The following is a 72,089-nucleotide window of genomic DNA, read 5'->3' as shown; positions in this document are numbered from 1 at the left end:
GATACGTATATTCGTTCCACTTTGATATATACTATTTGTTGGATATTCGGGATATTATTTGAAGCATGTTAGAATTTATTGGAAATATTTTAGATACACTGTTAAGAGTCGATTTAGAAATGGTTAAGAAATTTCCGATGATTTGATATGGCCTTGATGCGGTGATTTATAATAACCGTTCCTTTGGCCTCGCCCCTAAGAGTAGTAACATATAGGGGACTGATCAGTAGACCACAAAAAATGAGATAATTAACAGTGCAATGTTTGCTTCGTATTTGTATCAGATTCAACATGCTTAAATTTGTTTCGAGATTATTATATATATACATGTGTATATTTTGATGTTTATCATGTCCGATCGGCCCCCATTTGCTGAGTGTTTCCCAAAACACTCACCCCCTTACATTCCTCCCCAGATAAAAATGAAAGATGAGTTAGATGACGAAGAACAGAATATGTTATGGGGTTGGTGAAGACGGATCACTTCAAGTTGAAGAAATTTTTTTTTTTTACTTTAAATTTCAGTTCGCTTCCGCATTGTCGCACTTGTTTTTTTCTCTGTAAAAACAGTTATGATTTATCAAATAGACTAGTTTTTGGCAAGATTTATACTACGAGGCTTGTTGTTTCAATGTTAAATTGTTAAACAACGACAATGTCAACTAGGCCCGTTTTTGGGGCGTGGCAATGTTAAACTAGTGAAAAATGTGGTCAGAAATTTAATATTTTTTGGTTTTATTTTTATTTAGAGCCAGAAATTTTAAGTTTTAGCTAATGGAGAAGATAATATAATCTCAATTTTTTTTCATTTTTGTCTAATTTTTTTCTATTTCAGAAAATTCCTTAGGTTAGACCGATCCATGCGCAAATCAAAATAGATTCATAAAAAGAAAATTATCCTCGTCTATATTAATGCAAATAAATACTAAAATATGTGTCGTGTTTCATGCTTGAACATTATTTTTTAAATAATTTGATTATTTCAAAATATGGGTACTACCATCATAATTATAAAAACTAAAGAGATGTCATACCACAATTTTGAAAATTGAGATTTTCGTAAATAAATAGTCAACAAATATAGAGATACATGTAAATTTCCAAATTCGACATTTTTATAAATAAATAACCATCAAATAAATTTTAAAAAAAAACATAACATGGAAAGAAACGGAGAAAAACAGTCACACCAACGTACAACAAAGACACACTTCAGTTGGAACTTCGGTGTCCAATTGTAGGACCTTGTGCAGCGCATGTCGAAAGTGTTATGGATTATATGCCAAAGCGATCATGACGATAATAAATGTGGAATAAAAATAATCAACAAGAACATCAAAGATTTTCGTGGTTCATCCAATATAGGCTACGTCCACGGAGCTGCTGCAAATATTTATAACCGGAGAAATATTACAAGTGTATACAAAACACTATATCTCTCACACGATCCCAACACCCGAGTATTACCGAGAAATAATTTCTCTAACTCACACAAGAGAACACTAAAGAAAACCCAAGAAACTCCTTTCTTTGTTTCTTATTTCATATGCTCTCTGATTTTGGGATAATTAGAATGAAGAGCTAAGCTGTCTTTTATAGGAAAACCTTTACGCGTGAAATTAAATGCCTCGCATTTAATTCACTTCCCCAACTTTCCAACCAACGCCTGCCACCTAACAAATCTCCCACTTGAAGACTTGATTTCAATCATGGCTTCACACAGTTAACGTATCAGCTCATGCTTCTTCTCTTATATTTGCAGTCAATCTCGTCTTTCATGGCTAACTCCCATTTGATTGAATCATCATTTTGCATCGCTTCTTCAAAGATCTCCGGTTCACCTTTATCTGTCAGCAAAATATAATGAAGTGTTGGAGAGTATTTCTGAGGTGGTCTGATTGTTCTCGAAGATCTCCTGAGTTCAATTTTTGGAGTTTTCGGTTCATCATCTTGTGCAACAGTTTCTTTATCTTTCAAGTTACTGGTTTCCAAATCATTCACAGGAATATCTATCAATGGTATTTCATCCCTCTTCTTGACTTCAGGACATTCATCACCAGCTCCAACCCTTGACCTGTCCTTATACATCACATACTCATTGAAGATTACATCTCTGCTCCGAATGATCTTCCGATTTTGGTCATCTCAGAACCGATAACCAAACTCATTATCTCCATAACCAATAAAGAAACACTTCTTTGATTTCGGATCAAGTTTTGTTCTGCTAGCTGAATCAATGTGAACATATGATAAACATCCAAACACTTTCAAGAAAGAAAGGTTTACTTCTTTTCCGCCCCAGACTTCTTCAGGTATTCTGGAATCAAGCGGTACCGAAGGTCCTTTGTTGATCAGATATGCTGCAGTGTTAACTGCATCAGCCCAGAATGATTTCGACAGTCCAGCATGCAATCTCATGCTCCTGGCTCGTTCATTCAGGGTCCTGTTCATCCTCTCAGCTACACCATTTTGTTGAGGTGTACCAGGAATGGTTTTCTCCATCTTGATCCCGTTCAGCGCACAATACTTCTTGAACTCATCATCTTCATATTCTTCTCCGTTATCAGACCGTAAGCACTTCACCTTCAAGTTGGTTTTATTCTCCACCATGACTTTTAACCTCTTAAAGGTTTCGTAAATATCAGATTTATTTTTCAGAAAATAAACCCAAACTTTTCTGCTCGAATCATCGATAAATGTGACATAATATCGTGAGCCGCCAAGGGATATCACAGGAGATGGCCCCCACACGTCAGTATGAACCAGCTCTAAATTTGCTGCTTTCGGTTCTCAACCGCCTTTTGAAAAGCTCACCCTTTTCTGCTTTCCAAGAACACAACTTTCACACAGTTTGTGTTCGACATTTTTTAACTCCGGTAGTTTCCCTTTTGACATCAGCATCTTCATTCCTTTCTCACTCATATGTCCAAGTCTACAGTGTCATAGACTTGAGTTAGCTCCAGCATCCACAACTACTAACATGTCTCTGCAACTGGAAGTTATATAGAGGGTTCCAATTTTCGTTCCTCGAGCAACAATCATGGCTCATTTGCTCACTTTCCAAGAGCCATCACCAAAGGTCACTTTATGGCCTTCGTCATCGAGCTGTCCCACTGAGATCAGATTTCGCGTCAGTCTTGGTACATGTCTGACTTTATTGATTTTTCAGACAGATCCATTTGACATTTTCAACCGGACATCTCCCATACCAACAATCTCCAAAGGTTTTCCATATGCCAAGAAAACATTTCCGTTATCGCCAGCAATGTAATTATCGAATACATCGCGATTACCCCTGGTATAAAACGAGGCTCCAGAATCCATAACCCAAGAGTCAACAGGGCTTTCCATGGATAACACTAAAGCATCGTGTACTTCCTCAGTCACAACATTTGCATTGTTTGTTGATTTGCAGTTTCTTTTCAGGTGGCCAATCTCACCGCAGTTCCAGCACTTCAACTTCTTTTCAAATGTAATTTTATCTTTACCATTCCTTGACTTGGACCTACTCTGCCATTTGTTAGAATTCTTTTCGACATTCCTGCCCCTGCCTCTGTTATCCAGATTAAGAGCAGAACTCGATGATGCTTTTTCACCAGAATCCATCCTGCGAACTTCTTCGGCAAGAATCCGGTCTCTGACATCATTGAATTGTAATTTTTCTTTGCCAACAGAATTGCTAACCGCTGCCCGCATCGGCTCCCAAGTATTTGGCAAAGACGCCAAAAGAATAAGTGCACGAATCTCATCATCAAAATTTATTTCAACCGATGTCAATTGAGAAACAATCGTGTTGAATTCATTGATATGTGCTGCCACCGAAGCACCTTCCTCCATCTTCAAGTTAAATAACTTTTTCATGAGGAACACTTTATTATTTGCTGATGGCTTCTCGTACATGTCCGACAAAATGGACATCATCTCCTCCGTAGTTTTTGCCTTCACCACGTTGTATGCCACGTACTTTGTTAGGTTCAATCGTATTACCCCTAACACTTGTCGGTCAAGAAGCTCCCACTCATCATCCTCCATCTTTTCTGGCTTCACCCCAGATAGAGGTTGATGTAGCTTCTTGCTATACAGATAATCTTTAATCTGTAACCGCCAAAACGTGAAATCTGTACCGTCGAACTTATTGATTCCAGTTCCCGATCCGTCATTTCTGGCCATCGCTTCTACTGCCTTAATAAAATTTCAAAATATCTTTTCTGATGTGGAAAAACAGACAAAGCTGCAACCACAGAGCATACTCAGAATTTTAAGAAATTTTTCACCAAGGCTCCCGGACACCGTAACAGCTTTGATACCAGTTGTTATGGATTATGCCGAAGCGATCATGACGATAATAAATGAGGAATAAAAATAATCAACAAGAACACCAAAGATTTACGTGGTTCACCCAATATAGGCTACGTCCACGAAGTTGCTGCAAATATTTATAACCGGAGAAATATTACAAGTGTATACAAAACACTATATCTCTCACACGATCCCAACACCCGAGTATTACCGAAAAATAATTTCTCTAACTCACACAAGAGAACACTAAAGAAAACCCAAGAAACTCCTTTCTTTGCTTCTTATTTCCTATGCTCTCTGATTTTGGGATAATAAGAATGAAGAGCTAAGCTGCCTTTTATAGGAAAACCTTTACGCGTGAAATTAAATGCCTCACATTTAATTCACTTCCCCAACTTTCCAACCAACGTCTGCCACCTAACAGAAAGGTCTTCGATTGATCACCAGTTTCTCTATCGTTTCCAAATATTTGACACCAGTCTAAGTAAAGCATCCATGGCTTGTGTCCCATTGTCCTCAGTGTCGCATCTTTTTGTGACAAAGAAATGGAAATACGTTACTAGACATGTATACTAACGAAGATGTTTATTATTCATAACATATCTTAATGATTGACACCTATGTTTCGTCATTCGCATCAATTGTGTGGTTACTTTCATTCCACCCAACACCATTTCTGCTTCGTCACCAACGAACCATAGGCCTTCTTCCAAACATGTATCTTGGAATTGATACGTGGATTTCCATGTAAAGGTACAACTAGGAAATTCCTTTTGCATTGCATTTTCAAGTAATGTTAAGTACCCTGCTTCGAATCCATTCTTACTTTTCCAACTCTTTGAGATTACGTCTTTCAGAGATTGTATCAGACATTATTCTTTATGTGGTGTCCAACTACGTCTTGTCTTGTCAGCTGTATTCATCCTCCCACTGCCACTAGCAGAACTTGCTCCACTATCCATTATCAGTTGTAGCGTTTGTTGAAGTACTGTAACGAAATGAACGACATATGTGAGAAAAGGGATAATATGTTATATGAAATATAAGGCGGTATTCCAAGACATTCAAGCAATAACGAATGTTCATGAAATGACAAAAATTAAGTAAGGCATAACTCGAAAAAAATTACAGAATTCGCAATTAACAGATCTTGTTCAGCAACAATATGCAGAAAAAAAAAAGTAACGACCAACGTCTATAGTTTGGTCAAAAAAATCACATGACAATGAAATCTTAATTGTTGGTGTTCCACATTTCCAGTGCAAACTACTCTCTCCAATCTTCCCACAAGTCGGAAGACTCCAAAGTAGTAAAAAAAAATCGGGTTGTGTATCATGACCAGGGCTAACTATATCTTCTTCAACTTTATCTAATGGTCGTCATCAATTTATGAAAGGATAAAATTGTGTAATAAAACACAAGCAAGAATTATCCAGTTTTGCACTGTTAAGCGATAGAAAGAGGAAATTCGGAGGATGTCTCGTCTCTTCTTCAGCAAACCAAATGTTATATCAATTACATACCGAGCTTGAAAGTGTCTCAAATTAAATAACTCTTTGTAATTTTCGGGTCCATAGGCGCAGTGGACCCAAGCATCCCTATGATATCTCACTCGACTATAAGGAGTTAAGAATCCCTCGACATTTGCATGTCCATTATCGCTAACAATCTGCATGATGGATCAATATGAAATTAAAACATCTTATTAAATAAATGGAACTTTATGGTATGTTAATTATGGGACAAATTCATAAATAATTCAAATTCTGAATACAATATTATATAAATTCTAGGAACTTTTAACGGATAATCTCGCGTCAATGCATCTCTCGAAACTCGAGCATCTACAGCGAATCCCTCTTACACAATCAAAGCGTAAATGAAGTTTATATTGCGGTCACATACACCAAGAATGTTTACCGCAAGAGTGCCTTTTCTAGTCCTATACTTCGTTTTATCTCGTGAAGGGTCATGTACCTGGATATGGATTCCATCTAAGGCACCAAGACACCTGCGAACATGAATTAATACCATAAATTAGTTGAAAAATATAAGAAAATATAAATAAATAACGCATTGATCTTGAAGGAACATGTATAATTTACAAAGATATTAACATAATATTTCATACCACCTTGAACTATTTCGTTTGTACAGTTTTCATCTACCGTGGTAGGCTTCACAAGAAGAAGTGGATATAACTTCAAAATGGATTGCAACACTTCATGCAAATAAGCACTTAATTTTTTACCACTATGCATATAATTGTGATCAGCAAAACGATTTTTTATGATACACCAAGATAGACAAAATCATTGCTACTTTTTCCTCAACTATCACGTATCTCGAACATGACACCTGTGATGCCTAAAACACAATCTACTAAATCGCATGCATTAAAATTAATAAATATTAGAATTATTATTTTTAGGTTTAATTCATTTAAATTCTTTATTTGAATTATGTGCTAATAAAATATTTTTATTATTTATTCAATGATTTTATTGTACTAACTATTTAATTAATGTTTTTAATTGTTTAAGTTTATTTGTCAAAATGATTTTTATTATGCAATTTAATTGTTTTAATATTTTAAAGGTTTAAGCTTGCATAATTAAATTATTTTAATTAATTGTTTAGTTTATTTTTTAAAAAAAATGATTTTAACTGTTTAGCTTATTTGTTTAAATATTTTCGAATGTCCAACTTATTTATTTCAAATAGCTTTAGTTTAGCGATTAGTTATTTTAAATTATTTTAAATATCTAGCTTATTTATCTAAATCCTTTTTAATTGTCCAAATCATTTTAAAGGTTTTTATTTTCGCTTGTGTATTTATTTAACACTTGTAAATACTACATATTATATTTTATGTATTATGTTCCTTACCTATTTAAACTCGTGTTGACCCGGCTCAAAGAAAATTCTCCAACCCAACTTCACAGCCCATTAAAGAAACTCCTTAGCCAATCTCGACCCATAAGTATTTTCCCCTCCTCCAAGAATCGATCGAAATCCTCTCAAATTTTTCTCCCCATTTCCTAGGGGTGTTCATATTTCGGATAAAACCGAAATTTATTTGATTCGGTTTTGGATTATATATGTCAAAATCGAACCGACCGAAAAAACCGAAATTGAATTAAATTAATAATTTTATTTATATTTTTTATTTATATTATATATGTTATGAGATGATATTTAGTGAATGAATAACCATTTTGAATAATGTTTTGTTGATTGTTGTTTATTTAATCATTGTTGTTGTTTATGTAATTTATAGTTGATTATTTTTTATGTAATTTTTAGTTGATTGTTGTTTTTGTAAGTTATTTAAACTTTATTTTTGAAGTTTTTAATTACTAAAAAATCATGTAAAAAAACATATTATATTTTACAATGTATTTATATTATTAATTTTAATAATTGTATCAAAATCGGAATAACCGTATCAAAATTTGTGTTGTTTTTTTGAAATTATTATAAGAATGTGGTTCGATGTTTGTCCTTGTATTGTTTGTTATTTTTTGTTTCTTCATTATATGACTATAAATTTATTGTGTTATGCATTATTAATGATCAAACCGACCAAACCGAACCGTATAAACCGATCCATTATAGTACAAAAATCGAACCGAACCGAAGTATAACGGTTTGACTTCGGATTACATTTTTTATAAACCGAAAAACCGAACCGAAATTAGACAAATTAAAACCGAACTGACCGATGAACACCCCTGACATTTCCCTCTCGCGACGGGCTTCACATTCCCTTCACAGCCTTCGGCCGCAGCAGCTATACTTCTTCCGACGGGGTTCTCCTTCCAGGCGTGCTGCTCGAATTCCCAGCATCCCTTCCTCACCTCGATTTCCAGCTCAACCGAGCTCCTTTCTCTCCATTTCTGATTTTATCAGTTTAAGGCAAGATTATGGGTTTTCTTTGGCCACCAAGTAGATTACGACGTTGTTTGCTCGTATTCTTGTGTGCTTTCAAATTTTTATGATTTTTATGTGGCGGTCCGAGTCTATTTCTGTATTTTGTTGGTAGCTGTTCGAACTCCTTGTTCCCTTGCTTGTACCGTCGAGACTTTTAGTTTTCTTGTGGGTATTGAACTTGCTTATCATCGTTTCATGTTGTTTATCTTGTGTTGGTTGGATGTTTTGATTCACGTTTGTGTCTGTCATGTTTCAAGATAGCTAATCGGGTTCCCTAGCCTGCTCGTCTTCTTCTTTTTCTTTCCCGCCATGAGTCCAGCTCAATCGAGCCACCCTTGGTTTCACTGCTCACTAAGTAGACGGTATAGGTGTATGTTTTCATTCTTAGTGCATTTCGTGATTTTTGAGAAATCTGGGGGCTCTCTCTTCGTGTTTACTGCTCCATCAATCTCGGACTTAATCATGCTCGGTCTACCTCATACATTTGCAGTAGGATTGAGTTGTTTTCTTTTTTTTTTTTATGCGCATATGTTGTGTGACTGTCGGATGTATCCTGTCCATTTTATTCTAACTTTGAGCAGCATCTTGGTTCGATCTTTGTGTGGCTTGGGTGGTGTTTTGGGAGGCTACCATGGATGAGACGTAGCTCACATGGTAGTGCCTTAGGAGGTGTTGAGTTGGCTTGTAGACTGGTTGAGGGGGGGTGCTGTTCAAATCTTGGCTAGGGAGTTTGGATTTTGAGTTGGCTTTGGGCAAAGGTTTGAGCTAGAACTAAGGCTTGGTTTGGGAACTCATTCTAGTGGTTTGAGTAGGTCTAAGAAGTGTCCTTGGATTTAGTTATCGGTTGGAAATTTGATGTCCAACTGTTAAAGGTCATGAAAGGAATTGAGTTAAGTTGTTGTGAGCAGAATATTCCTAGCGTAGGAGCTGCCCGGAAACATTCAAATAAGTAAAGGTTAAAGTCATGATTTGGCTAAGGGCTTGGGTCAGGAATTAGTTTAAGATGTTAGTAATATGTCGTTTCAAACGGGAATTAATTCGGTTATGTTTTGGTCGAGTTTTAGATTTTTATTTATTGAGGTGCAGAATTTTGGAAGCAAAAAGTGCTGCTGCCCGAGTTTTGAATTTTTTTAAAATGTTAGCTTAGGAATAAAATTAAGAGGTTGATTTTCCTACTTAGTTCTAATCCGTGGAGTCGTGGTTTCAAGCGAAATCCTTTTTGATTAAGAATCGAACAAGTACTTACAAATTTTACGGGCAAACCGCTCAAATTTGTCTTAAGTGCAGATTATGGGTTAAATTTCCATATGTGTGAGTCATTTGCATGATTATCGATTAAATATTTACATGTACGTCATATTTATATATGCATGCTAAGTTCATATTGAAGTATGAAAGAAAAATATTTTCAGGACCGAAGTAAGATGATTGTGACTATAGAAAGTATGGGTTTGGATGGGCTGAGAGACGTTCTGGCTTTCCTTACCAAATTTATGGGTTTGGACGGGGCGGGAAAAATCCTAGGTTCCCTTACCAAGTATGGGTTTGGACGGGCCGGGAGAAATCCTAGCTTCCCTTACCAAGTATGGGCAAGACGGGTTGGGAGAAATCCTGACTTCCTTGCGGCATAGTGCACTGCAGCCATAATCATGATTGAAATCATAGAGTCACAATCCAAGGGTCTAAGTTCAATATTTATGACTATGTTCAGATCATTTTATTCAGTTATTTATGTTCGACTTAGTCATGCATATGTTTCATTCATGTTTACGTCATTTATTCAGAAAACATCTATTTAAGTTAAGGGCACAAAAATATATTTTATTACAAGCTATTTTTAATCTGCATGTGCTTGTATTTATGTAGTACTCGTTACTTCCCCATATTCTTGTTGGGCCTCTAGGCTCACTACATTTACTTGATGCAGGTTAGATTATTTTATGAGATCGAGGGGCATGACTATCGAGCATAATGCAATGCGAGCACGACACTTTCCTCCGACCTATGCCAGTCTTCCGCATTAGTTGTTCAATCTTTATTAATTTAAAGTTTATTATTTATTGATTGGACAGTGTAAACGAAAGGATTTATTTATGGTTTATGGGCTTGTAATATCAAACTATTTAAGAATTTGGGATATTTGATTAACGAAAATATTTCTTGGGTTCTCGTTTCTTTTTCGGTCTAGTTTATTTAGTATTGTTGGTTGTTTTCTTTTCTTTTAAATTGTTGTCTGTGACAGGTGGGTTGTTATTTAAATAGTTAGGTCATGCCGAAAATTTATAAAAACCCGTATTTTATTTAATTATTATTTAGTAGAGGTCAGGATCGTTTCAGTTCCTTACCTTATTGACCAGGTGGCACATTTTTTCAAATATGTTCCGATTTATTCTCAAGTTTACAACGCATTGATCATCTCCGACGCCAATAATCCTACGCAAATGGCTCAATTGACCCTGAATTATATTGATAATTGTGTACGACAAATATTATCTACGAGGGCGATGAATTCTATTTTTCAAAATTCTCAAACGTTGTCGAATTAAAAGGGACATCAAAATATTCCGAGACAACAATTGGTGTATCACTAGAATGAGTAGAAGGTTTCTACTCCTATTCTCCATCTTGACAGAACTCTCAACAAACCACAAGGAATTGAAGCTTCAGTATACGAATTACAACAAAATCATGGTAATTTTGTGCACAACCCACTCAAATTTGTAAAAAGAAGTAGACTACTGAATTTTAATAATTAAACTTAAATTTCAAAATAAGGAACTGAAATATGTAATATGTCATAAAGATTAACGAAGTTAGACGTTGAAACTTATCGAATGAAATAAAGTGGACGATTATAGACGAGGTCAAATTATTTGTAGGCGTCCAATTTAACACCAACTTTGCCAATCATGCCATGCATGATAAGAAAATATAAGCATAAGTGAGTTGTGGAAAACCTTTACTACCCAAAATGACTTAAAAATTCGATGTTCAAAACTGTATTAATCTTACTCACTATATCATAAATAACCAATTCTAAGTTTCTAACCATGTCATAGCCAGAAAATCTGAACCAACTTTGTGCCTAACATACAAATGTGTAAGAAATTAATATATCATAAGATGGAACAAAACCAAGAAAGTAATTTAATTCGTTATTTTGTTTTTCAATCTTAATCTTGTAGTGACTCTACCCAGATCATCTACTACCCAGAGTCTTAAGCATGCAATAACAATAATTAGAAAATTTAATCAGAGTTACTACGGAAAATAATACAATCCAAAGTGAATAGAAAAAATACCAATTACAAGCTTTATCTAGAAACCACCAGTGACCCTTGCTACCGATTCCTGATCACCGACTAATCATTGGTCTCGCTCTTGGTCCACCTGCATACCTGCCCCGTAGAATGGGGTGTCCAACAAATACAAAAACATGGACGTGAGCGACTATGTTCAGAACGATAAGGACGAGTATACAAACTTAATATGATGCATCCAAATGACTGGGTACTGGTTATCTTAATATCTGCTCAGTCTGGACGTCAATAAGTATGTAGTACCACCTGGGATCAATTCCGTTGGGTAAATCTACACACTCGTCCGAATTAACCACTGTTTAGTCTTTGTTAACACGGCGTCTCCCGATGTCTGACAATATAACAAGGAATGTAGGGCTGAGTGACCTTACTACAAAGGCTATCTTGAAAGAGACTTGGCTCAATATGAATATGCACATGCAGCATAATATATCAAAACAGTAAAACATATATCATGACATATAATATGCAACATATAAGCATGCACACTCGCTGGATATCTCAGTCAGTACTTACGTATCTCAACAACTGGCCTAAATGTACAATTATCTACAATCTAAGCGTACAAATCAAGATAATAACATATCACTAATACTGGTCTATAAGTCTTAGCTAAGTTAATAGATACTCCCTAATACTAATAGGGATCTTGGACTATACCTACATTCGTCGTCAGCCTGCTGATATCGAAGGTCCTGACCCAAGCACAACTCCACTACATGCCCCGTAGCACCTCGCTAATGCTCGACCCTCGAGTATAAGGCTAAAATCCAAAAAATATATACCGATACACACTCAAAGATATCCAAACATACACTCAAAGAGGATGTCGCCGCCTATTTATAGGCAAGGATTCGGAAGCTCCGAACTCGCATGTCTGTTATGTGTCGAACTGCCCTGTTCGGAAGCTCCGATTCTACCCTTCGGACGTTCCAGTATCATGCATGTGACATGTCAAAATGCTGGTGACACGTCACTAGTGTGTATGGCCTAGCTCTTCGGAAGTTCTGATCTCACGTTCGGTGGTTCCGATCTCTCCTTCAGCTTCTGAGTTGCATCGCTTGGTCCGAACTCAAAGTCGTCCATGTTCGGGCCTTCCGAACTACTCGAGTCAACTTTGACTCTCGGACCATTTTCTAACATCCTAGGGTCAATTTCTTGGTCCGATTAATCGTATTAAAATCTATTAATCATGTCTAATCATTTAAGCTCGTAAAATGGGATTTGGGTTACTAAAAATCGGCTACCCATAAATTTTTTATATAGCGGGCCAAGAAAGAACGAAGGATGCAATCAACGTGAGTCAAGCTCCAGAAATCATCTCCAACGTACCCTACTCGACCTACACATATCAAATATTTATATATATATATATATATATATATATATATATATATATATATATATATATGTTGTGTTTTAAATTAAAGATGATAACTACTACTGTCATGTTTTAGTTGATGTAAGGAAACTGAAACATCATAAAACGAAGTATGAAAACTAAGAAGTAATCGGATTTTATACCCTAGCAGTTATGATTTGACTTCTATTATTGTATAGCCTTTTGGGGAGGTCTTGGCCTAGTCCCCCTCCTCCTGTAGGTTTTCTTTTGTATCGTTCTTTTATGTTTATATACATGTAGGAGTCTGTCTTACACCCTTCCCATCTGTGTTTCTTTTTTTAAAAAAAAAAAAAAAAGTAAAAAAAAAAGCAGCAGCGACCATGGAGTCCGGAAGCATTTCGGAAGGAAAGTGGAGAAGAATGAGATAGTTTAGGACAAATGGTAGAAGTATATATCTTCAAAATTTTAATCTTGGATATTGTACTTTTTCGCGTTCTTAATATAAGACATACAACGGATTGTGAACTTATCAGTACCTAATCAGTACCCATTTTCTTTATGAAACAATGTTTTTAATCAAGGTTTGGTGTTATCTCTTGAAGCGTAAAAAACAAAACATACAACGGATTGTGAACTTATCAATACCTAATCCGAGCTATCAACCCTTGTTGCAGGGTCACAAATAAGATCTCTTTGTTAGATGACTTGAACACATTCTATTGCACTTACTTATGATACTTAGAATTTTTTTTTTTTTTGGGTCAAAAAAAGAAAATAACTTTTTTAAAAAGATATAATAAATTGTTTATACGTTAACCATATAATCCTTTCTTCTTCTTCTTCTTCTTCTTCTTCTTCTTCTTCTTCTTCTTCTTCTTCTTCTTCTTCTTCTTCAATTAATTGTTAGATGACTCGAACACCCTCTATTGCAATTACTTATGATACTTAGAAATTAATATTTTTTTTGGTTAAAAAAAGAAATTAAATTTTTTAAAAAGATATAATAAATTGTTTATATGTTAACCATATAATCCCATAATATGTTATCATTGTAATTTATTTTTCGTATAATTTCAACACAACTAAATATTTTTTTGATCATAAGATATATATGTTTTCTTTATTTTAAATATAAACAGACACATGTAAATGGATTTTTTAAAGCTACCAAGTGTTTTTTAATAGAAGCTAATTACTATGAATTAGTATAAATTAAAATTGAAAAAAAAATATTTTGAAACTCAAGAATATATGATGGAAAAGAGAAATTATGAGACCGAAATTTTACATTTCAAATTGTGCTAATTAATAAATTCGAAAATCCGAGATTTTTTTAATTTTAAGCTAATTAATTAGAAATAATTTTTTTAATATTATTGTGTAGACAAACATGCGTGAAAATAAAATTTTAAGAATTTTTAAAATAATGATGATACAAAAATAATTGAAGGGAAAAATATATTTTTGTAGTTAGATTATATGACCATAGAATGGAAAATCATTCATAAAGTTCTAATAGAGGTGCATTTATAACATAAATTAATAGGTGGAGGCATTGTGGTCATATGATTTAATTTTAAAAAAAAAGTATAATGGAGTGTAAATAGCAAAAATGGGATTGTAAATAATCTCTATTTTGAGAAATAATTAAATTACAAACTTTAAGACTTCGTATTTTATTGGAATGCTAGTGTCATTAAGTCAAAGATAATATGTCGTATTTGGAGTTTTGGGTTAAGCTAGATAATAAAGCACCGTTATGTTCATCATATTACTAATATATGTATAACTCATATCATCTCATCTCACGTTCTTCTCATCATATTATTTATCTATATATTAACTATTTATTTTACATCAATCAAATCATTAATTATTTATATCACATCAATCAAATCATTGAATTCAAAATTACTATATTACCCCTTATAAATAATATAATTTTTATTTTATTTATCGTTAAAATGACAAAATAATCATTTAACATTTTTATATAAAATTTAATCAATCAAATCAAATAAACTATAATCTATCAATCAAATCTAATACTGTTTTAACTATAATTTTTTATTTATTTTTATTACATTATACTACTTATCTATATATTACTTATATCATACCTCAAACCAAACGGCACCTAAATATATTTTGAAACTCAAAATTATTTATCATATTTTTTGAAAATGATTATTCTTATTCCACGGAAGCACGGGCCTCTATTTTGCAGCTATTATAATTATTTTAAAGAATACAATATTTTAGCTAAATAGATTGATAAGTAACTAACATTGAAAAGAGACTAACGGAAGTGATGTATATTCTAGGAAAATTGGCAATTTTAATTTTGTACGTTTGGTTGTCCGTAATTTGGGTTCCCTGTGATGTCATGTACTTTTCGTTTTCACGATAATTTTGATCTTTTTTTTTTTATCGAGAGTACATAAGTGACTAAATACGTGAGAATCATTTAAAAGAATGAATTTATTTGCCAAAAATAAATCAAAAAGACAAAAATAAAGAATTAAGATTGAAATTTGACAACATAGTTCACTAAAGTGTAAGTCCTTTGTGAGACAGTTTCAATGATCTTTATCCTATTTTCCAAAAAATATTGCAAAATGACTTTTAATCACAAAGAAAATACAAAGGCTAAACAAAAGAAAAAAAAAATTGAGAATATTGTATTTCAAAATCATGGTAAATAAAAATTTATTTAGTTAAATAATTCTCGTTGGTAGACAAAATTAATTCGTGAGACACGTCTCACATAAGTTATGTTCACGAAAATAGTAAAGAAGCAAATACATATAATCGAAATTACAACTTGTGCGAAACAAATATGAGGGAAAATATTATATGAAATATGCATTATATATATATATATAAAAGAAAAAGAAGTTAAAGAATATCGATATTCATCTTATTTGAAACTTCTAAGCATACTAGACAACATTAGTGGTTCAACATTAATTTGAGTGAGGCATGGTAAAAATTTGAAAACATATTTCACCAAAGTGTAGGTCTCTTAGTGAGACAGTCTCATGGATCTTTATTCGTGAGATGAGTCAACTCTACTCATATCAAAGATAGTTTGAAAAATGACATTGATCAAACAATTTTTATTGATTTATAACTTTTCTTCAAAAAAAAATTTGCAAAATGACCTTCAATCACAAGAAAATATAAAGATTAAACAAAATGAAAAAATTGAGAATGTTACATTTCAAAATCATGGTCAAACTAATGTTGTTTAATTTAAATAATTTCCGGGGCGGGGGGTGCGAAATTGACCAATGAGATACGTCTCATATGAGTTTTTTAGTTCACGAAAATAGCAAAGAAACAAATACATATAATCGAAATTACAAATTGCTAATTTAAGAAAAATACAAATTTTACAAATTTATGCGAAACAAATATGAGGGAAAATATTATATGAAATATGCATTTTTTTATATATGTAAGAAAAAGAAGTTAAAGAATATCAATATTCATCTTATTTGCAACTTCTAAGCATACTAGACAACAATAGTGGTTCAACATTAATTTGAGTCAGGGGGTGACGAAGACTAATCGAAAATAATATGTTAACATTCAAGTGGACCATGTAGGAAGGAGGTGACCAACAAGAAGTACAACTGCTGCCATTCATTGAAACAAAATCGAAACTTTGTGCATAAATTTTATATTTGGGGAGGAAAAAAAGGGGGAAATAAATTGACTCAAAAGTAAATATTACATTAGAGCTGATTTCGGTCATGTAAAATGCGTCCACAACTGGTATTTCAAATTGTGCAATACTTTGGTCAAATTCAAACTAGCTCCGTTTGCATAAATTATTAAAAAGTAAACACACTAAACATTATATATGAACATAATATAATTAATCGTCGATAAAACATTCTATTCATTTATTTTTTAAAATAAATCGACGTTAATTATTATATCCTAAACACAATAAATGATTAAAAGAATATACTTATCATTTTCACATTAAAAAAATAAATTAATCAAATGTTTTTGTATGTGATATATATATATACAATGTTGTACATACATGTGATTTAGTTAATTTTTAATAATTTATAGATACCGAATTTATTTGAGCGAAGTGTAAACACACATTGAAACTATATATAACTATATATATATATATATATATATACAATTTTGCTATCCTGCCCACTCACCGTGCCCATCATGAGGTGACACTCAATTATTGGATGTGATGAATTGTGCGTCCAATAGTTGAGTGTCACCTCATGGTGGGCACGGTGGGTGGGCAGGATAGCAAAACTCTATATATATATATATATATATTTAGAGTTTTACTATGCTGCCCACCTCCATACCCACCTATGAGGTGACAATTATCTCATGGATGAGATGAATCATATACAAATGATTCATCCAATGGATGAGTGTCACCTCATAGGTGGGCACAAATGTGGGCACGGGAGGTGGGCAGCATAACAAAACTCAATATATATATATATATATATATATATATATATATATATTGAGTTTTGTTATGCTGCCCACCAACCGTGCCAATCTTTGTGCACATCAAGTGCAATAGTTGAGTATTTTATACATGGTAGGCACAGAGGTTGGCACGGTTAGTGGGCAGCATAGCAAAACTATATATAGACATACATATATTCTATTTATCGCATGAGATTTTTTTTTTTTTATATTTGAAAACGTATTGCATGGGAATTTAATTTTGATATAATCTCCAATAAAAACAATGTGACACGCGTCGATTTTCTTGCAAACCATTGTCGTGCTATGCAATATGCTCCAAAGAACTTTGGTAGCTTTTGAGTTTCATTATTATTTATTGTTATTATTACATATGTAAATATGTGTGTGCATATATATATACATGTAGTGACTCACACTGTGATCACCTATTAATTAAAAGTTTAAGTATACAATAATCTTAATTAAACAAAATCAGATATACCACAGCGGAAACCAGCAAAGTTAAACAAACCCAAGAGAAAGAAATCTGAGAAAACTTAGTTAATACAACCATATCGAAATAATTAATTCTCAATATCAACCCAAGGACACACGGTAATAAAAATCCCTTCTGGAAACAAACTCCTCAACTGCTGCCAAACTCCGAGACTAAGTCCGCCCCGATCCTCCTGCTCCATCTAACCTGAGACCTGCCCCGTGGAATGGGATGTCCAAAACAAATCGGGGACTTGAGCGATAAAAATGCTCAGCAGGAGAGTATGAGTATACAAATACTATATGAGCATAAATGCAAGTGTCCGGTATCAAGACTCAAGGTCAAGAAACTCTGTTCGGACAGACTTGGCACCAAGGTATGTAGCAATCTGTGTCGTCGCACTAGGAGGTGGCTCACATACCCAACTATTGATATAGGTGACCTGAACACGAGTTCACGTGTCCAACCATCCACTACACATTGGGTAAACACTCTACTACAGGCTATCACAAGAATAAAATCTCAATATGACAATGCATGCATCATAATATCGTGACATATCATATGCTGATAAAATCATGTCATATAAATAATACAACACATAATACATGCATACTCAGTCAGTGTATCACAGTATTTTCGTACCTAAATTATACCATTCTAGCTACTCTGGTTCTAATGTCCAAGCCTATAGTCAAGAGATTACTATATCACTAAACATCATCTAAAAGCTTTAACTTATAAGCTAATAGATACTCCCAAAATATTTATAGGAACTCGGATTACCTCCATCTGTCGTTAGCCCGTTGTTGTCGATGACCCCCAGAACTTGGGCACAACTCCGCTCCAAGTCCGGAGACGCCTCGCCGAAGCCCGGACTACGCCTAGATGGCTAGAAACGCCCCAAAATACTAATAAAAGAGAGAGAAAAGAATTTGAAATAAGCAATGAAATGATCTCTCGGATGCCTATTTATTTGTGGAGATCGGACGCTCCGATCTATTGATGGGACGGTCTGATCGGGGCATGCGAACCACGTGGCTAAATCCATGCCATCTTTCTCGCCAGCACTTCGGACGCTCCGATCGTAGCCACGTGTCAATCCTATGTTGACAACACATCGGACACCTAACCGATGGAGTTCGGACGTTCCGATCTTGGGATCGGATCTTTCGATCGCACCATCACCCTCAGAACTCAAGTCTTAACTTCCGAACTGATCGAACCCTCCGATCTATGGATTCAGATCTTCCGATCCACCCGACAACTTGGAATTCTCCGGACCATTTAGAACGTCTTGAACCCAAGTTTCTACTCTTTTAACTCAATTGGGATTCCCATAATCATGTTTTAATCATTTATAATCACGTAATATTGTAAAATGAGATTGTGTTACTACATACACATATATATGTAATATTTTGATAAAGACGAACATCCATACCATACATTTTTGTTAACATCGGATGAGGCGTAATATATGTTTACCTCTTAGATGTGTAAGCTACCTCGATCATGTTATATAAGTGTGTACAATAATTTTTTACCATATCAAAAGTAATTATATATATATATATATGTATAACTTTTTCAAAAATACATTAACAATACTTGTATAATTTCAAGTGTGATATTTAACTCTTCATGTATATATATCATTTTTTTATGTATATATCATTATATATCAAAGCTAGTTTATTATGAGATGGTCTCACAAATGTTTTTCATGAGACGGGTCAACTTTATCAATATTTACTGTAAACTAATGTGATCACTTATTCAATTTCAATCTGAGAATTCAACCCTTATCACGTATAAGTTCAACACAGATCAAGTCAAGAAACCAAACACAAGATTCGAACGATTTAACCATGAATCAGATCAAACACACTTCACAGAACAAGCTAACAAATTTGAATAACCACAATGCACTAGAAATCAAGACAGCATAGTTTACGTGGTTCGATCATCAATGATCTACATCCACGGACGAACACCCCACCACTTTATTGATACTCAATCAAGAAAATACAGATTACAGAGATTAATCTTCAAGACAAAGTACAATCCAAGCTACTTCCCAATATATAGCACTTGTTTCCTATGCTTCTTGATTCTTCTGTTTTCTCTGATTTCTTCTCTGATCGACTTTAATTATTCGAGCTGGGAAGAGTTAGTTGAATGTGACTCAGTTATCCCCCTTTTATCCTTCGGTTCTTTTCCCCACCCCCCCCCCCTCCCCCACCCATATTAACTGACTAACCCCTTTCCGTTAAGATAAATAATAATGGGCCCTTTAAGATTAAGCCCAAGATACAAGATGACCAGTCCAATATCTTGAGCCCAAGCTAGAAAAGAATGAATGATCTAAAGGCCATTTAGTTTAAGACACATTCTCACAATCTGTACCTTGTCTTCAACTAGGCTAGATGTTCGTCTTTTCTGATCTTCTTCACTGATCCTCACTCACACTTATCAAGTTAAGACATTTCTTGAACTTGATAAGTGGTAGTGACTTTGTTAAGGCATCTGCTGGATTCTCCTCTGTTGCAATCTTCTTTAACACCACATCACCCTTAGTTACAATATATCTCACAAAGTGGAGTTTGATATCAACATGCTTAGACCGTTCATGAAACACTTGGTGCTTGTCTAGATGTATAGCACTTTGGTTGTCACAGAAGACTTCAATTGGTCCTTGTTCATATCCAAGTTCTGAAGCTAATCCTCTCAACCATATAGCTTCCTTGATAGCCTTTGTTGCAGCAATAAACTCGGCTTCTGTGGTGGAAAGTGCAACTACTGGTTGCAAGGTGGCTTTCCATGTAACTGTTGTCCCAAAGGCAGTGAATACAAAACCAGTTAAGGACTTCCTGGTATCCAAATTTCCAGCAAAGTCCGAGTCTACATATCCCTCAATAGGATTTGACTATTTTCTTTGTCATTTGAAGACTAATCCCAGACCTGATTATCCCCTTAAATACCTGAAAATCCACTTAAGTGTCTTCCAATGTTCAATTCCAGGGTTAGACATGAACCTGGAAATAACGCTTATTGCATAAGCAAGATCTGGTCTGCTACAGACCATAGCATACATTATGCTACCAACATCGCTTGCATAAGGTATGTGCTCCATCTCCTTCTTCTCTTCTTAAGTTTTAGGTGACTGTTCAGATGAGAGTTTTATATGTTGTGCTAGAGGTGTGCCAACTGCCTTAGAAGCATTCATGTTAAATCTCAGCAGTACCTTTTCCAGATATGCTGATTGAGTCAAGTTAAGTATCCTTGACTGTATTTCTCTCTTGATATCCATGCCTAAGATTTTCTTGGCTTTCCCTAGATCTTTCATCTCGAATTCAGAACTTAATTTTTGCTTCAACTGGTTGATTTTCTGCTATATCTTTTCTAGCTATAAGGATATCATCCACATAGAGAAACAATATAACCTTCACTTGAGTTCCTTGTTTCATGACATAAACACAATTGTCATAACTGCTTCTTTTCAGTTTTAGCTTCATCATAAATTCATCAAACCTTCTATTCCATTGTTGAGGGCTTTGTTTCAAGCCATAAAGAGATTTTTCTAACAAACATACTATATTTTCATCTCCTGTCTTTATATATCCTTCCGGCTGCTCCATATAGATGGTCTCCTCTAACTCACCATGCAAAAATGCAGTCTTGACATCAAGTTGTTCTAGCTCCCAATCCAACTGAGTGATTAAGGCAAGTACCAGTCTAATGGAGCAGTGTTTGACAATATGTGAGTATATCTCATTATAATAAATCCCTTCTATTTGAGCATAGCCCTTGGCCACAAGTCTTGCCTTGTATTTTACTTTGTTGTCATTTGGTAAGGCCTCTTTTAACTTGTATAACCATTTGCATCCCAAAACTCTCTGTTTATGGGGTCTGGATACAAGCTTCCATGTATTATTCTTCAGAAGTGAGCTTATTTCATCATCCATTGCATCCAGCCACTGTCCTCTGAATTTTCCAGACATTGCCTCCTTATAACTTGATGGTTCATTCTTCTCCACCTGCTCTGCTATTGTTAATGCATACCATGTTAGGTCAGCATACCCAAATCTTTGTGGAGGCCTTGTTTCCCTCCTTGTTCTGTCTCTAGCCAGTTCATAAGTGCTTAAGTTTTCCTTACTTGAAACATCTTCAGTTTGCTGTGTTGTTTCAGAAGAAACCTCACTTTTCTTCAAGGAATTATCCTTCAATAGCTCCACCTCAGCTTGAGATTCATCCATTTCACCATCTTTCTGGATTCTGGATTCTTTGTTCACTAGATATCCTAATATTGTTTCATCAAAGGTTATGTCCCTGGTATTGAAACCTTTTGTACCAGTAGACTCAATGTACCATACTTTATAACCTTTGATTCCTTCAGGATAACCTATGAATACACATCTCAATGCCCTTGGTTCTAATTTGTCTTGCTTGACATGTGCATATGCCAAGCAACCAAATATCTTAAGCTTTGAGTAATCAGAGGGAGTCCCACTCCATAATTCCATAGGAGTCTTAAAGCATATTGCACTGGACGAGCTTCTGTTTATCAAGTAACATGCTGTAGAAAGTGATTCACCCCAGAAAGACTTTGACAGACTAGTATATAGTAACATACATCTTACCCTTTCAAGCAATGTCCGATTCATTCTTTCTGCCAACCCGTTTTGCTATGGATTTCTTGGGTTTGTCCTGTGCCTTGTGATTCATTTAGACTTACAGTATTGTGAAAATTCCTCAAAGCAGTATTCCAAGCCATTATCAGTCCTCAAGTTCTTAACTTTCATGTCTATTTTTGTTTCTGTCACTTGAACCCAATCTTTAAACTTGCTCAGAGCTTCATCCTTTGTCTTGAGTACATAAATCCAAAGTCTCCTTGTAAAGTCATCAATTATGGACATGAAGTATCTTCCTCCTCCATTTGTTTCTGTTCTAGATGGACCCCACAAATCTGAGTGCACATACTGTAGTGGTTTAGTGGATGAGTCTATAGCTTGTTGGAACTTTGCCCTTTTTGCTTTGCCTAGCACACAATGTTCGCATAACTCTAGATCAGTAACCTTGTCTCCACACAACATATTTTTCTTGGCTAACTCCTGTAGTCCACTTTCACTCAAGTGTCCAAGCCTTAAATGCCACAATCGTGTGTTGTTCACCCTTTCTTGCACCACTGCTGCACCTCCAATTACTGTGCTTCCATGTAGGATATACAAAGACTTTTTCTTTTCTACTTTCATAATCACAAGCGAGCCCTTTAGTACTTTAAGTGTTCCATTTTCCGATTTGAAAACATACCCAAGTGAATCCAAAGTGCCAAGGGATATTAAGTTCCTCTTTAACTCAGGTACTAGTCTAACATCATGCAAGATTTTTTCTGTTCCATCATGTAATATCAGCCTTACACTTCCAATGCCTTTTGTTACCCCGAGAAAATATTTCAACCTGAGCCCGTTTATAATGGGTCTACCAGATATGACCAGGGCTGGTATTTTATGGGCCGACTTGGGCTGGGCCTAATAGGCCGCATGCATCTTTTTCGAGTTTAGGTAGGACTCTAATATATATGAGATAAGCCCGGATCTTTTCAAATATTCACGAGATAGAGATAAGCTTACAAAGGGACCAATGGATGAAGAGTTCTAGGCCAAGACATGTTATAATTCTACTAGATAACTTATTATTCTTTTCCTATAAATACAGGTATTGTTATGGTTGCACTATTCATTATTCATTATTACCACTATTCATTATTCATTACTTACTCTTCATTACTCATCACACATTCACTCTCACTTTTACATTCACGCACTCATATCTCTCAGTTTTCGTATTAATCATACCCTCTGCTTTCAAGACACTGACTTAGGCATCGGAGGGGTCACGCCGAAAACACTTTCGGCGCCCCTTGACCTAGCTGTTGCTTGCGCAGATTTCATTGATACCCGATCCGACCTACTCTATAAAGGAATTGGAGGATCCATTCTACCAGACCGAACCCGAGGTAAAATTTCGACATCATCAATTGGCGCCGTCCGTGGGAATTTGAAAACAAAGGGTTAAGATGGTGAGTACAAGAGAAAAAACAAATTTCGGATTCTCGCATGGCTTGCACATCAGAAACATGCGAAAATCATTGAAATTAATTGAACCGTCGGATCGGGTTCAAATTTTGTATGCATATTCATGAATATGTTTTATAAGATCTGAACGGTGGAGATCGTGATTGGTTTCCTTTAGAATCAGATCTGAATGGCCGAACAGATTCCGCTCTCTCGCACAGCTTCTATGTGTTCTTCGCGGGGTTTGCATATCAGTATCTTGCAAAAATCACAAGAATTAATTGAACCATCGGATCAAGTTCAAATTTTATATACATATTTATGAATATGTTGTCTAAGATCTGAACGGTAGAGATCATGATTGGTGGCTTTTAGAATCAGATCTGGACCGCCAAACAGATTCCGCTCTCTCGCACAGCTTCTATGTGTTCTTCGCGGGGTTTGCATATCAGAATCTTGCAAAAATCACAGGAATTAATTGAACCATCGGATCAAGTTCTAATTTTATATACATATTCATGAATATGTTTTCTAAGATATGAACGGTAAAGATCGTTATTGGTGGCCTTTAGAATCAGATCTGGACCGCCAAACAGATTCCGCTCTCTCGCACAGCTTCTATGTGTTCTTTGTGGGGCTTGCATATCAGCATCTTAAAAATCACATGAATTAATTGAACCGTCGGATCGAGTTCAAATTTTATATACATATTCACGAATATGTTTTCTAAGATCTGAACGGTGGAGATTGTGATTGGTGGCTTTTAGAATCAGATTTGGACCACCGAAGAGATTCCGCTCTCTCGCACAGCTTCTATGTGTTCTTCGCGGGGCTTGCATATCAAAATCTTGAAAAAATCACAAGAATTAATTTATCCATCGGATCAAGTTCAAATTTTATATACATATTCAGTAATATGTTTTCTAAGATCTGAACGGTGAAGATTATGATTGATGGCTTTTAGAATCAGATCTGGACCGCCGCACAGATGCCGCTCTCTCGCACAAATTCTATGTGTTCTATCATAATCTTGTAAAAATCATAAGAATTAATTGAACCGTCGGATCGAGTTCAAAGTTGAACATCTTGATACTGATTTTGGACGGTGGGGATCAATTTTTGTTGCTACATCAAGTCGGTTCTTTGATCAAAGAATATAAGATTTTATCTTACAATCCAAAGTCATGTCATCGACAACGCATGAATAAGATAAGTATTTCAATAATCTTTATGTTCGAATTAAATTATTAAATTTTTATTTATTATCATTATTAATAATATTATGAGGCATCTTCTACTATCAAAATTACATGATTGTTTTCTTGTGATCAAATTTGTTGGACTTCTCTTCCCTTGTATTATTTTATGACATCGGGCGTGCAATCTCGCAGTAAGGCCCAATTATATCATATCGGGCATGCCATCTAGCAATAAGGCTCAATTATATCACATGGGCATGCAATCTCGCTGTAAGGCCCAATTATATCACATTGGCATGCAATCTCGCTGTAATGCCCAATTATATCACATCGGGCATGCAATCTAGCAATAAGGCCCAATTTATGGTTCAACACTTTACAAAGCCCGGGCAGGTCCGGCACTCAAAGCCCACGTCAGTGGCATCAAAAATCCACAACAGTGGTCTCAAAGCCCAGGCAGGTCTGGCACTCAAAGCCCACGTCAGTGGCATCAAAAATCCACAACAGTGGTCTCAAAGCCCGGGCAGGTCCGGCACTCAAAGCCCACGTCAGTGGCATCAAAAATCCACAACAGTGGTCTCAAAGCCCAGGCAGGTCTGGCACTCAAAGCCCACGTCAGTGGCATCAAAAATCCACAACAGTGGTCTCAAAGCCCAGACAGGTCTGGCACTCAAAGCCCACGTCAGTGGCATCAAAAATCCACATCAGTGGTCTCAAAAAGCCCACGTTAGTGGCATCAAAGCCCACATCAGTGGTTTCAAAGCCCAGGCAGGTCTGGCACTCAAAGCCCACGTCAGTGGCCCACATCAGTGGTTTCAAAGCCCGGGCAGGTCCGGCGTCAAAAGCCCACATCAGTGGCATCAAAAGCCCACATTAGTGGCATCAAAAAGTCCACATCAGTGGCGTCATAAATATACGTCAGTGGTATTCTCCAAAGCCCGACCAAGCTCGGCATCATGTAATCCCACGCAACTCGTGGTTATCCTAAAAGCCCTATCCGCTCGTCAACATCAATTGTCGTTTATTGCTCTTTATTTGAGCTCGGTTTCATCAGGTTGTCGTCTATTGCTCTTTATTTGAGCTCAGTTCTAATCAATTGTTATCTACAACTCTTTATTTGAGCTCGGGGTCCGGTCTACAATCTTGGTCTAAACTCATTCTTATTTTAGACCAGTTCGGGAGGTACTATTGTTACCCCGAGAAAATATTTCAACCTGAGCCCGTTTATAATGGGTCTACCAGATATGACCAGGGCTGGTATTTTATGAGCCGACTTGGGCTGGGCCTAATAGGCCGCATGCATCTTTTTCGAGTTTAGGTAGGACTCTAATATATATGAGATAAGCCCGGATCTTTTCAAATATTCACGAGATAGAGATAAGCTTACAAAGGGACCAATGGATGAAGAGTTCTAGGCCAAGACATGTTATAATTCTACTCGGTAACTTATTATTCTTTTCCTATAAATACAGGTATTGTTATGGTTGCACTATTCATTATTCATTATTACCACTATTCATTATTCATTATTACCACTATTCATTATTCATTACTTACTCTTCATTACTCATCACACATTCACTCTCACTTTTACATTCACGCACTCATATCTCTCAGTTTTCGTATTAATCATACCCTCTGCTTTCAAGACACTGACTTAGGCATCGGAGGGGTCACGCCGAAAACACTTTCGGCCCCCCTTGACCTAGCTGTTGCTTGCGCAGATTTCATTGATACCCGACCCGACCTACTCTATAAAGGAATTGGAGGATCCATTCTACCAGACCGAACCCGAGGTAAAATTTCGACATCATCACCTTTGATCCTGCAAGCTTTGTTGTTTCCCAGTAATACCACCCCTTCTTCGGATTCTTCAATACTTTCAAACCATGATTTGTTAGGACACATATGGAATGAACATCCCGAGTCTAAAATCCACTCATTATTAGGATCTTTCCCAGTTATATTTAGGGCCTCAGCTGATTCATATCCATCTTCTGCCACAGCAACTTTCCCTTCACTTTTGGCTTTGAATTTTCTGTCAGGACAATCTCGTTTAAAATGTCCTTCCTTATGGCAGTGGAAAAATTTATATCTTGTGACTCTTTGATCTTGGTCTAAAATCCTTAGGTTTCCTTGTTCTCTTCTCTGGTCTTCCTCTTGTTACAAGACTATCTCCTTTAGACTCAATGGCACTCTTTAATTTCTTATGTAATTCCTTAGATTGAATGGCCGATTGTACCTCTTCCAATGTTATTGATTGTTCCCTTCCATACAACATTGCGTCTCTGAAATTTTCAAATGACTTAGGGAGAGCATTCAATAATATCAGAGCTCGGTCTTCATCATCAAGTTTTATGTCAAGATTTTCCAGATCATCAATTATTTTGATGAACTCATCTATTTGATCATCCAGCTATTTTTCTTGATGTATCTTGAAGGAATAAAGTCTCTGCTTCATATATAAACTGTTTGCTAAAGATTTTGTCATATAGAGGCTCTCCATTTTGTTCCATACAACAGCAGGAGATGTCTCCTTGGACACCTCATGCAATGGTTTGTCTCCAAGACACAATACAATGGTGCTGTGAGCCTTGTTCATCAGAACCTCTCTATCTTTGACATCCTTTTCATCCCCCGACCTATCTTCTTTCCCTTCAAGAGCATCAATCAAACCTTGTTGAATCAGAATTGCTCTCATTTTGATTCTCCATGTAGAAAAATCGTTCTTTCCAGTGAATTTATCTAAATCGAACTTCAGTGATCCCATTTTTGCTAATGCGATTCCCACGGACGGTGCCACTTGTAAACTAATGTGATCACTTATTCAATTTCAATATGAGAATTCAACCCTTATCACGTATAAGTTCAACACAGATCAAGACAAGAAACCAGACACAAGATTCGAACGATTTAACCTTGAATCAGATCAAACACACTTCACAGAACAAGCTAACAAATTTGAATAACCACAATGCACAAGAAATCAAGACAGCATAGTTTACGTGGTTCGATCATCAATGGTCTACATCCACGGACGAACACCCCACCACTTTATTGATACTCAATCAAGAAAATACAGATTACAGAGATTAATCTTCAAGACAAAATACAATCCAAGCTACTTCCCAATGTACAACACTTGTTTCCTATACTTCTTGATTCTTCTATTTTCTTTGATTTCTTCTCTGATCGACTTCAATTATTCGAGCTGGGAAGAGTTAGTTGAATGTGACTCAGTTATCCCCCTTTTATCCTTCGGTTCTTTCCTCCCCATATTAACTGACTAACCCCTTTCCGTTAAGATCAATAATAATGGGTCCTTTAAAATTAAGCCCAAGATACAAGATGGTCAATCCAATATCTTGAGCCCAAGTTAGAAAAGAATGAATGATCTAAAGGCCTTTTAGTTTAAGACACATTCTCACATTTCCAATAAAAAGTATTTTTTTATGGATGAACAAATAAAAGATTGTATCACAAAATTAATATGTGTAAATTAATATGTGAGACCCTGTATATATATATATATATATAATATATTATATATATATATATATATATATATGGACTACCGCTAATTTCAATTGTACATCTATGCTTTACTTCCTCTTCACTTCCAAATTCCCTGAAAATGCAGTCGGTACCCTTCCATACTCTCTTCACCATCATCTGCCTCGCAGCAACACTCGCCGATTCCGCTGAGCCGCCATTCTCGTGCGGCAGCTCCAACCCACAAACGGAATCTCTCTTGTTCTGCCACACCACACTCCCCATCTATCAAAGAGTCCGGGACCTGGTTTCTCGGCTGACGCTGGACGAGAAGATATCCCAGCTGGTTAACTCTGCTCCCGCCATTCCCAGGCTCGGAATCCCGGCGTACGAGTGGTGGTCGGAGGCTTTGCACGGCGTCTCCGGGTACGGGTATGGGATAATGTTCAATGGCAGAATCAACTCCGCCACCAGCTTCCCGCAGGTCATCCTCTCCGCCGCCACGTTCGATTCTCATCTCTGGTACCGCATTGGTCAGGTAGTAGTAGTAGTAGTAGTACTCATGATGAGCTTAATTTTTCAATGTGATTGTTAATTATTAATGGTCTTCAATTTAATTAATTAATTAAGGCGGTGGGAAGAGAGGCTCGAGCAATTTACAACGAAGGGCAGGCGAAAGGGATGACATTTTGGGCGCCAAACATAAACATATTCAGGGACCCGAGGTGGGGGAGAGGGCAAGAGACGCCCGGAGAAGACCCGTCGGTGGCGGCGCAGTACGCAGTTTCGTTCGTGCGGGGGATTCAGGGCGACACTTTCCTAGGTGGGCAGCTCCCCAACGCCCACCTCCAGGCCTCCGCCTGCTGCAAGCACTTCACCGCCTACGATCTCGATAACTGGAAGGGGATTAAACGCTTCGGCTTCAATGCTATTGTAAGTCGTCTAATAGTTCACCTTAATATAGGCTTATAGATCTAATGTATCATGATTTGTTACGTCAATAACATATTATCATTAATTATATTTATATGTAAAAATAAGAAACATGATTTGAGTATTACTTGTAACATTTCATTAACCTATCTATACATACATCATACATGCTTGTATTAATTTCCTCATATACAAAAAAGAAAATAATTTTGACATATAAAAAATATTGCATATTTTCTTTGTTCTAATTGCAATATATGCACTTTATTGCAATGCTTTTGGTTGGAAGCGTGCTTGACTCGTTGCATGAAAAGTAACACTTGATAATGACTAAAATATATGACCACCCATCAATCACGGTTTATTACCCATTACTCATTGAACTTAGATTTCATCGAAAACCACACCTGCAAAATAAATGTAACTTAGAATATAGATGATGGGCGAAAGTATTATATATTATATATATTCTAATGTAAATAAATAAATAAATAAATGTTCAGAAAAATAAATTTAGAATATTAGTCATCTATACCAGTTTCAATGCACTGTAAATCTGTCACAGAATCACATGACAACAACAGAGGATGTCCACCTTCTTCCTTCATATATATTTACTTGGGTAACCCAATGAAGGCCGACATAGATTGCTGATTGTACAGATAAATAATATTATGATTATTTAATAAAATATTTGAGTAGGGTGTTCAATAATATTGAATTATATAATTATATATATATATATTTGGAATTTTTTGGAATTATAATTCTACTGTTCTTGTTATTATCACTTCAGCCATTGTCACCTTTCATTTTGTGGCCTAGATGTGACCCCGTTGGTTCAAGATTTAGGTGTCATCCAAGATAAATATCACATGTGTGAGTTGGAAACGAGCCAAAGAAAATTCAATGCTTAATCTATAAATTATTGAATGGGTGCCCACAATTTAATCTATCCAGATCTTAAATTTATACCCATGTTTTTGTTTTTTATTATCCTATGTCTAGAGTTCGCTTCGGGAGAAATTCTTTGTTGGGATCATGTTAACTTAAGCCGAGCTTGCGGACTTGAATTAAGTACAAGCTCAAACTTGTACTTCTATATTTCAAGCTTAACGAGCTCTACTCGGTTGCCGATTTGCACTTCTTACTTAATCTTTATCTATGTAAAACCATGAAAAAATACGAATGATGCGAAATAATATTAATGTTCGAAATAATAATCCCCACCCCCCACATTCTAGTCAGAAAGGCCATTTGTGTCTATGTGTTATATATGTATGTACGTGTGTACTTGTATCTGTATATATTTTGAATCAAGTTTTCGGTTTGTTTTGCGATACATGATTACATGTAATTTTGTCAAATTTTTACATTAATTGGGATTTTGGTCCCAAGGTTGTTAAATATTTTATGTTAATTCTACGTACATGAGTCTATGACAACACTCAAATTTAGTGAGCTGCTAGTAGACACATAGCAAGCGAACGACGAATTTTAAAATGGGTATATATTTCGAAATTGAAATATATATGAAAAACTCATCTCACTTTCTGGATCAATGCATCAATATCGAATTCTTAAAACTGAAATGATGGATTGACAACAGGTGACAAAGCAAGATTTGGCAGATACATATCAGCCACCTTTCAAAAGCTGTGTACAACAAGGGAAAGCAAGTGGGATAATGTGTGCATACAACCGTGTCAATGGTGTTCCAAACTGTGCTGACTACAATTTATTGACCACGACTGCTCGTCGTGAATGGGGTTTCCATGGGTGGGTGGTTTAGTAGTTTCATGTGATGTCGGTTTCACAATTGTGTTTTTTGTAATCTCAGCTCGTTTGTATCAGGTACATCACATCGGATTGCGATGCTGTGGCCATGATTCATGATGTTCAGAATTATGCAAGATCACCGGAAGACACAGTGGCGGATGTACTCAAAGCTGGTATGTGATTACCTACACTCATGCCGTTGTCATGTTTAATGTTACAAGCATCACATTACTCAACAAATTTAAGTGTGTTGTTACTTATTAAAAAAACAATTTGAACTTGAAATTTATAGATGCTTGATTTTGGAACAAATTCGTTAACGTTGAATATAAAGCAAATGATATATTGGCCGATCAAGTTACGGACATAGAAGTTTGGTCAAAACCGGGAAAGGGATAAGTTTAGGGGGAGAAATTTGAATATTTTTAAAATTACCCGTAAAATTTCATTTTTTAAAGTCATGGGGATGGGGCTGAGTAGCAAGTCCGTCCCTTCGTCAATGGAAAAACTCATGAGTTGATTTGATTTGTTGATGAGCTAGTTTGAACCTTTGATTTGATGTTTTAGAAGGCACTTATTAATGTCTCCATCAATATAACATTATAACTTACTACAAACGATTCCCAAACGTTTCAAATCAATGCAGGGATGGATGTGAATTGTGGTTCATACTTAAAGAACTACACCAGATCAGCAATCTTACAAAAAAAGTTGGCAGAATATGAAGTAGATAGAGCCCTTCACAATCTATTTTCAGTTCGAATGAGGCTCGGATTATTCAATGGAAATCCATACAACCAGCTATTCGGCAGCCTTGGAGCAGCTCATGTCTGCACCCAAGAGCACCAGCAACTAGCTCTCGAAGCGGCGAGAAACGGCATCGTCCTCTTAAAGAACAACGCCAAGCTCCTCCCGCTTCCAAGATCCAAAGCATTATCCCTCGCTGTGATTGGCCCCAATGCTAATTCAGGCTATGCGCTCCGTGGAAATTATGATGGCCCTCCATGTAAAACCTTGGAAATTCTCAAGGCGCTTCAACAATATTTGCCACATACTGTGTACCACAAGGGTTGTGATGCTGTGACTTGTGGCTTTGCTGATGTGAATGGTGCTGCCAATGTGGCGAAAGGTGCAGATTTCGTGGTTTTGGTGATGGGATTGGATCAGAGTCAAGAAACAGAGGATCGTGATCGCGTGGAGTTGACGCTTCCAGGGCAGCAAGAGAGTGTTGTCAGGGAAGTTGCTAGAGTCTCGAAGAAGCCTGTGGTTCTGGTGCTGGTGTGTGGAGGTCCTGTCGATGTTTCTTTCGCGAAAAACGATCCGAAGATCGGAAGTATATTGTGGGCTGGGTATCCTGGTGAAGCTGGAGGAGTTGCTGTGGCAGAAACCATATTTGGTGACCATAATCCAGGTAAGTTGAAATGAACTGAAGCAAATTTAAACTCGAGCTGATTTTTTGTTTATATATGCCCTATTCATGTGATGCAGGAGGAAAATTACCTGTGACATGGTATCCAAAGGATTTCATCAACATACCAATGACAGACATGAGAATGAGGCCTGATCCATCCTCAGGATATCCAGGCCGGACGTATCGCTTCTACCGGGGGCCAAAAGTTTTCGAGTTCGGGTACGGTCTCAGCTACACAACCTACTCCTATAACTTCATGCCTGCCACACCAAACACCATCCATTTGAATCATCAGTTGATTTCAACCACTCGTGCAACCCACGAAACCTCAAACATGACACGTTACCTGTCGGTTTCTGATATATCTACCAACATTTGTGAGAAATTGAAGTTCTCAGCCCTTGTTGGAGTTGAAAACTCTGGAGAAATGGCTGGAAAGCATCCAGTTCTGTTATTCATGAGACACGAAAGGTCACCAGGCGATAGAGCCCCGGTGAAACAGTTGGTGGGATTCGAGAGTGTGAGCTTGAACTCGGGGGAAAGGGGTGTGATCGAATTCATGTTGAATCCATGCGAGCATCTTAGTACCGCGAATGAGGATGGTTTGATGGTGATTCAAGAAGGGTATAGATATTTGGTGGTAGAAGATAAAGAGCACCTTATTAACGTTGTAATTTGACAAAAAGTTGTCAAATTTCGAGAGCTAGATCATTTAATTTAAATGCATGTTTTAGCATTCAATGCTCTCTATATTTTGTTATTTGTGTTTCAAATTTTAAGTGATTTATGCTTCAAAATCATGTGTGATTTGATGCAGCTATACTACCTAATGAGGGGTGATTCTATGCTACATCGGGTGAAACACTCCCTAATTTTTTTGAGATGTTCGCGCGAACATCTTCCTAAATGACAAAAAATATCATGCTAAATGACAAAAAAGTACAGGCGGGTCCACATGATTTTTTTTTTTGCAAGATATTCGCGCGAACATCTTAATAAAAAACACAAAAGGAATGTATCTCACCCGGTGTAGCATAGAATCACCCCTAATGAACATCTTAATAAAAAACACGAAAGGAATGTATCTCACCCGGTGTAGCATAGAATCACCCCTAATGAGGGGGAATTTTGTTACCTATGCTTCAAAATCGGACTTGGATTCCCTACTACTTTATTTTAAACATTATTTTATTCCAAGAAATTTCTCCCATTTGTTAAATAAATTTTCTCAAGCTAATTCATATAAAGATATATTAAATTAATATTTAAATTACTTATCTAACGGTTAAACTAATTAAAATTAAAAATTAATAAATATACACGATCAAAAAATAATAAATATATGAACAACATAATTATTTTTAATTTCACTTATTGCAAAACTCGAATCAATCATTAAATAGGACTGATGTGTAATTTTATCCTTAACTTCAAGGAGTGCCTTAAAATTTATTACATCCATCTTACCAATTTAAGCTTTCCACAAATATTTAGAACATAAAAACTGACGAATAAAAATTAGCCAAAAACTTGGGCCTGGGCTGGTCAGGCTGTCCTTTTCGACACCTAATTGTATTTTTTTAGTCCTCCAATCAACTAATTGAAATTAGATTTAATGGGCCTTAATATTTTTGTAAGCAAATCCTTTCACTTAAAAAAAATGTTTTGTGTTTTGTCACGGCTCTTAATTCAATACGAAATTTCGTCTTAAATTTAGATTTTGATATGAGATATACTATATAAATTCATCTCTTCTTGTAATTCGAAAATAGCATGACCAGATTATTCGCGATTCAAATGTAGGATTAATATCGATTTTGAAAGCCAATTATTTAATCACTAATAGAGCCGTCAATTTGGGTTAGGCCCGCAGGGTTGGTCCGGCCCGCCACAAAATTTAAGTGGGTTGAGTTGAAATTTTTTCAACCCAACAAAAGGTGGGCTTAGATGGGCCAACCCGTCTAGGCCCGCGACTCGCGCGAGTTCGCCCGTCGCGGGCCTGTAAAATTAATATTTTATTTTTATTTTTATTTTTATATATGTATTTTTTTAATAAAAGTTGTGAATTTTTTTGTATTAATTATTTTATATAAAATTTACACACATGAAATCAATAATTAAAATTTTTATTAATATTTATTTATGAAATGATATTTATAATTAATTATAATATTATTTATTTATTTTTATTTGCGTGATCCAACCCGTGGGCCGGCCCGCCTAACCCGCAACCCGCCTTGGGTTGGGTTGGGTTGAGGATTTTCAGCCCGCCAGAATGATGGGTCGGCCCGCCAAAAAATGGGTTTTTGGTGGACCGACCCGCCCCGCCATGGGTTGACCCATTTGACCGTTCTAATCACTAATCGCCAATGCACAAATATTTTTAATATTGAAAATTTTTAAATAAAATAAAATAAATAGAAGGTTCGGTAATGTAAAAAAGAATATTGTATTCCAAAAAAAAACGTTTAGAATCTTAGCAAAAAAGAAAGTAACATTAAATATTTTCTCAAGAAGGCGGATTGCACGTGGAAGAAGCGAGACACGAGCAATCTAGAAATCAAGTCAAGGAGCTAGCACATCTTGTTCTCAATCATTCTACTACTTTCAATCCAACAAAACATGGTAGCATACGGAATTAATCTTAAAATATATTTTGACCTTTTTTTTACCTTAAAAAAAACAATTCTAAATCTCGAATCTTAATGGTGTGTTTGGACTGATAAAAAAAAGGATTTGTAATTAGAATTGGATTGAATTTCAAATTTATGGAATTGAAATTTATTTTGATGTTTGATAAGAGTTTAAAATATAACAGTGTGAATCGACAATATAATTTTTTAGATAAATGATATTTGTAAAATTTTTAAAAAAGACTTAAAATCTATGACTGTTTTTTCACAATTTGAGGCATTTTTGTTCCCTATATGTAAAATGCATTTGTGTTTTAAATTTCACTAACCATATCACTTGGTCAAAGATATTGCAATATAATTTATTGTTTTTTTTATCGTCAATATAATTTATTGTTAATATGTTATATATTCATATAATCTCATTTCATTTCAATATCACTAGAATTATTAAGGTTTTTTTATGTGAGTTTTCTTACTTTTGTATTAGTTTCAGTTCATTGATGAATTCAAACATTTATTAATTGATTTAGTATTCAATTTGGTATTGGAATATTGATCTTCTATTATTTTTAAAAAAAATTATGGGTTTTATTTTCGATATATATATATATATATATTTCTAAAAAAATGATGTCCATAAATTTTGAATTTGAAAGTTTTGGTTGATTATTTGACTACTATTGTAGCTTGAGACACCTTGTGTTTCATATATGAATGGCGGAAAATGGATTATTGTTACTTAAAACGTTTTTTGATGATGAATTATTTCGAATACTTATAAGATCAAAACTAAAAAATTAATTCTTAAAAAAATCAACACATAAAATAAGTAAACTTATAAGACCATTTTGACTTTTTCGTTCTATTATGAAAATAAAAAGTGTAACTAATAATAATACAAATAAAATAAGATTTTTTTTTGCATGATTTAATTGACTTAAGATATTTATAGAACTGCATATTGATTAAATTTAGTAAAATTGTTGAATTATATGACTTCACAAAATTGGTTTGGCCAATAGTTCAATTATCTCGATAGTCAAAATATGATGAATATTTTTTTTTTTGAACGGAAAATATGATGAATATTGAATAGGAATTATATATGCATTTTATTTTTTCACACATTACAATATGGATTTTAATTTTACAGGCTATACATTGAGGATTTATGAAATATTTCCAAATAAAAATTACTAAAAACACACCTCATTTTTTCTTTTGTTCTGTTCACAATATCCCATTTGGAAATGTAAAAAAATATTTTGGGAATTTTTTTCATTTTCGTAAGTAGTGTTACCAAAATAGTACAAATTAAAATTACATCTTAATTATATATATTTCATCAATAAATATGATCGTATACAGAAATGAGGATAAATATTGGTAGCGCATTGTATTAAATTCATGACTATATATGCCAATTTTGCAATGATTTGGATCAATAATTTCGGTGAAAATTTATTATTCAACCATACAACGCCCAACAAATCTGAGTGACGAGTTTTGGTTTTTACATCAAACTTTGACTTATTTTTATTTATTATTTTAAAAAGTCAATTAGAGTGTATTACTATCTATACTATTATATAAAAATCTATACTATCTTTACTATTATATAAAAGTTGAGAGCATTAAAAAAACTGCTTTTTGGTATGACATGAATACACCAAAATTTCTTTATTATTTTGCCCTTCTCTTATGTAAATATACAGAACTTGCACACTAAAAAAAACTCAACCACCTTTAAAAAAAATTATGTATATATATATATATTATGTTGCACATGCAACGCGTGTGCTGCGTCACTAGTTATATAAAAAAAGATGAGCATACTATAATAACTACCTTGAGGACACCAAAATTACTTATTCAATAATTACCCTTCCTATCAACTACCAACTAAATCCCTTCCACTCCTTCATGTTTTATTTTTAAAAAATATATATATAAATATAAAAAATTTCTCTTTTACACACGCAAAGCGTGTGCATTTTCCGCTAGTTACTATTATTATTATTACCACCATCACCAATATTAATCTATTACCAAATTTCTAAAAATGTTAAGTCAAAGACAAGGTCATGGCGAAAGGGGCTAGTACTTAGAACTTGATCTCTCGAATCGAATACAAAAATATCTGGAGATTACACATATTTTAAACAATATTGACCTTTTGAATTGATATACAATAAATCGATATAAACTCGCAATGTTTTTACTCGCGATTACTCATTTGAATCCCGATTCATCTACAGGGCCCAAAGATTATTTAAATTTAGGTAAATTTGTCAATTTTTGTGAAAAATAAAAAATAAAAAATCTTCACGAGTCTCTTAAGGATTCATTATAATCATGTAACATAGAAAAAAATTGCGGTAAATGTTTGACTCTTATTGTAAGAAACGATCTTTTTTCCCTAACATGTATAAATAGATTGGGTATAATAAACTTAATCATCTCCATGTTTAATGTTATTGTTCTCAATTATTGACTTGGATATCAAATGTGTTCTTTGAACGGTAGCAAGTTTAATTATAATAATTTACTATTTTGATCATCTATGTTATTAAATTTCAATCTTAGTATCGTATCATTTGATTATTATTATTTTTCAATTATTTCTTTTATATTGAACGCTGAAATTTTCACGGTAGGATCGTTTCAAAAATATGAATCCAACGATATATTATATGCTACAAATTTCAATCTTGATGGCCGGAATCGTGAAGATGACCAAAAATTGCACATTTAACCCTATTTTCGGCCATCTTCACGATTCCGGCCATCGAGATTGAAATTTATAGCATATGATATATCTTTGGATTCGTATTTTTGAAACGATCCTACCGTGAAAATTTCAAGTCAATCGAAATTGTTTTGAGCACGAGTGTGCACGGATTCCCCGCACCCTAGGGTGCGGGGGATCAAGTCTCTCTCTATATATATATATATACATATATATATTCAAGCCTTCGAAAAATCGTACGTACATTGGAGTTAATAATTTGTTATTCCATATAAGAAATTGATCCATCGCATTCCAATTCTAATTCTAAAAGAATAAACAGCCAATTAATAAAACTGATCAATACTAGTAGCATTCTTCAATCTAAGTGGTGGAAATTCTTTTGTTCTTTTACAATCCCCCTAAGGTCAGAATGTTTTTGCGGAGTTTTGCCGTGACACAATCTCAACTGAAATAAATCTGCTTATGCATAATGCATCATGTTCCATTATCAGATAGATGTAGTAACCCAACTTTTGTTTTAAATAATTAAAATAACAAAACATATTTAAAGTGTTAAACATGATTAAAGAGTTCTTATTTGAGAAAAATAAGTAGAAAATCAGCTTTAGGATTTTCAAAAATGGTCCGAGGTACCTAAGGACGCGAGTACTTTGGAATGTCCGAACTCAAGCCAAGGGAGTTCGGATGGCAAGGGTAGGGTTCGGATGTAGAGGATGAGTTCGGAACATTCGAACTCAAGATCGAAACGTCCGAAGAATATTAGGTCATGCACGCTGGTGAGGTGTCATCAGGGTATGGACATGTGGACAATCGGAATGTCCGGAGTCGATATTGGAGCTTCCGAAGGTAGCTGCCCACTTAGGTGTTGAGATGCTTTGGATAGTACATTGCATACAAGAGATTGGAAGGTCCGAAGAGAGTTTGGACCTTCCGAAGGTATCAATTCGGAACATCCGAATTAGGGTTTTGGGTCGGACTGTTCAAAATTTGTCTATAAATAAGCCGCGTATTTCTCATTCTAAGAGTGTTTTTTTTGGGTGTTTGAGTTGTTCAAGTGCATATTCTTAGTGTTTTCAGTCATGTAATCGAGGACCAGACGATAGCAAGGTGGTATGGGACTTGTAGCGGAGTTGTGCTTGGGTCGGGGGCCTCATTAACGGGCTGACGACGAACGTATGTATAATTCTAGAATCTTAGTAGCTATTGGAAGTAACTATTAGTCTAGTTAGTGTTCTTAGATAAGTTATAGTGATATGATATTCACTTGACTTGTAGGCTGGGACTGTAGATAGTTGTGCAACTAGACAAGTAATTGAGGTACGTAAGTACAAACTAAGATAACCAGCTGAGTATGCATGTTTATGTGTTGCATTATTATCTGCCATATGATGCATGATATTAATATTTACTGTTCATGATTAATGTATATGACATTGACGTATCAAGTTGAGCCTGTTATTCTTTCGATGCCTGTTGTTTAAGATTCACTCAGCCCTAGTGTTTTCTTGTACGATCGAGTGCCTAGGATGGTGATAGTCCAAGATCGTAGTCGGTATGTGTGGCACCCAATGGATCCTCCGAGGGCAGAGTGGCAATACTAATGGCGACTACATTCTAAGCATGATGTTTCCAGATTTTGATCCCAGATTACCAGTGCATTCATGTTTCATGTTTCGTGTTGCATGCATCATATAGATCTGTGTACTCATATTTATATACTGGGCATTAGCGCTCACGTCAATGCTTTTATCTCAGATACCCCATTCGACGGGACATGTTTTCAAGTTGACCAGGAGCTGGATCAGTGTTGGTTTGTTGACCAGGGCTTGGGAGCAAAGGTTGCCGGTAGCTTTAGTTTAAGTTGATTTTTGGTATTTGATTGATTCGATTGAATTGTATAATTATTGTTTTGGGTTTCCAGTTATTTTATAGGTTGTATTCTGTCGGGTTAGTAGTTGGTTTGTATTTTCTGTATTTTACTCTAATTATGTTTCTTTTACGTTAATTTCATGCTTAGATTAGTAGGTGATTCAGGTTGGATCACTACAATATATGTATGTTTTCTAGTCATCGAGGTAATTCAACCATTCATGCTCTCTTTAAATGTCCTTTCGCCAAAGCCAATTGGAAAGAATGGGAGTTCAAGCCTCTGTTAAAATCAATATCAGATCAGCATACATTGCAAGTATTCTGCATGATGATGTGGTAACTTAATAGAAGGGAGTTTGAAGAATTATTGATGAGAGACCGAGCTATTTGGCGCCTTCGCTTGTGGGATGTTCACAAGACAAGAAAGAAGAATGTACAACGGGATGTGCGTTGGAGCAACAATTATCCACGAGAATATCAACGTACCATAAACTGGAGCGCCCCATCGGCTAGTCATTTGCGTTTTGATGTTGATACGAGTTATAATAAGAATGCACACTAATATAGTATTGGTGGTTTGGTGAGGAATCACGATGACAATATGTTACTAGCATTTGGATGAAGGATGACTAAGCCTATGTCAGTTGTCCATGGTGAGTTAGTCATTTATACACGATGGTCTAAAGCTAATACATGAGAAGGGGTTCCGAAATATTTACGTCATGACATATTGTTTTTGGCAGTACAAATAGTCACCTTCTCAAGTGAATATTCGGACTACGCCGAATTTTGTGTCTCATATATTAATTATTAAGGAGTTATAATGTTGCGATCGACTGTTGTCTGCTATTAGGCCGAGCCATATTCGATGATCAGCAAACCAAGTTGGGCATTCTTTAGCTGCTTTTGTTTTTTCTACTTGTTTATCTTTTTGTTGGGTGAATGGATCTTTTCATACTTGACTTGAACACTTATAATGACAAACTTTTTTCTTAGGAAAGACAGTAATTCTAATAAAAAAAATAATGTCAGATTACAAATTTTCCAATCAAAATGGAAAAATTTCATCTTTCCAAACAAACGAGAAAGAGTAAGAAGAAACAAAATGAGCTAAAGTATGAGCAAGAATCGCCGAATATTTATAGATTTACATGTCAAAAAAGTAAATATCAGTACTTGGAAAATCATGAAATACACACATGTATAATATATATATATATATAGAGTTTTGCTATGCTGCCCACGTCTCGTGCCCACCTCCATGCCCACCTATGAGGTGGCAATCATCCAATAGATGAGATGAATCATATATAAATGGTTCATCCAATGGATGAGTGTCTCCTCATAAGTGGGCATGAAAGTGAGCAGCATAACAAAATTCTTATATTATATATATATATATATATATATATTTCTATTTAATTAAAAATCTACTCTTTTACTAATCAAATATTCAATCAATTTGCTGAAGCTTGATCAATTTTTACTTAAATACATTCAAATCCTCATTTTTTTTAAACAAAATTTCTTCATGACATATATCTAACAATATCTTATCACTTATTAATTATTATTTATCATATTATATCTACTTTTTAAATTTTAAATTTCTAAATTTTTTCTTTAAAATAAGCATTTGAATATTTAATTTATTATGCCAATATTGAAAATAACATGAAAATTAATTAAAATAAAAAATTTATGTATTAAAAAAATTTATCATACATGTTGTGTACGTATTTAGCCATTTTACATTTTCGAAATATACTACCCAAAAAAACCTATATGTTAAGGTTGCCTGTTTCAGTCCACGATGAAAATGTTAAACAATTTGAATAATTAGAAGGCAAAAAAAAAAACAAAAAGAAAAAGAAAAAAAAAAAAGAAAAGAAAAGAAAGAGAGACACGTTATATATATATATATATATATTTTGATTACCTAATCGTATGCATTTATAACTTATTTTTGCATTACGGATAATTGGATAGGCATATGGATGTGTATATGCACAAAAATAATTTCCAGATTTTTAATAAAGAAATAATAATAATTGTTATTTCCTTGTTATCATATCAAACTTGCTCTGATTGTTAATTGTAAAACTGTAATTAATAAAATGTATCGCTTTAAATATTTATTAGAAGTTAGTTTCAAAAAGATTATAAACTAGCTAGGCCAGATTCTCTATAAGTAAATAATTTTATCTTAAACCCAAATTTTTAATTAAATCAATAAATACAAACGCAAACATATCTTAAGTCACACGTAATTTTTAAATAATCGATGAATAATTTTCGGAAAACTTATATTATTTATAGCTTTGTCTTTATTTATAATTTATAATAATAATAATAAATGAAAAATATGTAGTTAAAATCAATTAATTTAATATAATATAATATTATATTTATAATATAATATAAACAATTTACATGTCATCAGAAATCGGGAAAGTCAATTGTCCAATGATATAACTAGATCGACACTATCCCCGCTAGACGAAATCCCAATTCTACCCTCAGTCCTGGCCCACGAATTTACCCAAGCACCCTTCCGGTTAACATGAGGGGACTAGTTAACCGGACGTTCCCTTAGCCGGTAACAGGCCCCATATTTCCCCCCCGTCGCCTATAAATACCCCTGGAAGCCCTTTCTGATGTGTGCGCAAGTTCTTCCCTTTCTCTCTCTTACCCTTTTTCCCCTCTACGCTGTCTCTATCGATCCGCCTATAGATACAGAATAATACCAAATCGTAATAAATATTTATTTTATTATATTATATATATTAATTAGTATTTTGTTTTTGCCTTAAAAAACTGTTTCTCTCTCCAGATTTGGTATCCATTTTGAGGTAAAACTTTCTCCCCTCTTCTTCTCATGGCGGAAATTTTTATTTAATTTCAATTGTTTTGGATTGGGACGAACGTTGATTGGTGACAGTTAACTGAGGAAATAGATCGGAAAAAATCCGCGGTGTGATGCATTTGACTTGTTGAGATTGGCTGATCTTTTTGCTGGGACTTTGTTTCGATCCGACTCGGATTTCTGGATTATACGTCTAATGTTGTTGTGTGGTTGACTGATTTGGAGTTAAATTATTAATTGATTGAGACGTGAATCAGATTTATCGTACCCCGAGGGTGTTTTCATGTGAGTTGTGTATTCGGGGGGACGATGATTCTCTTGGAAGTCGGTGGTTGTTTGTGTTGTTTTGTGATTTAATATGATTTTGGGTTGTGGTGAGCGGGTTTGGTATCGTAGGATGGGGGACTAGGGTTTGCCAGCACGGCCTTTGTGCTAGGGATTAAAGGTATTGATTTATAAAGTGTAAATGTGTGAAATGAAGTCTAGGACTAAATAGTTTTCTATTTTTTTTTTTTTTTGCTCTGTTTGCCTTTGTATTGCCTTGTCCCAAGAAAGAAAATGAAAGAGAATTACTGGGTTTGCGACCCTGAGTGAGCTTTCATTGTCTGTGACCGGGTTGTCGACTTAGGGGTGTTGGATTGGGATGATGAGAAGTACAATATCGAGCATTTGGATTCACTTCTGACTGCCTAATTTAGGCATTTGGATTTACTTGTGTTGCTGTCTCATGTGTGTCGGTTTGGCGTTTCACCTTCCGATTGATGTCTCGGAATTTGGTGGATTCTGATTTTTTCTCCATCTGAACGATGATATTATTGCCAGATGGCGATATCGAATTCTGGAACTTAAATAGAAATCTTAAACATCAAAATTACATAAGTAGTAATTAAAATTTTATCTTATGGAGATTACTAAAAAAATTTTATGCACGGAACTGTTAAAGGGTTGTTGAGTGGTAACTGACAGAGTCCTATTTTTTTATTTTTTTCCCGAGTGTGAGCATATGACCTAGTACAACTACTCGTTTTTCATGGCGACGAGTGCTTTAACTGTGCTCTTTCTTCCAATGGTTTAATAGATTTGTAAGATTTTGAGAAGACTAATACTGGGGCTTCAGATTTTATTTTTAATATGTTTTTGAACAATCATACTCTTTATGTCTTCCGATGTTGTTTGGCAGTTTATTCCCCTTGAGGGTTATTTATGTAATAATATGATTATATTTTTGGTTCTTATATGTGTTTCCCAATTTCGATGCAGAACTTTCTTGTAGTTCTAGTTACAACGTAGCTGGGATCTGAAGATTTATGCCGATTGTCTCTGTGATTGGCATGTTATATCCATTTTCTTCTAAAACTTATCACGTAATAATTAACACCAGAATTGGTGGGCATATCTATTTGCTTGTGTGCTCCTGATGTGAAATGGGCTCCAAAGGAAGACTTTTATTTGATCTTAACGAACCCCCTACTGATGATGAGGACGGGAATAATGATGCTGTTTTCTGCTTCCAGCCTCAAAGGGCTATTCCTTCTTCAAGTACTGCTACATCTGACTTGTTTTCTGTCTCAGCTGCTCCCCAAGGGATAGTAAATAACCATGCCTTCTCCCATGCATCTTCTGTATCTGGTTTTCAACCTTTTGTCCGGCATCAGATTGTGAGAGGCAGCAATCACTCTGTTGAAGAAAGGAGTTCTGGGAACACAACCTCCAAATTTTTACCGTTGCCCGAACCAAGTAATGGACAGGATGTAAATGCTGTTGTAAACCTGCAATCAGGTTCTGCAGAAGAACAAGCTGAAAAGGAAGAGGGGGAATGGTCCGACGCAGAGGGTGCTGTTGGTATGGACAGAAAAATTTTGCCCCCTGAGGAATCAAGTATTGGTAGTTATAAACATTCACAGGAGAAAGGCATGCCTGAGATGATTGGAAATAACGACCTGGTGGGTGAGGGAAACGCGACTCTTAATTCTCATGATGCTAAGAATGAAAATATTAGTTCTTCAGTTGGATTGGATCATGAAACAAATAACAAAAGAAGTAATGTACCTACGGATGCTCAGGAAGGTTCTGCTCTAGAGGCAAAACAAAGAGAAATTAGAGGAGTTGAGGCAAATCATGCCTTGAGGGTTTCAAATAATCTTGGAAAGCGTCCTAAGCTTGATCAACAAAAGGAAGCAATGCTAGGAAAGAAGCGTAGCAGACAAACCATGTTTCTCAATCTAGAAGATGTTAAGCAAGTTGGTGCTTTAAAAACTTCAACTCCTAGAAGGCATATTCCTGCACCAACAATAACTCGGACAATAAAAGATGGTCGTGCCACATTGCCATCTTCTGAACATGGGGATAAACAATTTCAGTCTATAACCAGGGACACAAAACAGTCTGATGTATCGAGTGATGGAGGAAACAGCAGTCTGATTGAGTCAAATGACTTAAAAAATGAAGCTAATGGAGAAAATAACTCTGTGCCTTTAGGACGTTCTAGGAGCTCGAATAGTTCAACAGATCTTATCTCCGACGGACAAGTAGCTTCAGTTTCTAAACATGGTTCATGGAAGTCATCCCCTGATACAAGGACTGTTAAAAGTTCATTAATCCCTGTCAGGAAGCCAGCTATAAGCGGGCAGAGTTTTACTAGCTCTAAACTGGCAGCCAAAAAATTACCTTCCAAGAAGGTACCTGTATTAAATACCCAGTATCAAGATACTTCAGTGGAACGCCTATTACGTGAGGTGACAAATGAGAAGTTTTGGCATCACCCAGGTACCAAAGCATTTTGCTCTTGAATTAGATTCTATAAAAAAAATTGCAGGCGTTAATTTACATGTTAGTTTATTTTTCATGAAACCTACCTTTACAATTAGAACAGTTACGGTATTTGTGGTCGTGTGGTTTATGTGGATTCCTGAACTCTATCAGTATTGAACCCAAATAGACAGGCACTAGTGTGGATACCTAGGACATCAGACACTTACATTTGTTGGGGATGATGTGGGTCAAAATTCAGTGTTAATTTTTATAATGAGAATCTGGCAGATAGTATTTCTTTTTGGGACATAGAATTCTTCATAGAAGATAAAGCATTCTGATTATAAAACCTTCCCAAAATGGTTTTTGGATCCAGAATATTCAGGAACACTAATCAATTGACTGCCAGTTCTTCCTTGTACTTGTCGATGTCTTTGACATATACCGGAAATAAATATTCTATCTCCAAAATTTTTGAACCAGAGATAATAGTTAAGAAGTAATATCAAGATAGGATGATAGTCTCTTATCTTATTACATGAATGATTGATTGCACATAAGTGATGAAGTTTGTATGGTGTTGATAAACAAATTTTGGTGTTGTAGTTTGCTCATGCCTATGTGTTTCTTTGAAACAGAAGATGAGGAGCTTCAATGTGTTCCTGGTTGTTTTGAATCTGTTGAGGAATATATTAGAGTTTTTGAACCTTTGCTCTTTGAAGAATGCCGGGCTCAACTTTACAGTACATGGGAGGAGTCATCAGAATCAGCAGGAAGTCACGTTAGGGTCCTCGTGAAAAGCATAGAAAGAAGAGAAAGGGGTATTGATCTGTTTGTTTTACTTTCTGTCTCACTAACTAGTATTTCAGTAATCAATCAGAATGCAGAAGTTTTGCATTCCAGTTGCTCTGGTGTGTTGGTTCTTGACCCTAATGGATATGCTATTTAAGTTACAGCACTCAGCAGTCAGCACTCAGCAGTCTGCTGTTAGCTGCTACTCTTTTGGCATCCAGAAAATGGTGATACTAGGTTGCTGATTTTCCTTTGCCTGTTGTCTTCCAAGTTTCTTGTTGTCTGAAAGTGGACTTTGTTCACATTTTTCTCCAATTGTTCTCCTTTTCATCTGGCCATACACATTCTAACAAAAGTGATGTTCTTTTTCCATCTCTGCTAGTTTCATGGCCAATTTCCCGTTGAATATCCATGCAGAACATATCCCTGATATCATCATTATCATTCTAATATTTTTAATTTCTTTATACTTCTCCCAGGGTGGTTTGATGTGATACTGCATCCGCCGCATGAACACAAATGGGCATTCAAGGAAGGGGATGTTGCAGTTCTTTCCACCCCTAAACCTGCATCTGGTTTGTGTATGATGTTGTATTCTCTCTTTTAGATTTATCAACAGGAAAGCTTCATTTATTTAATCTGTCTCTTCTGAAATGCAGTCAATCATAAGAGGAACAGCTCATCCGTACTTGAAGATGAGGAGACAGTTACTGGGCGTGTCTGTGGCACTGTTAGACGGCATATGCCAATTGATACCCGTGAGCATACCGGGGCAATCCTTCATTTTTATATTGGAGACTCGTTTGATTCCACTGGGTGAGTCATTCTTTTAATCATCATCACCCCTTTGAAGTTTGGTTCAATTCATTCCGTTGCCATTTGTTTGGTTTGTAATAGTGTACCAGATTTGTAAATGATGAATGTGATGCACCATTTATTGGATATTCAACTAAGCACATCACAAGTGCATTGTTAGTTATGAAAAATCAGTGTTTTAAAAGGCGTAGCGTTGGCCTGTAGCGTTTTTGTTCTGCGATAGCGTAGCGTAAATATCATAGCGCATAACGTAAGATATTTGTGCACGTCAATTATTTAATTAAAGAAAATAGAAATTATACTTAAATAAGCAAATAAGTGAGATAACTAGTTATGAAACCATATAATTTTGAAAGTCTTACCACTAAAACAACATAATCTGAAAATAATCACTATCATCCAACTCTATGTTGCTATCATTATCAAGATTATCTAGGGTTGGAATTGTGAATTTGGAAAATGGAAGTTGCAGTTTGAATTCTGAATCGGCTCTACGTTTATTCGCTTGAGGAGTTCTTGGGATTTGTGAATAGCTTTGTGCTTTAAATTGTAGGTCAAATAAATCAATTATGGGCTTTTATTTATGGGCCCAAATAGCGTTGGCTATTTGGAAAAAAGCATGTTAGCGCACGCTATTTGCGCTAAGGTGCGCCTCGCCAGAAAATAGCGTGCTCAATCAATGTAAATCGCTAAACGCCGAGCGCTTGCGCTATAGCGCGCTTTTTAAACACTGTGTAAAATGCACAAGGTGTTTGCTTAGGTCCAGGTGCAATGAGGCTCAACCCTTGCTCCAAGGGACATTTCAAGACTCAGTCCTTTAATGAGGCTCATAACGTGAGCGTAAAGTACACCTCTTGGTGCCTCGTTTTAAAAGCATCTCAAATGCAAGGATTACTTACTTTTAAGCACAATCCATGCAGCGATCATTTATATTTGCTGTCCCATAAAGAATTTATGATTCATTGTTATTCACTGGCTTGTAAATTGCACATTATGTCACATGCAATAATTTTCTTCATACATCTAAATTTAAAATTAATATTGCTTTGTGCGCTTCACTGTAATGAGGAGCCCACCTCGGTAAGCCTTGAGGCTAGGCTTTTGAATGTGCTCTCTCCTCAGCAAGCTCTGGTGCTCTTAATAGCTATGAGCGCAATTCACCTGCATTATGATTGGTCACTTGAAGTGTGAACCTATCAAAGACAATAATTGTTAATGACTGGCCTCATGAGTAGCTCTGATCTGATCAGACCTTGTAGGGGATGGTATGCCTGCGTCTGCTGGCTATTTTGCAGTTTTTTTAATGAATTGACTATTAATTTTAAATTTTTAACATTAATGTAGCAAAAACGATGATCATATTCTGGGGAAGCTCCAACCAGGGGGTGTCTGGTACCTGACTGTGCTTGGTTCTCTTGCAACCACACAGAGAGAATATGTTGCACTGCATGCATTTCGCCGTCTTAATCTGCAGGTTTGCATCCTTTCCCTTTATATGCAAATTATACGCGTTAGCGGTAAAGTTTCAATATTGATAGCTCAAGTAATGTATTCTTTCAGATGCAAAATGCAATTCTTCAGCCTAGTCCTGACCAGTTTCCGAAGTATGAAGAGCAACCACCTGCCATGCCTGAATGCTTTACTCCGAATTTTGTAGATTACCTACGCAAAAACTTCAATGGACCTCAGTTAGCAGCAATTCAGTGGGCTGCGATGCATACTGCTGCTGGTACATCCAATGTTATGGCAAAGAGGCAGGATCCGTGGCCTTTTACTTTAGTCCAGGGACCTCCTGGGACTGGTAAGACTCATACAGTCTGGGGCATGCTTAATGTGATCCATTTGGTTCAGTATCAGCATTACTATGCTGCATTGTTAAAGAAACTGTCACCTGAGAGCTATAAGCAAATCAATGAGAACAGCTCGGATGGTGTTGCTGTTGGTTCCATCGATGAAGTTCTGCAAAGCATGGATCAGAATCTGTTTCGAATTCTTCCCAAACTATGCCCAAAACCTAGGATGCTTGTTTGTGCTCCTTCAAATGCTGCAACTGATGAACTGCTTTCGCGTGTTCTTGATCGTGGTTTTATTGATGGTGAAATGAAAATCTATCGTCCTGATGTGGCTCGAGTTGGGGTAGACTCCCAGACTAGGGCTGCCCAGGCAGTTTCTGTGGAGCGCAGAACTGAACAACTGTTGCTGAAGAGCCGTGATGAAGTTTATGGATGGATGCACAATTTGAGGGTTCGTGAAACTCAATTATCTCAGCAGATAACCGGCCTCCAAAGGGTACTTAATGCTGCTGCAGCCACCGGTCGTGCACAAGGGTCTGTTGGTGTTGACCCTGATGTTCTTGTGGCCCGAGACCAAAATCGTGACACTTTACTTCAAAACCTTGCCGCGGTAGTAGAGAGCAGAGACAAAATATTGGTTGAGATGTCTCGGCTGCTCATTTTGGAAGGAAGGTTTCGTCCTGGTTACAACTTTAACTTAGAGGAAGCTCGTGCTAATCTGGAGGCAAGTTTTGCAAATGAGGCAGAGATAGTTTTTACCACCGTTTCAAGCAGTGGACGCAAGTTATTCTCTCGTCTAACTCATGGCTTTGACATGGTTGTGATTGATGAAGCAGCACAAGCTAGTGAAGTAGCAGTTCTACCTCCTCTATCTCTTGGTGCAGCTCGCTGTGTGCTTGTGGGGGATCCTCAACAGCTTCCTGCTACTGTCATCAGTAAGGCTGCTGGAACATTGTTATACAGTAGGAGCCTGTTTGAGAGGTTCCAGCTGGCCGGGTGCCCAACAATGTTGCTATCTGTGCAATATAGGATGCATCCACAAATTAGGGATTTTCCTTCTAGGTATTTCTATCAAGGGCGTCTTACAGACAGTGATAGTGTTGTGAATCTGCCGGAGGAGTTGTATTACAAGGATATTTTATTGAGGCCTTTTATCTTTTATGATGTTGCTCATGGTCGTGAATCTCATCGTGGGGGTTCTGTGTCGTATCAAAATTCACAAGAAGCACAGTTCTGCGTTCGTCTGTATGAGCACCTTCAGAAAACTCTAAAAACCTCAGGGGTTGGTAAGGTATCTGTTGGCATAATCACTCCGTACAAGCTGCAGTTAAAATGTCTTCAACGGGAGTTCAAGGATATATTGAATTCAGAGGAAGGAAAAGATATTTATATCAATACAGTGGATGCTTTCCAAGGCCAAGAACGTGACGTCATTATAATTTCTTGTGTTCGTGCATCCAGTCATGGTGTTGGGTTTGTTGCAGATATTCGTAGAATGAATGTTGCTCTTACTCGGGCAAAAAGAGCTCTTTGGGTATGATTTTAACTCACATTTTTGTTGGCATACGACACAAATTAACTGTTTTGAAGCAAAATTCTTATCATTTATCTTTTATTATGACAGGTCATGGGAAATGCTAATGCACTGCTGCAGTCTGAAGATTGGGCTGCGTTGATAGCTGATGCCAGAAAAAGAAATTGTTACTTGGATATGGATTCTCTTCCTAAAGATTTCTTTCCAACCGACTCAACAACTTATGGCTCATTTCCTTCCAAGATACCTAGCGCTAGAGGTTTGAGGTCTGGACAGAGGTATAGATCACATGATTCACACCTGGAGTCAACTTCTGGCACGCCATCAGAAGATGATGAGAAATCGAATACTTCTTCAATTACCAGGAACGGGAGTTATCATCGGCTCTTAAAACCAGGAACTGAGAATTCATTCAATGATTTCGATCAATCCAGTGATAGAACTCAAGATGCTTGGCAACAAGGATTACAAAAGAAGCAAAATACTGCTGGTGTCTTGGGAAGGCGAGACTTGTAGTGACTGGCATGATGCAAAGCGTCATTTGGGTTGCAGGGCTCTGATAGTACGATGGAAGCTCTTACAATATGCACCTCGTTTCATGGATATGAGCTTTTAGATGAAATGGATTTGAGGTTCAGCTGTGACAAACCTGGTGAGTTCAACAATACCAGGAAAGGAAGCCACTTTGAACAATGGCCTCAAATTCTGCCCCAACAATTCCACTCTGGTAAGTGGTAAGACGGTGATAAGACTCCAAATGCCTCAAGATGTTACCATTCTTGGGCCAGTTGTGCCGTATCTTCATTGGAGATAGTGGTATGGTTTATTTCTTTTCTCTCATGCTGCAAGTTCTAGAACACTGGTCAACTTTGCAAGAATCCTCAATGTTCACAAGTTGGAATCTCCACTACGCCATAATGTTTCTCTACTAAAAATCAGTTTCTTGAGGCGGGTTGCGGCTTGGAAAATCGATTTCCCTTGTCCAATGATTTTTGGCACTCTGTATCGCTTTCCATGCTGATTTGAAGAAAAGGGCACATTCTCTGCTGCATCGATACGTTTCCATGGTAACCAACTGGTGGAAAGGATAATCGAAATGTGCTACTCTGTGATCTGTTTTATGTAAAGCGTTCCCCGAAGCAGGAGGAAGATTAGCTATTATTCATTTTAACAAGGAAAGAAGATTGATATCGTGGAGGTTTATAGTTTATATTTACTTACATATTTTGAATCTTTAATTTAATAATATGATGATAGATATGAAGGTACTCTGGTCTAGATAGATGGTGTACAGAACTTAGTGCTACAGGAATTCTGGTAGATATGCAAGTTTTTTTGGCAGAAAGTAACAGATCTTTATTTAATTTTAATTTTAATTTAATTATACTCGTAGAATTTGCGCAGATACCTCTGCAGTTTAGATCTGATTGTTCCTATCATTCTAGCGAGTGCAATTTACTTTGATTTTAGTCCACAGCAATGGCTAAGCTTTTTTTCTGCTAGGTTGGATGGACTAGAGATTCAACCACGCACCCGAATCACGCGCTGAACTTACGATTTTAAATAATAATAATTATTATTATAATTGTTGGACCAAAAAGTTGGTTTGGGCCACACTCTTAAGGAAACTGAAGTTGACACACAACTGTGGGCCACACTCTAAGAAACTGAAGTTAATACATAGGAGGAACGTATTTGGGCTGGACTCTAGTTTCTCTCAATGGCCGAGGGCTGAGTTAGCCTAAAGCCCAAAGAACCCTATCATGCCTATGAGTCCAATAGTGTGAGAGCCGTTGGGAGGAATGCCAGCTTCTGTTATAAGCTTGGAGAAAGTGGTTTCTCATCGAGAGGCACAGAAATAACAAACACGAGAAATCATCTTGGAGATTCAAGGGCTATGAGAAGAAGTCAATATTCAAAGGGGCAATCAAAGATAGAAGAAGATCAAAGGAGTTGTGTAGCTCAAACATCTTTTGTTTGTATTGTTTGTAAACGGTGAATTTTTGATGTTCCATTTGTGTATTCAGACTTTGGATTGGTGAAATAAAAGTGCGGTTGACATATTTGTGCCGAACTACGTAACTCCGTCTTCTTAATTCTCGCACAGTATTTGCTATTGGTATTTGCTATTGTTTAATTCTTGATTCTATAGAGACTGTGACCGCTTAATTCGGTTATCTAGCAAGTGCACTAGGTCTAGTAATAGTAAGTGGACAGAAAGTCCAAATATCGATCCCACGGGGACTGTATTCAATTATCAAGATTCAATTATTTTACTTAATCTAGACAAAAATAATAAAGAAGGATGCAACGAATTAAATAAAATTTAATTACTAAAAATAATAAAAATTAAAATAACTGAAAGATAAATATAATTAAATTGAAACAACCAAGACACACGCATGTACCGAACAAATCATGTAACATGTAGCCGATTCAGGACTCAGATTTAATCTTAGATTACGGAAATTCTCTTAACTTGTTCAAATGTCTATTTCTAGAACAATCAAACCTACTCAAATATTGACGGATTAATTTTTCGTGATTTTAATCAAATTTGAGTGCATTAAATATTTGTGAAAATTCAGTTTTCACCTAAAACCGCACACTGAAACCGAATTCTATTTCTAGTCAGTTTTACCATGTGTTGATTATTAAAGTAATCAAAATCAATCCCTCCTCTGTCGACTTGGAACCGATTAACATGCAAGCAAACAGTTGATCAGACTATCCACAAGACAAATATGAATCTAACAATCAATAAAATAAACAAGTCTGAAAAATCTCAAATAAACATCCAAGATTTCTACATGAATTTGTTCGGCCCAATCACGCTGTCTTGGTTGAAAACAAACTACTCAATAATTAAAATTATAATTCAATAAAAAAAAATAAAAAAAACATGAGAAGAAAAAATGTAGAAATCTTCTTCCAAGCTTGGAGCCTGTAGCCGCCTCTCTGTTGCGATCTCTATGTGAATTCTTCCATCTCATCTGATATTTAATCTCCCTTTTATATGGCTTTGAAAGCTCATAAAATAAAGCCCGTAAAATAAGACTTTTAATTGCCAAAAAATTTGATTTTCTGATCTGTGCGATGCCTCGCTCGAGCGGTATCTTTTTCTGCCATATGCATGGACCCTGGACATGGGTCCGTGCCTAGGTCCGTGCATTAAACTGGAACGGTGATTTTTTATGAAGATGTACGGACACATATCCGGACTCGGGTCCGGGGTCCGTGCATGTGTACTTTCCAACACCCAATATTTTTGAAAAATTCATATCTCAAGTTCTAGCCGTCGGATCGAGCCAAAATTTGGACAGCCGCTTCAAAACATTTTGAAATTTATTGTGAACGGTGAGATCGGATTTGGATTTTTATAAAATTAAAAATTAATTTTTTAATCATGGCTGCTTCGTAATTATTCATGCGGCACTTCTCTTGCTCCAAAAATCATGATTTCTTCAATATTTCTACAAAAATTAACCTGGAGAGTGAAATGCACACATATGCACTAAAACACATAAAAACACATAAAAACAATATGAATGCACACAAAATAGACATAAAAATATCACGAAATAATGCATACAAAATGCACTCATCAGACTGTGAGCTCTTTGGCTTAGTGTTTGGATTGATTTCTGTTTCTAGGTGAATTTCTTAGTTGATTGAATCAATTGCATAAAAATGATGCCGTCCGTGAGAATTATAGACACGATGAGATCGATGGAGTTTGACATAGAGACAAGTTCACCGGAAAGAATGACTTTGCCCTATGAAGGATTAAGATGAGGGAAATTCTTGCACAACAAGGTTGGGCTGAGGCATTGATGAAAAGGGAAGAAATGTCGAGCTCTCTGAAGGATAAAGAAAAGGATGAAATTTTGGATAAAGCTCAGTGTGCAATCATTTTCTGTTTAGAGGATAAGCCTTTGAGAGAAGTGTCTCGGGAGAGATCTTCTTCTGCTATGTGGATCAAATTAGAGAGTATCTGCATGACTAAGTCATTAGCCAACCGACTATACCTAAAGCAGAGATTTTATTCCTTGAAGATTCAAGATGACAAGAGCATTGAGGATCAGATAGATGAGTTCAATAAGATTTTAGATGATCTAGAGAAGGAAGTAAAACTTGAGGAAGATAAGACACTCATACTACTATATGCGCTACCAAAATCATATGACAACTTCAAAGATGATATGCTCTATGGAAAAGATCAGTCTATCTCTTTGGATAAAGTACAATCTGCAATTCAATCTAAGGAATTGCAAAGAAAACTACAAGCTAGTGGGAAAGTCCTTGGTGAAGGGTTGACTGCTAGGGTAGATCACAGAGGAGAAGTCAAAATTCTAACAGGAACAGGACTCGATTTAAGAGTAAAACTAGATTCAAGTGTTTTATATGTCATAAGGAAGACCATTTCAAGAGGGGCTGCACAGAAAATAAGAAAAGGAGATCTCATGACAAAGTCAAGGAACCAAGAGAGGCTGTAGCAGTCTTATAAGGATACGAGTCTACTGAAGCATTGATGATGACACGAAGTAGTAAGAAGAGTGAATGGATTCTAGACTATGGTTGTACCTAAAATGCAAATATGCTACTATATATATATATATATATATATATATCATTTCCCACTTTCTTCTCACCATTTTCAACGTGAATCATCATAAGAAAGAAGAGAAGAAGAACAGAAACGTCCCACGTCATTTTTCAGCCTCTTGAAGCTTGGATTGTTCGCGATTCGGTCGTCAGAATTCAGAGTTGAATATATATTCGCGATCACCTCGTCGAGAGCTACGTTCTGGTATAACTTTTATTAAGTTCTATCATAGTTGATTTTAACGTTGAATATGGAATTTAATTATTTTTGGGGATATATGTTCTTGAGTTAGCATGTGTTATATATTCGAAGACGGATCGAAGAAAGAACGCCGATTGTATTTGTTATGATTTTTCTAATGAATGTAAAAAATCTCCAATATCTGAATGTGTTGGTTTTGGTCGAGAATATACAGATATGTTGATGATTTGTATTGGATATGAATGTTGGATTGATAGCGATATCGTTTCGGTAGACGATTTTTAGCCGTTACGTCGCCGGTTCAAGAATTGTCAAGATTTTCGTATTTGTTCTTTGAGCTGAAATTTGTGTGAGATAGAACGCTGATATTATAGCTTGTGATACTTCATTTTCAGCCTTGTATTGAAGTGTTCGAACTCGGGAATCCGGAATTTGAATTGGGCAAAAGTTAAAGAAGGTTTGACGCCATTTTCACTTGAAGTTTGAGTTGAGCAGTTGAGCAGATTTTTATGTGTTCTTGATGTCATGTTTCAGATTTGATTTTTGATACCACCTGTTGTGGGGACCTCGGGTTGCTAATCTTATCTTAGGAAAAGTTAATCAATAAACTGTTATGTGGCAGCTGATTAGTGGATGATGGTAGGTGGTAGCTATAGGTTGAAGGCTGGAAAAGTGAATTAAATGCTTTGCATTTAATTTCACGCGTATAGGAACGCCTATAAATAGGCTGTTCCTTGGTTCATTTTAATTATCCCTTCAGCTCTTTTCTTTCTTCCTTTAAGAGCAAATACAAAGAAATTGAGTGTTTTTTTCTTGTGTGAGTTAGGGAATTATTTCTCGGTAATACTTGGGGTGTGGGATAGTGAGAGATATTGTAACGCCCCGTTTTTATCTTAAATGAGTATATTTGAGATAATCGGAGATTCCAGAGTTCAAGAGACGACTTGTATTTGATCAGGGACTACTTTGCAAATTTCGGAATTTTCAGGGACTAAAACGCAAAAAATGGAATTGTTATAATATCTAGACTTTGACTAAGTCTCCCATTCTCCCTTCATCCCTCCCAAACGTTTCTCTCCCCCATTGAAGAACTCAACGTGAGTTTCAAGCTTTTGGATTTCCTCCCGAGCTCGATCCGTCCGTTAGAAATTATTTCTGAAGGCAGATTAGCGATCACGGCTGAGAGAGCTTCGTTATACCGTAAGTATTTCTCCGATCGGATATGTTTTGTTTTTCGGAGGTGGTTAGAATCGATTTAGATTCTAGTATGTTGTTCCTGGCGGAGTTCTGATCGTTTATTATCTGTCAGTTTTGAATTAGAACGACGTTCGGATTTGTTATGAATTTTTGAAGGGATTTTCGAAAAAGTGAGTTTTGTGATTTGTTGGAATTGGATTGTTTTGGTTGAATGTTGATTGATATGAGTTGCTTAGAGTGATATTATGCTGTTTGCATTTTCGGTTAGTTGAATTTATAGCCGTTATGCCGCCGATTTGAGATTTTGGAAATTGGAGATTCGTTTGAGTTTTTGGGAGTTGCTCGTTTTGAATGGATTGATATTGGATTGATTTTATCTCCGCAGATTAGTTGAAGATCGTGGAGTTCCGAATTGGCAACTTTCGAATCGTTGAAGAGTTGATCGAGTTTTGGTATCGAGTTGATCCATCCTCGAAAGTTGAATTGAATTATCTTTATCGTTGAACTTGATTTGGAATAGAATTTTGATTTGGAATTCTTGTATCGATGTTGTTTCCAGGTTTGGAGCATCGACGTTGTTGAAAAGAGGTATAAGATGACTTGGAATGGAATGGAACGAATGACTCGAATCCGACTTGATTCGAGTGTTCCGGAAAAATCACATACTTGCATGTTAATTGATTATTTGAGTTATGTTGCATTGCATTCATATTGAGCATATGAACCCTGATTTGAATAGCGGGCAGGACGGCCCTTTTGATGATAGACGTTTTGGGAATTATATTGTGAGTGGCCTGGGTGTAGCTGTTTCACCTAGTGCTAGCATACTCCTTATAGTTGCACCAAAGTCTAGAGGATGGAGATACGTAGCACCATCTCTATCGGGAGAGTCGGTGAGTTGTTTACGTGATCTCGTCCTCGGGATCCCAAAAGCAAAAGCTGAAATGTTTTGATTATCCGACTTGATAATCTCAGATTTAAAGACATGCATTGCATTTATGCATATGAATTGAGTTTTAGACATGCTTGTGAAATTGCATGGTTGTTATTTGAATATGTAGAAGATGATGCATTTCGTTTGAGATGTTTTTATGATATTGCATGTTTGTCTCTTTTACTGGGAATATTATTCTCACCGGATTATCCGGTTGTTGTCTTGTCTTTGTATGTGTGCTTGGCAACAGGTGGGGCAGGACCGAGTCAGAGATCGCATGGCTAGGTGGTCGAGTTGATAGAGTGAGGCCTTGTTGTTGTAGAAGTCGAATTTGAAATCGAACTTAGATTGTATTCGAACTCGATTTGTATTTTGGATTTTGGAACATAGAATTGATGCATGTTCTACTCTTTCTTGTAATTGAATACTTCGTTGTTGGAAAAATGTTAGTTGGATCATGTCGGAGCCTTTCCGGGTGTTGGATTGCACTTTTGAAGCCTTATTTTGAGCTAAAACAGTAGGCCATGCGCGCCCGCGCCTGGTGAGGAGCGCCCGTGCGTTCTGCTCCCTTTCTCGGAGGCCCGGGCAGGGCTGTATGCGCGCCCGCGCCTCGGGTGGCGCGCCCGCGCGTCATCCTGTGTAAAAAAAATAAAAAAAAAAACTTTGCTTTTAATCTTAGATCTTGTATGCGTAATTATTGTTTATTCTGAGATTAGATGATTAGAATCGAGGTCTCACATTAAGTGGTATCAGAGCAATAAGATTCTTGGACTGAATTTAGAAGTGAGCGGGGTAGATCGAGTCTGCATGAATTGATTCTCGCATGTGGTTGAGTTATTTAAATACCATGCGAGCATGCTTTGTTGTTGAGAATTACTTGATTTACATGATTTTGTGATTTGAAATATGAAGCATGAATTATTTGAGATATGAACTGTATTTCACCTGTATCCGGAATTCTGAGAGGTTGCAAGGGCACCGAATTGCAGCGATTGAGATATCTTGTGTCCTAACCTTTGATAATCAGATGGGTCCTCGACGAGTTATTAACAGGAACCCACCACCAGTTATTCCTGCTACTGAGCAAGCTAGTACTGAAACTGTTGAGATGGATGCTACAGCGACACCTATGGAAACCCTGCTGAAGAGGTTTCAGTCTTTTAATCCGCCGTTGTTGATGGGCACTGAAAATCCAGTTGATTGTGAGAGTTGGTTGGATGATATCGATCAGCTGTTTGATTCTATCGATTACTCAAATGACCGCCGAACCAGGTTAGTCATTCATCAGCTTCGTGGTGTTGCTAAGAACTGGTGGATTATGACGAAGAAAGCAATGGAGAGTAGAGGTATGGAAATTACTTGGGCTCTTTTCAAGTCTGAGTTCTATAAGCGGTTTTTTCCCGTGTCGTACCGAAAGGACAAGGGAGCCGAGTTTTCAAATCTGAAGCAGGGGAATTTGAATATTGAAGAGTATGTAGCCAAGTTTGATAGTCTGTTACGTTTTGCACCGCTGATTGCCAGCGATGAGGAAGCTAAAGCCGACCAGTTCATTAATGGTTTGAACCCCGACGTCTTCACGTTGGTAAACACCAATAGGCCTAACAATTTTGCGGATGCCATGAATCACGCAAAAGGTGCTGAAGCAGGTTTATGGAGACAGAGAGGAGGTCAGTTTGTGCCGCAGCAGCAGCAAGAACAGTTTCAGGCACAACCTTTTCAATTTCAGAATCAACCATCGAGTTTTGAAGGTGGTAGCAGTGGAGGTAATAGGAAGGAATACTATCATCCGAAAGGGAAGCAGTTTAAGAAGCACGGAACCAGTTCTTCGAGCTCTAGTGGTTCGAGACAGTATGGATCGGGACAGAGTTCGGGACAGTCAGGCATGTCTTGTGCAAATTGCGGAGGTCGTCACTCCAGTGATCAGTGTAGAGGTATTTTTGGAAGCTGTCATATTTGTAACCAGGCGGGGCACTTTGCAAGAACGTGTCTGTAGACAATTAAATTTGTCTAGCCTATTGTGGAAAATACCAAAAGAAGTATATATATTAAATATCAATAAAAAAAATAATTGACTATTTATTTATTGGAAATTAAATTCCTACAAAAAAATAAATAGTTAATTAATTGATATTTTAATATATTTTGTGATCAAATCAAGATTTTTAAATCAAGATTGCATCTTACAAAAATGGAATGAAATACTAATATTTTTAGTATTTCAAATCAAATCTTGAATCAAATGGAAGAAAATACTAATATTTTTAGTATTTAAAATCAAATATTGTGATTAATGGAAAATAATCACCAAATGAATCATGAGGAGCCAATCAAATTGCGACACCTCATCAAATGGAAATGGAAACATTCTGCATCCTTCACCTATAAATAGGAGGCAGATGATCAAGAAGAAAAAGACAACACAGAAGACTGAAGAAAAGGAGTAGAAGAATTCAATATTTTTCTCTCAAGTCATCTTCAAGAAGTTCAAGGAAATCAACGAAGATCAAGGCGAAATTCAAGTCATCTTCATCAAATTCATTAAATTCAAGGAGATCAAGGCGTGATTCAAGGAATTAATTGCGTTATTCTTCAAACACATTTAAATTCATTCAAATCCAAGAAGATTTCGTTCTTCACCAAATTCAAGATCAACAAAATTCAAGGCGTGATTCAAGGAGTTCATCGCGTTCTTCCCAAATTTTGAAGGTTAATTCGATAACAAGGTGTGAACCCATCGAATTAACGTTATCAAGATATCAAATCATCTTCCAAGAAGATCAAACACTCAAGAAATTCACATTTCACAAGAAATTGCCATTGAAGAGAAAAATCAAGGGATTATCTAGAGATTGTATTCACTAATCTTTATTTAAATCACTTTGTATCGATTTTCTATTTCTTAATTTTAAGAAATAAAGAATTTGAGTCACAAATTTTGGCACGCCCAGTGGGACCATCTCTACCTTTCATCTTTTCTCTTCGCCAAAAGTTCTAAGTCATCATGTCCACCAATAACAAGATCTCAACTGAAAGTCTTGGGGTCGCCACAAGAAGTATGTCGAAGAAATCTTCTGAGCAAGCTCGTTTCTTAGAAACCCATCAAAACTCGCACATAGCACCAGTAATGGTGACAAATGCCTCAACTTTAGAAGATCAAATAGCAAATCTGACGAAGGCAATTGAGGGACTCTCGAGACATGTTCAAGATCAAGACTCCCAAATCATGAAGTTGATGGAAAAGATAGACCATACTGATGCAAGTCACATGGACAAACAAGGTGAAACTAACGGTGAAACTGAATCATCGTTGAAGAAAAAAGGAAAGGAACATACTAAAGATTTAAGTTTTTCACCTGATGGGTCAGTTCCTGTAGACCAATTAAAAGACTTCATCATGGGTACTATCAAAGAAAAACTTGACGGAAGCTCCAAGTCATCTCTCACATATGCCAAGCCTTACTCACAAAAGATCGATGACTTGAGGATGCCCCCTGGTTACCAGCCTCCAAAGTTTCAACAGTTCGATGGCAAGGGAAATCCAAAACAACACGTGGCTCATTTCATCGAGACATGTAACAATGCTGGAACATACGGAGATTATCTGGTCAAACAATTTGTTCGCTCACTAAAAGGAAATGCGTTTGACTGGTATACTGATCTGGAGCCATGCTCGATTAATAGTTGGAATCAGCTAGAACAAGAATTTCTCAATCGCTTCTATAGTACTCGACGAATAGTTAGCATGATCGAGCTGACAAACTCACGACAGTGGAAAGAAGAGCCTGTCATTGACTATATCAATCGTTGGAGAAATTTGAGTCTTAACTGCAAAGATCGATTGTCGGAATCTTCCGCCATTGAGATGTGCATCCAAGGTATGCATTGGGGGCTTCGATACATCCTTCAAGGAATCCAGCCAAAGACATTCGAGGATCTAGCTACTCGAGCTCATGACATGGAATTAAGTATGGCTGCAAGTGGAGCAGAGGGACCTCCAGCTCATGAATCTCATAAAGCAAAAGAAAAGGAAGTCTTCAAGAAAGGAGGCAAGCCTTTCACAAAGACCCCGACCAAAGAATCGATGACAGTTAATGCCACACCTGTCAAAGTCAAGGGAAATATAAATGATAAAAGCAATGGAAAGAAAGAGATATATCAGGAAAGAGGGCAAAAAAAGTTGAGTTTAAAGGAAATGCAATCAAAACAGTACCCTTTTCTCGACTCTGATGTATCGGGGATATTTGATGATTTGGTCAAAGCAAACTTGATTGAATTACCAGAACTGAAGCGACCTGAGGAAGCTACACGAATGGATGACCCAAAATATTGTAAATATCACCGGTTGATCGGGCATCCTATTCATGATTGCTTCATATTCAAGGATAAAATCATGCAGTTGGCTCGCCAAGGAAAAATATCACTTGAAGAGGATAATGTGAATGTCAATCAAATCGAAATACATAACAATGATGGTGCATCATGCTACGTAACAGGTTTACAAGGAAGTCTCTTCAACCAGATCGATCAGTCCGAAAATAAAAAAGATTGTGTAGCGACCTTAGCATTCACTGACGAAGATCTACCATTTGGTTCTGACTTTCACAATCGGCCTTTATTTGTCACGGGATATAGTCGCGAGCAAAAGGTGAATAGGATATTAATTGATGGAGGCTCTGCAGTTAATATTATGCCTTTGCGCACGGTGAAGGAGTTGAATATTGCCACAGAAGAACTCGCAAACAGTCGCTTGATGATCCAAGGATTCAATCAAGGAGGACAAAGGGCTCTCGGGGCCATAAGATTAGAACTAATAATGGATGACATGACCTCAAGTGCATTCTTCCATGTCATAGACTCCAGGACATCATACAACATGTTGCTTGGTCGACCATGGCTTCACGAAAATGGGGTAGTTCCTTCTACATGGCATCAATGTTTTAAATACTGTCAAGATGGGGTGGTAAGAAAAGTACTTGGAGATGATAAACCATTTACCGAGGCCGAATCACACTTTGCCGATGCCAAGTACTATTTTGAGAATGAGAAGACATCAAGAATCGAAGAATGTTCACCTCATCGGGAACCCGAAGGACAGGATGATGAAAAAAGTAAGATTAAAGAAGCCTTGGAAGTTCATAAAGACCAATCAAAAGGTAAATTGCCTGTCCAAGAAGAAAATCCTTTGAAAAAGATGGTACTTCCTTTAACAAAACTTGATGAAAAACGACCATCTATCATCGGTTTTGTCCGTCCAACTCAAGGGGCCGAGGTAGAACATGGGGAGTACTCAGAACTACAGAATGCGAAGGGCTTTGATCCAAAAGCTTATAAACTACTCGTTAAAGCCGGATACAACCCAAGGGAAAACCTCACCTTGGGTAAACTCCCCTCAGGAGTTTCTAACAAACAAGCGGCTCTTGAAGGAAATGCGCGTACTGTTCAAAAAACTCGACCAGGCCTTGGGTTCATTCCACAAAGTCCCATCCGCATTGCCATCAAAAGAGTCAGCCTCAACTATGTTGCTGAAGATGAGTACTCGTCAAACACCGTTGTTGACAAACAAAATAAAAAGGATCAACGAGTGTCTGTATTTGATAGGCTGGGCCAACGTAAAAGGCAAAGGAATCAACAAAAATTGAACTTTTCCAAGCATTTGCGTGAGGCTCATAATCAGCAAACCCCGAAAAGATTGCGAAGTTTGATTCCATCCCGCATGAAGCGATGCACCACATTGATTATATCATGCGATAAGATCCTGAAGGCTAAGATGAAAACAGTGATTTACACTCAAACTCAAAAGGATGAGGATGATATAGAAAGTGTTGCTTCTTGTCACATCACTTCAAATGAAGAAGAAAATCCATTAGAGGAAGATGCTGAAATTGCTCCCCTTGAACTTGAAGAAGGGGTAAAGGCCACTGTTGATAAACTAAAAGAGATTAATCTAGGCGACGATGATAACCCGAGACCAATCTACCTCAGCGCCCTATTGTCCATCAATGAAGAGGAAGCATATATCGAGCTACTGCAAGAGTTTAGAGATATATTTGCATGGTCATACAAAGAAATGCCTGGGCTGGATCCGAAAGTGGTTGTTCATCACTTAGCTGTTAAAAAGGGATCTCGACCTATCAAGCAAGCTCAACGAAGGTTTCGCCCTGAGTTAATCCCTCCAATCGAAACTGAGATTAACAAACTCATTGAGGTTGGATTCATCCGTGAAGTCAAGTATCCTACATGGATATCCAACATAGTTCCTGTAAAGAAAAAGAATGGACAAATTCGGGTTTGTGTTGACTTTCGAGATCTGAATAATGCATGCCCAAAAGATGACTTTCCGTTACCTATCACTGAACTCATGATTGATGCAACTATGGGTCACGAAGCATTGTCTTTCATGGATGGATCTTCTGGATATAATCAAGTTCGCATGGCGCCAGAAGATGAAGAGTTAACTGCATTTCGCACTCCAAAGGGTATATATTGCTACAAAGTAATGCCATTTGGATTAAAGAATGCTGGTGCCACTTATCAAAGGGCAATGCAGAACATTTTTGACGACATGTTACACAAAAATGTCGAATGCTATGTTGATGATGTGGTTGTTAAATCCAAACAGAGAAATAACCACTTGGAAGATTTAAGAAGAATTTTTGAGCGCGTAAGAAAGTACCAACTCAAGATGAATCCTTTGAAATGCGCATTCGGTGTCACATCAGGAAAATTCCTTGGATTTATTGTCCGGCATCGAGGGATTGAAATTGAGCAAGCCAAAATTGATGCAATCTTAAAAATGCCCGGACCTCGAAATATCCACGAGCTGAAAAGTTTGCAAGGAAAATTGGCATATATCAGGAGGTTCATCTCAAATTTGGCTGGGCGTTGTCAACCATTTAGCCGCCTCATGAAAAAAGGAGTTCCATTTAAGTGGGACGAATCTTGCGAGAATGCTTTCAAGAGCATTAAGGATTATTTGATGAAGCCTCCCGTGTTGGCAGCCCCGGTGCCTGAACGCCCATTAACCCTCTATATCACTGCTCAAGAGCGTTCCGTCGGAGCTTTATTAGCTCAAGATAATGATGATGGGAAGGAAGCTGCACTATACTATTTGAGTAGAATGATGACGCCAAATGAATTGAACTACTCACCAATAGAGAAGTTATGCCTAGCCCTCATATTTGTCATTCAAAAGCTAAAGCACTACTTTCAAGCCCACACTGTCCGGCTTGTCTCAAAGGCAAACCCGCTAAAATATGTGATGTCAAGACCGGTTCTTTCTGATAGACTTGCAAGATGGTATCTCCAATTGCAGCAATTTGAAATTATATATGTTCCTCAGAAGGCTGTCAAAGGGCAAGCATTAGCTAACTTTTTAGCTGACCACCCAATCCCTGCCGATTGGGAGCTATCTAATGAATTTCCGGATGAAGATGTTCTTGTAATTGAAGTTAAACCCCCATGGAAAATGTATTTTGATGGAGCTTCGAATAAGGAAGGAGCCGGTGCTGGAGTTATATTTGTGACATCTGACGGGGAAGCGTTGCCATACTCATTCACATTGACTCAAAATTGCTCCAATAATGTTGCTGAATATCAAGCTCTAATCCTTGGACTAGAAATGGCGGTCGATATAAAGCAATTGCATCTTCAAGTATATGGGGATTCGGCTCTGGTGATTAATCAGTTACTCGGATCATATGAAGTCAGAAAGCCTGAATTACTCCCATATCATAATTATGCTAGGAAGCTTATGGGGTGGCTCGGTGATGTGGAGATTGAGCATGTGCCGAGAAAAGACAATAAACAAGCTGATGCACTGGCCAAGCTTGCTTCTACAATTTCCATGCCAAACAATGAAGCTCGTGTGCCAATATGTAAAAATTGGGTAGTACCGCCACTTTTTGAGGATGAGAGTGATGAAGAAAAAGAAGATGATAACTACACTGTCAAAGTATTCGAAATTGAGAAAGAAGATTGGCGTCAAGCATTTGTCGATTACTTGAAGTATGAAAAGTTGCCAAATGATCCGCGTCAAAGGGTAGACATTAGAAGACGCGCAGCGCGCTTCATCTACTACAAGGATACCTTATATAGGCGCTCATTTGATGGAGTCTTCTTACGGTGTTTAGGAGATGAAGAAACCACCCGAGCAATGGAAGAAGCTCATTCTGGAATTTGCGGAGCCCATCAATCAGGTCCAAAGCTACATTTTCGAATAAAAAGAATGGGTTATTACTGGCCAACAATGGTGAAAGATTGCATGGATTATGCACAAAGGTGTCAAGCTTGCCAGTACCATTCAAATTTCATTCACCAACCGCCTGAAGTGTTGCACCCTACAGTAGCCTCTTGGCCATTTGACGCATGGGGTTTAGACGTAGTTGGACCGCTGACTAAATCTTCAAGTGGGCATTTGTATATCTTGGCTGCAACAGACTATTTTTCTAAATGGGCTGAAGCAGTGCCTCTCAAAGAAGTGAAGAAGAAAAATGTTGCTGATTTTATTCGCACCCACATTATATACCGGTATGGAATTCCTCGGTACATGATCACAGATAATGGGAAACCTTTTTGCAACACTTTGATTGATAAGCTCTGCGAAAAGTTCGGTTTCAAGCAAAGGAAGTCTTCTATGTACTATGCTGCTGCTAATGGTTTGGCCGAAGCTTTCAACAAAACCTTGTGTAATCTCTTGAAAAAAATAATTGCAAAATCAAAGAAAGACTGGCATGAAAGGATTGGAGAGGCTCTATGGGCATATAGAACAACTTACAGAACGCCTACTCAAGCAACTCCTTATGCATTGGTGTATGGTGTGGAAGCCGTAGTGCCACTCGAGCAACAAATTCCATCACTAAGGATAGCCATACAAGAAGGCTTGACAGAAGAAGAAAATGCACGTTTGCGCCTCGAGGAGTTAGAAGCTCTCGATGAGAAAAGACTGGAAGCGCAACAAAGACTTGAGTGTTACCAAGCTCGTCTCTCTAGAGCTTTCAACAAAAAAGTGCGGTCACGCTCATTTGAAGTCGGTGATTTAGTACTCGCAGTGAGAAGGCCCATCATCACAACTCATCGAACCGGAAACAAGTTCACATCAAAATGGGATGGCCCATATGTTGTCAAAGAGGTTTATACTAATGGCGCATACAAACTGGTGGCCGAAGATGGCTTAAGGATTGGTCCCATAAACGGGAAATTCTTGAAGCGTTACTATGCATAAAAAAAAAAAAAAAAAAAACTCCTAACCCACACGAGTATAAACTGTGAACGGTGCCCACCAAAGGTATTATATGTGGTTAAACTGTTATGTCCCCACCAATAGTGAATTCATGTGGTTAAACTGTATTTCTCCCACTTATGGTATTTTATGTGGTTAAAATATTAAATCCCCACCTAGTCTAGGGTGGTTAAGAAATAGATACTCCTGGCCCACATGAGTATAAACTGTGCACGGCACCCCCCAAACAATCAAATTTTGAACTACGTTATGACTTGATCCCTATATTGGGTACGTAGGCAACTTAGATATTTTCTAAGTACAGTCATGAACTTGCTGTTTTCGTTTCCCATGAAATTATAATTCATTTTATATTTCAAGTGGAGTGTAAGCAAAAATATATATATATATATATATATATATATGAATCAAAGAAGCACATCTATAAACCTCTCAAAGTGATGTTCATTACAAAATATAAAAGGAAATGAAAGTCATAAACAAATTCTAAACAAAGGGACTAAATTTCTTCAAGTCTTCTTTGGCAACTTCAAGATGGATCGTCGACATCTTCAAATTCTCGACGGTCCCATCAACAAAAGGGGAAACATCTCCGATGGCAGTGACTTCTTCCTCAATCTTATGAACCTCCGCTTGAGCACTGGATAACAATCGTTGTTGTCTCTTTAAGGAAGTAGATAAACTCTTCTTTCTCTTCTTCAAATCATCAAGTTCCTTAGTAAGGCGCTCCAACTCCTCATGAGTAGATTGAACTTGACTTGCCTCTTTGCTCTCCCTAGTCTTAGCAGCATCAAGACGATCTTTTGATTCACTCAGTTGTTGTGCAAGAATCTCCTGGGCAGCCTGTTCGGAAGATTTTGACCGAGCTTCATCAAATGCAGCAGCTTTGTCAAACAATGATCCCAATAACTTTTCCAAACCAGAGAAATCAAAATCATGGAAAGTATTCATGGTATCAAGCACCAAGAACACGTCGCCTTTGAGAGAAGAGATACAATCAATTGAAATATTCATTATCTTTTCACGAAGGTCGACCCACAGTCTTTGAAGAAATTCTTTCTGGTGATCAAATAAAAATTTCCCTCCATCAAATGCAAGAAGGGCAGCAGGCTTGGGAGTTGCATTAGGAATCGCCAGAATAGAACCTTCTTTTGGTATAGGTTCACCGGCTGAAAGAATTGCAAGTGATGTGTTCGGTCCCATGATCGATTTTTGGCTGCCTTGTGAACCATGAGTATCATCAACATTCAATAACTCTTTCTCCACCTAAAAAAAAAGGGGGGAATGACAAAAGGGTTTGATGAAAAATACAAAAAATAAAAAAAAAAATAAGAGAAAGGAAGTTTCTTAAAATAAAAAAAAAATAAATAAAAAAAATTACCTCTCCCACAAAGCTTCCCACAAGTCTCGGGTCTCTGATTACACTATCAATGTCAATAACTCTTGGCTCGGAAGGATTAGAGGTCTTTTTTGGCCCTTTTCCAATGATGGTCTGCAGTACTACTCTCACTATCTTGAAAGTCTTTTCTCTTGTTTATCTCTAAAATTTCGATTGCACGAGCACTATGATCTTTGGGACGAGAGTCTTCACCGAGAAACCCATTTTCATCCTCACAAACTTTACCTTCTCGCAAATTTTCACAAGGCTTCGAGATAGTTAAAATGGTAAAGTTTTCTTCCAAATAATTTCCATGAACTATTGTCCACCACTTCTTATACTCATCGGAGCAGAATCTCTTCGCATTTGGGGGCATGGATGGAAATTGCACTCTAGACATTGAGTTGGAAAGAGTAATCAACCGCCAAAAAAGAAGCCCTTCATCCAAAGAAGCTTTGCGGACGTCTCGAACAAGAACCCCTGGGGGTATTTGATAAAATCCAAACTGACGACTAAAGCGGTGAGGACTATAAGGTTCAACCAAGAAGCGACTTCCTTGGCGCAAAGACAGATAGCCGGAACGGATGGCGATAAAATAATTCTGCTCAAGTTCCTCCGTGTTTCCATTATCAAGATATAAAAATTCTTTACTCCTTGTGATCATGGTGCAAGTCCAAGAAGCAAAATCTCCTTTGTGAATTCTTTTGCGAGCTTCAATTGAATCATAATGTTTTGCGCTCCCTTTGCCGGAAAAAGTCGCCATTTTTGGACCACGTGCTCCTTGCCAAACTTGGGTGTGAGTCTTAAAGTAATGCGCGAGCCAACCGTAGATGAAGTGTGTAGGAAAAGTCGCACATGCACGAGATGGACTTGAAGAAGCAGCAGTTTTGTTGAGGCCTCGATAAATGCTCGTCAATGTTGGAATAGCAAGACCCACCTTCCGCCCACTAGCCATGATGCTTGCCATCTTGAAAGTACTTGGACGAATAATTTTGGCACCACTTTGAGGAAGGACAAATACACATAACCAACAAGATACATATGCCGCCAAGTATGTCTCATCTTTTGAGTTGTCTCTGATTCCAAGCTTCGAAAATATAGCCTTCTCTGCAGGGGACCATTCTTCGTGTGTCTTGATATCGCCAAGTGGATTATATGTGGATTCAGGAGGCGTTGCCTTTTTATCTCTACGAGGGGGAGGTGAATGATACCGAAAAGCCTTCTTGAACCAAAATCTAACCCACTGATCAATAGTCACTTGAGAGCATGGATCATCTTTTGAATTTCCTCGAAGAATGTGAAAAGCATGAAGTAAGTGATTGCATGATCGAGGAAAGAATCTACTACCCGCTTCATCAATGCCGGTGAGCTCCTTGGCACTAGGGACGACTTCATCATATAAATTTCCGGTGATAGACAGGCCCGATAAAGAGTGCAAATCCCACAAAGAAATAGATAATTCGCCATGTGAAGTCAATAATGTATTGTTGAGTGGACACCACGCCTCGCAAAATGCCTTCATAATGTTGGAATCTCGATCATATGTGAATAATGAAGCATAAACCGGGTCATATATTTGTGCCGCTCGAAGCCTATGATCGCATCGACTAAGAATATCTTCAGTCCACTCCCAATAGCCTTTGACGTAATGAAATTCGCCAATAAATTGGAGTGTGTCATCCCACCTTGCCTGGCCTTCAATAATACGTCTTCCCAATGATGGCAATGGAACATGCTCTTGCAGTTGCTGATGGTGAGTAGATCGCAAAGCCCAAACTTTAGAATTCTTGGTGAAAGGAGTCTCGATGGACCACTCGGGAGCATAAAGCAAGTTTGTCAATCGCGGCCATGGTTTTGCATAACGACCGGCCACAGGCTCATCAACAATCAAAATAGTGCCTTTCTCTTCGGGTTGACCTTCGTCATCAAGAATCATCAAACGTTGAGTGCCGGAAGAAGAAGATGTCCTTGAAAAAGACCATTGTGCTACATAAAAAAAAAAATAATAATAATTAATAAAAAATAGTGTTAATATGTAAATAATGGTATACAAAAAAAAATACGTAAGTGTAATATATATAACAATAAAATAATAATAAAAAATAAAATAATATTTGTACATATAAAACTAAATACATACATACAAGATTAGATTAAAAAAAAAAACTGAAAATTATGTGTAATGTTTCAAAATAATAATAATAGAAAAAAAAATACGCAGACATCACAGTAAGAATAATAATTAATAAATAAAAAAAAACGTACATATGATTATATATATGTAACTAAATGATAGTAAAATAAAGATGTGAAGATAAAAAAAAAAATAATAAATATATACATATCATGTGCGTACGTAACATTTGCATATAATATTAAATAATAATAATACTAATAACATTTAAAGATTAAAAACAAAATTATGCGTAACATATACACATATTAAAAACGAACTCAAAATTCAAGAAAAAAAATAGAATTATTATAAGATGCATGTAAATACCCAGATGTAAGACATGTGTACATACGTACATGTATATATATAAAATATTAATATAATAATTTCAAAAGTACATATGTGTATATATATATATATAAAAGAAAATCACAAAACAAGAAAAGAAAACATAACAAAAACAAAAAAAAATTATTAAAACAAAACTTAATAAAATATAAGAAAAAAAAAAACAAAACAAAAAAACAAGTGGGACTTTTGTGATGTTCGCATACCAGACGAAAGAAAGAAGAAGTGGCCGCAATCAACCCAAAATCTTGGAGGCTCGGAGACTCTGCAAGCATGGAGTTTAAAAATATTAGATACAAAAAAAAAAAACGGCATCAAAGAAAAGAAGTAGCCGACGAAAAAAAAAAAACCCAAACAAAAAAATAAACGGAAGGGCACGTACTCAATACTTTTATTCGAGGATGAGCGAGTGAATTCATGCCCTAATGTCTCTCTTTTATAATTGAAAAAAGTGTGCATGGAAGGAAGGAAAAAAATTTCCATTCAAAGAGAAAATATGAAGGGAATAAAAAGTTTCCATCTTTCAGAATGGAAAAACAATTCTAATTACAAAGAAATATGATATGATGCATGGGTCAGTATATATGTTTCCCTTTCTTCCTCATATTATACATATATATATATATATATGCACACGTATAAATATATATATAATAAAATAAAGAAGCCAATTTATGGAAATAATTTATCGTGACTTATTCACTCAAAAAAAAAAAATTGTGAATAAATCTCGAGGGGGCATTTGTAGACAATTAAATTTGTCTAGCCTATTGTGGAAAATACCAAAAGAAGTATATATATTAAATATCAATAAAAAAAATAATTGACTATTTATTTATTGGAAATTAAATTCCTACAAAAAAATAAATAGTTAATTAATTGATATTTTAATATATTTTGTGATCAAATCAAGATTTTTAAATCAAGATTGCATCTTACAAAAATGGAATGAAATACTAATATTTTTAGTATTTCAAATCAAATCTTGAATCAAATGGAAGAAAATACTAATATTTTTAGTATTTAAAATCAAATATTGTGATTAATGGAAAATAATCACCAAATGAATCATGAGGAGCCAATCAAATTGCGACACCTCATCAAATGGAAATGGAAACATTCTGCATCCTTCACCTATAAATAGGAGGCAGATGATCAAGAAGAAAAAGACAACACAGAAGACTGAAGAAAAGGAGTAGAAGAATTCAATATTTTTCTCTCAAGTCATCTTCAAGAAGTTCAAGGAAATCAACGAAGATCAAGGCGAAATTCAAGTCATCTTCATCAAATTCATTAAATTCAAGGAGATCAAGGCGTGATTCAAGGAATTAATTGCGTTATTCTTCAAACACATTTAAATTCATTCAAATCCAAGAAGATTTCGTTCTTCACCAAATTCAAGATCAACAAAATTCAAGGCGTGATTCAAGGAGTTCATCGCGTTCTTCCCAAAT

General features: G+C 36.4%; 2 protein-coding genes across 6 annotated transcripts; both read left to right on the top strand.

Annotated features, from left to right (window-relative positions):
* Window positions 1-28,734: 28,734 nt before the first annotated feature.
* LOC140877296 (probable beta-D-xylosidase 7) lies at window positions 28,735-33,485 on the top strand. 2 transcript variants are annotated; one of them, XM_073280835.1, is made up of 6 exons: window positions 28,735-29,166; window positions 29,256-29,558; window positions 31,168-31,337; window positions 31,413-31,510; window positions 31,984-32,748; window positions 32,826-33,485. In XM_073280835.1, exons 1-6 carry the CDS (start codon window positions 28,768-28,770, stop codon window positions 33,425-33,427), a joined length of 2,337 nt encoding a protein of 778 aa, XP_073136936.1. In that variant the 5' UTR covers window positions 28,735-28,767; the 3' UTR covers window positions 33,428-33,485. The 2 variants fall into 2 exon arrangements, with proteins under 2 accessions (XP_073136936.1, XP_073136942.1); XM_073280841.1 differs by having other exon boundaries at window positions 28,735-29,163; window positions 32,826-33,483.
* A 9,201-nt stretch (window positions 33,486-42,686) lies between these two features.
* On the top strand, window positions 42,687-51,945 carry LOC140887527 (probable helicase MAGATAMA 3). 4 transcript variants are annotated; one of them, XM_073295004.1, is made up of 8 exons: window positions 42,687-42,857; window positions 44,132-45,637; window positions 46,264-46,443; window positions 46,894-46,995; window positions 47,074-47,230; window positions 48,575-48,704; window positions 48,791-50,557; window positions 50,648-51,945. In XM_073295004.1, exons 2-8 carry the CDS (start codon window positions 44,296-44,298, stop codon window positions 51,071-51,073), a joined length of 4,104 nt encoding a protein of 1,367 aa, XP_073151105.1. In that variant the 5' UTR covers window positions 42,687-42,857; window positions 44,132-44,295; the 3' UTR covers window positions 51,074-51,945. The 4 variants fall into 4 exon arrangements, with proteins under 4 accessions (XP_073151105.1, XP_073151180.1, XP_073150944.1 ...); XM_073295079.1 differs by having other exon boundaries at window positions 46,261-46,443; window positions 46,894-46,989; XM_073294843.1 differs by having other exon boundaries at window positions 46,261-46,443.
* Window positions 51,946-72,089: the final 20,144 nt, after the last annotated feature.

This window comes from Henckelia pumila, chromosome 1 (genome assembly GCF_033568475.1).
Source record: "Henckelia pumila isolate YLH828 chromosome 1, ASM3356847v2, whole genome shotgun sequence".
Lineage (NCBI taxonomy): Eukaryota > Viridiplantae > Streptophyta > Magnoliopsida > Lamiales > Gesneriaceae > Henckelia > Henckelia pumila.
Note: the sequence above shows the minus strand (reverse complement) of the source record. Positions and strands in the feature narration are given on the sequence as shown.

Coding starts and splice junctions, on each gene's coding strand:
- LOC140877296 (XM_073280835.1), top strand. CDS start 28,768: ATGCAGTCGGTACCCTTCCATACTCTCTTCACCATCATCTGCCTCGCA. Junction 29,167..29,255: donor GGTACCGCATTGGTCAGGTA/GTAGTAGTAGTA, acceptor TAATTAATTAAG/GCGGTGGGAAGAGAGGCTCG. Junction 29,559..31,167: donor GCTTCGGCTTCAATGCTATT/GTAAGTCGTCTA, acceptor GATTGACAACAG/GTGACAAAGCAAGATTTGGC.
- LOC140887527 (XM_073294843.1), top strand. CDS start 44,296: ATGGGCTCCAAAGGAAGACTTTTATTTGATCTTAACGAACCCCCTACT. Junction 46,996..47,073: donor TAAACCTGCATCTGGTTTGT/GTATGATGTTGT, acceptor TCTGAAATGCAG/TCAATCATAAGAGGAACAGC. Junction 47,231..48,574: donor GACTCGTTTGATTCCACTGG/GTGAGTCATTCT, acceptor ACATTAATGTAG/CAAAAACGATGATCATATTC.